Source organism: Carcharhinus amblyrhynchos, chromosome 16 (assembly GCF_965287045.1).
Source record: "Carcharhinus amblyrhynchos chromosome 16, sCarAmb.v2.hapA, whole genome shotgun sequence".
NCBI lineage: Eukaryota > Metazoa > Chordata > Chondrichthyes > Carcharhiniformes > Carcharhinidae > Carcharhinus > Carcharhinus amblyrhynchos.
In genome coordinates, this window is record NC_137339.1 from 3,149,333 (window position 1) to 3,210,280 (window position 60,948).

Genomic DNA, 60,948 nt, shown 5'->3' on the forward strand with positions numbered 1-60,948 from the left:
CTTTGGACTGTGGGAGGAAACCGGAGCACCCAGAGGAAACCCACACAGACACAGGGAGAACGTGCAGAGTCCACAGAGACAGTGACCCGAGCTGGGAACCGAACCCGGGTCCCTGGCGCTGTGAGGCAGCAGCACTAACCACTGTGCCACCGTGCCACCCACTTGCAGCACCTCCCGCAGGAATTACTCGGTCCCAGGCAAATTTGATTGAAACTTACAAATTTGATCCCCAATCTGCCTCAACAGTGCCCACCTCTCCTGGTGGGACAGAACTGCTGACACGCCCTCCCCTCACCGATTACGCCAGCAGGACCGTGGACCCACCCATTGCCCATAATTGGACAGGGAGTTCAGAGACCATCCAGTACCAGCTATGGATTCACAGCCAGCCGGAGACCTCGGGAAAATCTCACCTTTTACTTTTCAGGACATGACTCTGGAATACTGTGGAATATTTAGCATCGACCCAGCGACACTGGAAAGATATTTAGAAATGGCTTTTACAGAATAAACTGCTGGGATGAAGCTCTGGGTGGTTAATGAGTCTGAATCAGCAACCATTGAGCCTCGTGCATCCATATGAAGATCTCATTTCTGGAAATCCCCAGAGTTAGATTATTGTATGCTGTTTAATGATGAATTATGCCACTGAGTGTCAGATACTCAACATTTCAATAAGGATCACAACCCTGCAGAACATTCAATCTGAAAATGCAATCCCTCGCCACAAACCTACAAAACCTCACTGTCTCTGAAGATACACAGAGGCAATGAGTCTGTCACTCCTGTGTTTCACTTACAGGATATGAATAAGACTGCCCATTGTTGTACATCCCCAGTTACCCACGAGAAGGCAGACATGTGTCTCCTTCCTGCATCCGTCTGACAATGTCTCCCAAAAAGATGAATGAAAGACTTGCATTTATATAGCACCTTTCAATGGTATAATGGTACTGGTATAATCTGGGAAGCGCATAGCAAGCTCCCACAAAGAGTAACGTGATAATAACAGCCAGATCATTTGCTCTGATGCTGTTTCAGTGACACAATTTGGTCACACGGGTGTGTCCTTCTCTTCTTCGAACATTGCCATGGGAACTTTTAGATTTATCTGAGACAGCGAGCACTTGGACTAGAATAGAACCGCTGGGATTTTCCACTCCCGTCTGCGGCTGACAGGTTTGTTGGCGCGGCTGGAGTATAACTCACAAAGCGCTGAGTCACATTTTCCTGACAATGAAAGGGAAGGACACAGTCATCCCTTCCTCAACATCAGTGTCGGGTCACACTTCCCACCATTCAGTGTCAAGAATGTCATTAGAATAAATCTGCATCTCATTAGCAGGACCACATACCAGAATTGTGTCAAATTTAATCCCACATCGGCGTGATCTCACAACAGCGCCATGTACCACTGGTTTCAAAAAGATGTGTATCTTCTTTTATTCATTCGTGGGACATGGGTATCGCTGGCTGGGTCAGCATTTATTGCCCATCCCTCGCTTGCCCTTGGAGGGCAGTTGAGAGTTAACCACAGAGCTGTGGCTCTGGAGTCACATGTAGGCCAGACCGGGGTAAGGACGGCAGATTTCCCTCCAGATGGGATTTTGCTGGAACGCTGTGCCCAGTTCTGGGCAACCTACCTTTGGAAAATGGGAAGGCATTGGAGTGAGTTCAGAAAAGATTCATGAGAATGATTCCAGAGTTAAGGAACTCCGGTTATGAAGATCGATTGGAGAGGTTGGGATTGTTTCCCTTTGGGAATGGCTGCGAGGGGATTTAATCGATGTATTCAATATCATGAGGGACTGAAAGGGGAGATTGAGAGAAAAGCTGGTCCCACTCATAAAAGGATTGAGAATGCAAGGTTACAGATTTAGGGTAATTAGCAAAAAAAACCAAAAGTGATAGGAAGAGAAACTTTTTTACGCAGCAAGTGATTAGGTTTTGGAATACACTGATAGAATGTGGTAGAGACAGATTCACACAGGGAATCATTAGGATCTGGAGTGCACTGTCTGAGAGTGTGGTGGAGACAGATTCACACAGCGAATCATTAGGATCTGGAGTGCACTGTCTGAGAGTGTGGTGGAGACAGATTCACACAGCGAATCATTAGGATCTGGAGTGCACTGTCTGAGAGTGTGGTGGAGACAGATTCACACAGCGAATCATTAGGATCTGGAGTGCACTGTCTGAGAGTGTGGTGGAGACAGATTCACACAGCGAATCATTAGGATCTGGAATGTACTGTCTGAGAGTGTGGTGGAGACAGATTCACACAGCGAGTGGTTAGGATCTGGAATCTACTGCCTGAGAGTGTGGTGGAGGCACAATTGAAGCATTCAAAAGGGAATCAGACTGTTATCTGAAAAGGAAGAATATACAAAGTTAAGGGGAGAAGGTGGGGTAGTAGCTCAATAAGAAATAGGAGCAGGAGTAGGCCATCCAGCCCCTCGAGCCTGCCCCACCATTCAATAAGATCATGGCTGATCTGTTGTGGCTCAGTTCCACATTCCTGCCCTGTCCCCATAACCCTTAATCCCCTCTCTTATCAAAAACCCATCAACCCGCGTCTTAAAAATATTGAGCGAGGCAGCCTCCACCACTTCAACGGGCAGAGAATTCCAGAGATTCACCACCCTTTGAGTGAAGAAGTTCCTCCTCAACTCCGTTCTAAACCGCCCCCCCTTTATCTTGAGGCTGTGCCCTCTAGTCCTACTGTCCTTTCTGAGCGGGAAGAGCCTCTCCACCTCAATCCTGTCCATCCCTTTCATCATCTTGTACGTCTCAATAAGATCCCCCCTCATCCTTCTAAACACTGACGAGTACAAGCCCAGTCTATTCAGCCTCTCCTCATAGCTCAACCCCCTCAACTCCGGTATCAGCCTAGTGAACCTCCTCTGCACTCCCTCCAAGGCCAAAATATCCTTGCGTAAGTGCAGCGACCAAAACTGCACACAGTACTCCAGCTGCGGCCTCACCAATGCCCTATACAGCCGCAGCAAGACCTCCCTACTTTTACATTCAATCCCCCTCGCTATGAAGGCCAGCATCCCATTCGCCTTCCTGACCACCTGCTGCACCTGCAGGCTAGGTTTTTGCAACTCATGCACAAGGACCCCCAGGTCCCTCTGCACCGTAGCATGCTGCAGCTTTTCGCCCTGTAAGTAGTAGTCCTTCCTACTATTATTCCTACTAAAGTGGATAATGTCACACTTGCTAACATTGTACTCCACCTGCCAGGTCCTCGCCCACTCGCTCAGCCTATCTAGATCCCTCTGCAGACTTTCTACACCCTCCACACAATTTGCTGTTCCACTTATCTTTGTGTCATCAGCAAATTTCAACACCTTACACTCGGTTCCCTCCTCCAGATCATCTCTGTAAATTGTAAATAGCTGAGGCCCCAGCACCGATCCGTGGGGCACTCCACTAGTCACCAACCGCCAATCCGAATAGCACCCATTGACCCCCACTCTCTGCCTCCTATTTGACAGCCAATCCCCTATCCACGCTAACACCTTAAGGTGAGTTGCTGATGGGCTGAATGGTCTCCTTCTCTGCCTCAACATTTCTGTGATTCTAAATCCATTTACTGACAGTGCGTGCCTAGTATTCTTTGTTTGACAGGCTCTCAATGCTTATTGTACTCCAAGCACATTTGCAGCATGCCCTTCTATTGCCCTTCTCCATCACACAGTGCTCAGTAATCTTGCTATCTGTTGTAATGCTGTGTAGCTACATCAGTGCTGAGTATCAGCGTGTGGGCCTCCATTAGGCACTGTCTGAAGTCCCAGACTGTAGGAGGTCCCAGCCACAGCTACACTGAGCGATGCAGTGGGAGAGGTGGAGGACAGAGGTGAGGGAGACATGAGGAGGGGTCAGTTCTGTGTTCAATAAAAGTTTATGCTGTTAGTTATTGCAAATGCTCCATGAACTCACACACAGTTTATAAATCCTGAATGATACGGCAAGTGAGCCCCCATTCCTGCCGACAGTTTCGACACGGTTTTTCTCGCCCGCCTTTGCCGATATCTGGGAAAGTTTTGCTCTACTCCTCTGTCTATAAAGCCCAGGAACCTGTATGCTTTTTTTTAAACCAGTTTCTCAACCTACATTCTTACGTAGCAACCGACTCAAGAACAGCTTCTCCCCTGCTGCCATCAGACTTTTGAATCGACCTATTAAATTGGTCTTTCTCTACGCCCTAGCTATGATGGTAACGCTATATTCTGCACCCTCTCCTTTTCTTCGCCCCATGTATTCTGTGAACAGTATATCTTGTCCGTACAGCGCACAAGAAACGATACCAATACATGATTTGATTTGATTTATTATTGCCACATGTATATAGTGAAAAGTATTGCTTTTTGTGCGCTGTACAGACAAAGCATACCGTACATAGAGAAGGAAACGAGAAGGTGCAGAAGTTATAGTGATAGCTAGGGTGTAAAGAAAGATCAATTTAATAAGAGACAGGTCCATTCAAAAGAAAAACGGCAGCAGGAAAGAAGCTGCTCCTGAGTCGGTCGGTACGTGACCTCAGACCTTTATATCTTTTTCCCGATGGAAGAAGGTGGAAGAGAGAATGTCCGGGATGTTGGGGGGGGTCCTTGATTATACTGGCTGCTTTTCCTGAGATAGCAGGAAGTGTAGATGGAGTCAATGGATGGGAGGCTGGTTTGCGTGATGGATTGGGCTACATTCACCACCCTTTTGTAGTTCCTTGTGGTCTTGGGTAGAGCAGGAGCCCAGACCAAGCTGTGATACAACCAGAAAGAATGCTTTCTACGGTGCATCTGTAAAAGTTGGTGAGAGTCATAGTGACATGCTAAATTTCCTTAGTCTTCTGAGAAAGTAGAGGCGTTGGTGGGGCTTTCTTATCTATAGTGTCGGCACGGGGGGACCAGGACAGGTTGTTGGTGATCTGGACACCTAAAAACTTGAAGGTCTCGACTCTTTCTACTTCATCCCTGTTGATGTAGACAGGGACATGTTCTCCTTTATGCTTCCTGAAGTCGATGACAATCTCTTTCGTCTTGTTGACATTGAGGGAGAGATTATTGTCATTGCACCAGTTCACCAGATTCTTGATCTCATTCCTCTACTCTGTCCCGTCATTGTTTGAGATCTGACTCACTATAGTGGTGTCATCAGTACGTTCGAAAATCAAGTTGGAGAGGAATTTGGCCGCACAGTCAGAGGTGTATAAGGAGTATAATAAAGAGCTGAGAACACAGTCTTGTGGGGCTGGTACTGAGGATGATCCTGGGGGAGGTGTTGTTGCCAACCCTTACTGATTGTGGTCTGTGGGTTCAGAGTCTGGGATCCAGTCGCAGACGGAGGATCCAAGCCACAGAATTAGGAGATGAGTTTTATAGGAATGGTGGTGTTGAAGGCTGAGTCAATAAATAGGAGTCTGACATAGGTATTCCAGCAGGGCCAGGGAGATGCCATCTGCTGTGGACCTGTTGCAGCAGTAGGTGAACTACAGCGGATCCAAGCAATCCGGGAGGCTGGAATCGATTTGTGCCGTGACTAACCTTTCGAAACACTTCATAATGATGGATTAGAGCCATGATGCGATGGTTATGAAAGCTCGCTGTCTGGCTTTTCTTCTGGTCGTCTTCTTGAAGCAAATAGGGAGCTCAGATTTGTGTAAAGAGAGGTTAAAGAATCCCCCCACCAGCTGGTCCGTGCAGAGGGACCTCGGGGTCCTTGTGCATGAGTCGCAAAAACCCAGCTTGCAGGTGCAGCAGGTGGTCAGGAAGGCGAATGGGATGCTGGCCTTCATAGCGAGGGGGATTGAATATAAAAGTAGGGAGGTCTTGCTGCAACTGTACAGGGCACTGGTGAGGCCGCAGCTGGAGTACTGTGTGCAGTTTTGGTCACCGTACTTGCGCAAGGATATTTTGGCCTTGGAGGGAGTGCAGAGGAGGTTTACTAGGCTGATGCCGGAGTTGAGGGGGTTGAGCTATGAGGAGAGGCTGAATAAACTAGGCTTGTACTCGTTAGAGTTTAGAAGAATGAGGGGAGATCTCATTGAGACGTATAAGATGATGAATGGGATGGATAGGATAGAGGTGGAGAGACTCTTCCTGCTCAGAAAGGACAATAGGACTAGGGGGCACAGCCTCAAGATAAGGGGCGGTGCAGTTTAGAATGGAGTTGAGGAGGAACTTCTTCACTCAAAGGGTGGTGAATCTCTGGAATTCTCTGCCCGTTGAAGTGGTGGAGGCTGCCTCGCTAAATATATTTAAGACGCGGGTTGATGGGTTTTTGATAAGAGAGGGGATTAAGGGTTATGGGGAGAGGGCGGGAATGTGGAACTGAGCCACGACAGATCAGCCATGATCTTATTGAATGGCGGGGCAGGCTTGAAGGGCCAGATGGCCTACTCCTGCTCCTATTTCTTATGTTCTTATTTATCTGAGTGTTGGACCATCTACCCCATCCCATGTGACAAAAATCTATCATCACCAATAATAAATAAAAAATCAAATCAACTCCTGAAAACGCTGGGGCGAACTCCTCTCTCTTCGAAATAGTGGCGATGTAATCTTTTACACTGCCCCGAGAGGTCAGAAGGGTCTCAGTTTACTGTCTCACCTGAAGGATATCCCCTCTGACACTGCAGCCCTCCCTCACTGCCCTGGAATGCCAGCCTGCAGTCCGTGCCCGAGCTCCGCTATTACATTAGTGATGTATCGAGCAAATATTCAATTCCATGAACTCCGACTCACTCACTGACAATTATATCAACCGTCCACTCAAATGGAAAATATAAATTTCCCTCTCTGTCTGCAGGCAGACAGTTAACCAGCCAGGCCGTGTAGTTATAGGGAATCAGCTTCTGATTAAACTATTCCACATTTCTGTTTCACTAGTTAACCTCTCTATTAGTTAAATGTCTGTAACATGTGTCTGAGGAACAATTGGATGAGATATCGATCTACACTCAGGAAAGATGGACAACACAATCGAGAACAGCAGCAACAAAGGCCCTGCAGCCGATTAGGCCCACGGGGTTAACACTCAGGTTAAAGTGCAGGCCCAGGATCAAAATAACCTGCAGGCTCAGACTAATGTAGGCCCAGGCAGGCTAGTACAGGCCCAGGCTGGCTGACACAGGCCCAGGCAGGCTAGCACAGGCCCAGACTGGTTAGCATAGGCCCAGATAAACTAGCACAGGCCTATGCAGACTAGCATAGGCCCAGACAGGCTAGGACAGGCCCAGGCAGGCTAGCATAGGCCCAGATAAACTAGCACAGGCCTAGGCAGACTAGCACAGGCCCAGATAAACTAGCACAGGCCTAGGCAGACTAGCATAGGCCCAGAAAGGCTAAGACAGGCCCAGGCAGGCTAGCACAGGGCCAGGTAAGATAGCACAGGCCCAGGCTGAGGCTCAGACAGGCCCAGGCTGGCTAGTACAGGCCTAGGATCAAAATAACCTACAGGCTCAGGCTCATGTAGGCCAAGGCAGGCTACCTAGCATAGGCCCAGGCTGGCTGACTGAACAGGCCCAGGCAGACTAGCATAGGCCCAGACAGGCTAGGACAGGCCCAGGCAAGCTAGCATAGGCCCAGATAAGCTAGCACAGGCCCAGGCTCAGCCCTACCTCAGGCATAAGTAGTTTCCTGAAGTTACCACAGCGACAGGATTGCACCATGAGATGTGACATCCTTGGCATGGCCATCTTTTTTGTTGCCCATCCCTAATATTGTCCTTGTGAAGATGGCGAAGAGCTGCTTTCTTGAACCACTGCAGACTGTGTGGCATAGGCACAGCCTGTTAGTTTAATGTTTATTTATTAGTGTCACACGTAGGTTTACATTAATACTGCAATGAAGTTACTGTGAAAATCACCACACTCCCAGTGCCTGTTCGGGTATGTGAGAAACACAGCTCACAGTTAAACAATTTAGTCAAGTCAAGTTCTGAAGGAGCAAGATTTTATTTGACGTTCTTGCAAGACCGGGTGTCTAGCGAAATAGGCACACCTCACATAGATTTACAGCACATTTTATACCTTTTTTACAAGCATTGTGATGGCTTTGCAATGTGATGTTCTCTCCTAATTGGTGGTCCCTGTCCCATCTATGTGTTGACATTCTCCTATTGGCTCGAGGTGCCCTAAGTTCCTATCCCATCTAACAATGTCTCCTGTTATCACAAGAGTGCATTAGCAAACTCATCCATCTTATCCAATACTGTTACATGTCCAGTTCAGATTGGCGGTAATCAATCCTTTGCCAACTTAATCACTGCTGTCCCGACTATCTCAGTGACCCCTTCCCCCTTTTATGCTTAGTTGTATAAACAACACATCTTGCAGACCATTTGCTTTTTATAACGTGGGCCTCTTACATTCCTGCAGGATGTGATGTATGCTTCACTGCACATCACATCTCTGATGTTATCTCTACATTACAGGCAGTCTTTTTATTATCCCTAATTATTGCTGTGTTAGCAGCATCGAACCCTATGTCCTATGTTTGTAACTAAACTCACAGTTGTTTCCATAAAGTGGGTTATCAATATGCCTAACTATATCCAATCTATTTAACTTCAAGCTATTTCTCTATGCTCTACAAATATATGTGTTAACAACATCTTTACCTATTGCTCACAGGTACACTGAGGGGGAATTTATCATGGCCAACCAGCACGCCTTTCAAACTGTGGGAGGAAACCAGAGCACCCGGAGGAAACCCACACAGACACAGGGAGAACGTGCAGACACCGCACAGACAGTGACCCAAGCCGGGAATCGAACCCAGGTCCCTGGCACTGTGAGGCAGCAGTGCTAACCACCGTGCCACTGTGCCACTGTCCTGCCCTTAAGGGAGGGAGTTCCAGGATTTCACTTAATGGGATTGCTCTTTCAAAAAGCTAGCACAGGTACAAAGGGCTGAGTGGCCTCTTTTGGTGCAGTAACATTGAATGGATGCACTTGGCTGTTGAAGAACTAAGCTGAACACTCAGAGTGCCGAGCACTCAGACTGACCTCACTGAATTGAACCATCCCCAGCTCTTTACGTAATTAAACAGTCTCTACAAGATGAACGGGTTCTGTGGAAGCTGCACCGACAGCAGCTGACTTTAAAAAGGGATTAAACGCGATCCTATCACAGATTCTAGTTGAAGTGTTTGGATACAGATTAAATTAATTGAACATTAAACCTCAGCTGTAAATGACGGGAAGCATTGATTTCCTGCTCCCCCAGTGTTTAGATCGGAAAGTTTTGTCCCTTTTCAAATAAACATTCCTATTCCCGTTCCGACATCATTCCCTGCATCTTTGCTGATATTCCCTGTCTAACTCCAGCTCGGAGATTCTGTGCATGAAATGGACAGTATCCCTGTTGAGCCTGAGTGAGTTTTGAAGGAAGGTTTAATCCCAGCATTGGCTCCATGATGACACTCGCGTCTCAGCCTGAGGCTTATTTCTAAAACAACAGCTTATATCTTAAACGTGATCAAATATAATCCTGACCCACTTTGCAAGAATTGGATTGGATTCTAATCCCAGGAACGATTCCAGATCAAACATACTCCGAGGGTGATTCTTCCCACTTAGGGTTGAAAAAGACAGATCCAACACAAGGTGGCACAGCGGGTTAGCGCTGCTGCCTCACAGCGCCAGGGACCCAGGTTCGATTCCGGCCTCAGGTCACTGTCTGTGTGGAGTCTGCATGTTCTCCCCGTGTCTGCGTGGGTTTCCTCCAGATGCTCCTGTTTCCTCACACAGTCCAAAGATGTGCAGCTTAGGTGGATTGGCCATGCTAAGTTCTCCCTCAGTGTCAGGGGGACTTGCAGGGTAATAATGTGGGCTTACAGGGATATGGAATTGGTGGTACAGGCTCGATGGGCCAAATGGCCTCCTCCTGTACTGGAATTCTATGATTCTGCCTAAAGGACAGGAACCATTCGCGAATATCACCATCCTCCTTTTTAACACGTTTTAGCCAGATTATAACAACCCAGATATTATAAAGCTCCAGGATCTTATCATCTGGTTAGATACTCTCCTCAGAGATTTACCTCGCTACTGAAGACCAATGGACCAGAAGGCCATAGGAGCAGAGATCATAACTGGTCTGATGTGATGAGATTTTCACAGTAACTTCATTGCAGTGTTAATGTAAACCTACTGGTGACACTAATAAATAAATGTTAAACTTAAAAAAAACCTTAACCACCAACTCCTCTTTCCTGCTTTATCCCCATAATCCTGGATTCCCTCATCGATTAAGAATCTGTTTATCTCTACAGCCCTCTGTGATAAAAACCCATAGATTCACTACCCTCTGAGAGAAGAAATTCCTTCTTATCTCTGCTTTGAATGGGCAACTCCTTACTCTGAGATTATTCCCTCTCGTCCTAAACTTTCCCACAAAGAGAAACAACCTCTCAGCATTGACCTGTCAAACCCCTGAAAATCTGATATGTCTCAATAAGGTCGCCTTTTATCCTTCCAAACTCCAATGAGTACAGGGCCAACCTACTCAATCTTTCTTCATAAGAACATCCCCCTATACCCAGGATCAACCTAATGAACTTTCTCTGGACTGCCTCCAATGCCAATATATCTTTCCTTAGATAAGGGGACCAAAACTGTTCACAGTATTCCACACATAGTCTAACTGGTGACTTGTATAGTTTCAGCAAGATTTCCCTGTTTTTATACTCCATTCTGTTTGAAATGAAGGCTAACATTCCATTTCCCTTCCCAATACCTTCTGACTGTGCCTGCTAGCTTTTTTTAATTTATGCACAAGGACCCCAAATCCCTCTGTGCCACAGCTTTCTGCAGCCTTTCTCCATTTAAATAATATTTAGCTCCTTTATTCCTCCTACCAAAGTGCATCACTTCGCATTTCCTACATTATATTCCATCTGCCAAAGTTTTGCCCCATTCACCTAACCTGTCTCTATCTCTCTCGATGCTTTGTGGCATCCCCACCATTTAGGCAGGGTCTGGCTTCTTGAAGAGAAAATCATGCCTGAAAAATTTATTAAAATTCTTTGAGGAGGTAACAAGCAGGATAGTTAAAGGAGAACCAGTAGATGTAACATACTTGGATTTCCAAAAGTAGTTTGATAAGGTATCATACCAAAGGTTACTTAGATAAGAGCCCAGGGTATTGGGAGTAGTATATTAGCATGGATAGAGAATCGGTTAACTGGTAGAAGACAGAGGGTTGGAATAAGATTTTTTTGTGTCATTCACACTTCCCTCATCCAATTCATCAATATATATTGTCCCCAGCACAGATCCTTATGACTCCACTAATTACAGTTGCTATCATGAAAATGCCCCTCTTATTCCAACTCTCTTGTCTTCTACCAGTTAACCGATTCTCTACCCACGCTAATATACTACTCCCAATACTATGGGCTCTTATCTAAGTAACCTTTGGTATGATACTTACCTTTGATATGATATTTTTGGAAACCCAAGTATGTTACATCTACTGGTTCTCCTTTAACTATCCTGCTTGTTACCTACTCAAAGAATTTTAATAAATTTTTCAGGCATTATTTTCTCTTCAAGAAGCCAGACTCTGCCTAACTTGTCTATTGTTAGTTGTTTTTTATTTCCCTCCCTTTTTGAGTAAGGGTGTTACATTTGCAGTTTCCCAAGTCTCTGGGACTTTTCCAGAATTGAAGGATTTTTGGAAGATTACGACCAGTGCATCCATTATCTCTCTAGTTGCTGCCTTTAATATCCTTGGATGCAACCCATCAGGTCCAGGGGATTTAATGGGCCTTTAGCCCCATTTATTCCCCGGTACATTTTTGTCTAGTGATAGTTATTGTATTTATTTCTTCCCTCTCTTTTACTCCTTGATTATTTAGTATTTTTGGAAGCTATCGGTGTCCTCTACTATGAAGACTGACGCAAAGTATTTTTTAACTCCTCTACCAACTTGTTCCCTGTTAACTCCTCTGCCATTTCCTGGTTCCTTACTACGAGTTTTCAGAGATGTGTTTGCGAGTTTGGATTCAGAAGACTATCGGAGACAGTATATTTTCTAAATGCTGTAAATATTTGTTAAAGAACCAGGTACGCAATTCACAATTAATAATAAAGCAATCACAACACTGAGTTGTAGGAAAAGAAGGTATAATCCTCTTTCCATTGGAGTATTGAGGTTTAAATAATAAAGAACAAAGAAAATTACAGCACAGGAACAGGCCCTTCCGCCCTCCTGCATCATCCATGCTGCCCAACAGAACTAAAACCCCCTACCCTTCCGGGAACCATATCATCCTATTCCCATCCTATTCATGTATTTATCAAGATGCCCCTTAAACGTCACCACTGTATCTGCTTCCACTACCTCCCCCTGGCAGTGAGTTCCAGGCACCCACTACCCTCTGTGCAAAAAACTTGCCCCGTGCATCTCCTTTAAACCTTGTCCCTCGCACCTTAAACCTGTGCCCCCGAGTAATTGAGTCTCCCGCTCTGGGGAAAAGCTTCTGACTGTCCACTCTGTCCATGCCTCTCATAATCTTGTAGACTTCTATCAGGAAGCTTTTTATCTTCTATCAGGAACGTTACAGACAGATATTTAAGATGCCCAAAATATTTAAAGCAATATTTACCTTAAATCCCCTCGTAGAAAGCTACAGATTTTAGTGAGAAACTTCCATCCCAATTAAGGGGAGAACGGCCATCGTCGCACTGCAGCAACTATCTTGAGGGACTCTGGAGTGAATCCAGTGAATCTAAGATGTTTCTGTGTGTTTCCAATATTTATAACATTAAAGAGTTGAATCATCAGGAAGGATATTGAGCCCAATATCTTTCACTCTCGCCAACATCCTTTGAACAAACAGGATACTGAGAGATGCAGATGGTGCTAATTTCAATATCACACAACTGTCTCTCACGATCAGAACCCTGTTCCATGGATCCAATTGACAACTGATTTAGGGGCATTCTTAAAATTTAAAGTTATTGATGGTTAGATTTCTGATATCTGACAAATGATCAAATTCTTACTGAGGTGCCATAGATTTATCAATGCCTTCCTGAGTCGATGCGCCAAGGATTCGCAAAGCCCAGTTCCTGTATTTTTTCAGAAACTGCCTTGTGTTCAAGGATATACCGTATCGTAAACCATGGCACGCTGGTCTCCCCGAACTCAGTATCATGCTCAGGTACGCTTATGAACCCTGACCAGCAGATAAATCTGTTTAGTCTCTACTTCCCCACCCCCATCACCCAACTAACCCCCAATCCCCGATTGCCTCCCCGCCTTTCAATACTCTCCACCCCAACTGTGGAAGGCAGTGGTGTAGTTGTATTTTAACTAAACTAGTAACCCAGAAACCCAGGATAATGGCCTGGGGTCCCAGGTTCAAATCCCGCCACAGTAAATGGTGACAATGGAATTCAACAAAAAAATATCTGGAATTAAAGGTCTACTGATGACCATGAAACCATTGTGGATTGTTGTAAAAAACCCATCTGATTCACTAATGTTCTTTAGGGAAGGAAATCTGCCGTCCTTACCTGGTCTGGCCTACATGTGACTCTAGACCAACAGCAATGTGCCCTCAAGGATGGGCAATAAATGCTGGCCTAGCCAGCGACACCTACATCCCATAAATAAATAAAAACTATAGTTAGCTTAACGTCATGAGGAAGGTGTTAAAATAAATCATTAAGCAGGTTAGCTGGGCAGTTAGAGAAACTGAAAGCAATCAGGATGAGTCGCCATGGTTTTGTGAAAGGAAAATCGTGTTTAACCAACTTATTGAAGTAAAATGTGCTATGGATGAAGAGGAACATGTAAATCCAGCATGCTTTGATTTCCAGAAGGCATTTGATAAGGTGACACAGGTATTGTAGAAGATATAACTTCATGGTGTCAGGAGTAACATGCTAACCTGGATAGAAGATGGCCGAGAGTATGCATAAATGGGTTTTTTTTTCTGATTGGCTGGATGTGATGAGTGGAATCTCACGGGGTCTGTGTTGTGGCCTCGACTTTTTACAATTTATATCAATGTCTTAGGTAAGGGGAGTGAAGACATGGTTGAGAAATTTACGGATGACACAACGACAGGTGGGAAAGTATGTTGTGAAGGATACATAAGGAGGTTTCCCTGATCCGCCTACCCACGGGGATCACAACAAGTGAGGGACGGACCATGAAAACATCTATTAACCTCGGGCTGGACCTCACCCAAAGAGTTTGTAAATGGATAGAGGCAGATTGAGCGAGTAAGCAAAAATCTGGCAGATGGAGTATAATGTGGGAAAAAGTAAAGTTCTTCACTCTGACAGGAAGAATAAGAAAGCAGAGTCTCACTTAAACCGAAAACAGCTACAGAATTGTGAGGTACAGAGGGATCTAGGTTTTCTAGTCCGTGAATCACAAAAACTTTATATTCAGGTGCAACAAACAATGATATTCTTTATAATGTGAGGAATTGAACATTAAGTAAGGATGATATGCTTCAGTTATACAGAGTATTGGTGAATATCGGACACCTTATTTAAAGAAGGATGTAAGTATATTGAAGACAGTTCAGAGTAGCTTTACTAGGTTGATAGATAGTTGTCTAATAAGGAAGGGTTAGACAGATAGGGCTTGTTTCCAGTAGTGTATAGAAGAGTGAGGGGTGACATGATTGATGTCAATAAGATCCTGAACGGTATGGACAAGGTGGATGTGAAAAGGATGCTTCCTCTTGTGGCTGAGTCCAGAACTCGGAGGCACTGTTTTTAAAATGAGGAGTCACCCTCATGGGACAGAGATGAGGAGAAATGCTTTTCTCTTGGGGGGGGGATTGTGCGACTGTGGAAATCTCTGCCTCAGAGGGTGGTGGAGACGGGGTCATTGAATGGTTTTAAGGTGGATTCAGATAGATTTTTGTTATGGACGAAGAACAAAGAACAAAAACAGCCCGGGAAACAGGCCCTACGGCCCAACGAGCCCCAGACACCATTTTAATATTATCAGTCCCTGCCCCCACCCATGACCCCTATCTCTTGTTTTTATGGCAATCCACATTGAGGGAAACTAATTTAGGGACAATTTATTACTATTTTTGTTATGGAAAGGAATCAAAGGTTAGCGAGGATGGATGGGAATGTAGTGTTTGAAACACAGATAAATCATCCATTTCGTATGGAATGGTGGAACAGGCTCGAGGGGTTGGGTGACCTATTTCTGCTCCTATTTAGTACATCTGAATGAGTGTGCCCAGCATTAGTTTGATTTTTTTTGACAGGAATTTCCTCCCCTGTCTATCTCTCTCTCTCTCTCGCTCCTACAATGGTCCAGCACACACTAAAACCATTCAGCTGTCAATAACCCATTAATGGAATCACTGGAGAAGTGAGTTAATCAGCTGTCAGCCCCTGAAGTATCAGAAGTTGCTGAGATTAACGATGAATCCAAGGCCATCGCCCCGAATGTCTGTCTCTCCCAGGTGGGACTGTGAAGGAGCAGTCGATGTAGATGGGGGACATTCACTTACACAGCACAGTGAGGACAGATTTCTAATCCCCATCATTCCCAATTAATAACGGGATTGCCCACGGCCCACCTGCACATGGGAATTCATAGAATCCTACAGTGCAGAAAGAGGCCGTTCAGCCCAACGGGTCTGTGCCCACCACAGTCCCACCCAGCCCATAACTCCACACATTTATCTTAACTGGTCCACCTGACACTAGGGGTCATTTTAGCATGGCCAATCCACCTAACCCGCACATCTATAGATTGTGGGAGGAAACCGGAGCAGCCAAAGGAAACCCACGCAGACATGGGGAGAATGTGCAGGCTCCACACAGGCAGTGACCCGAGCTGGGAACCGAACCCGGCTCTCTGGAGCTGTGAGGCAGCAGCGCTAACCACCGTGCCACCGTGTTGCCCTTTCTGCCTCAGATCAGAAGACCATTTAGCCCCTCGACTCAAGGCACCCCCTCCGTCAAATCATGGCTACTCTGTATCTTAAAGTTTAATATCTCTAAATATCTTTAGTCAATAAAAATCTATCAATTTCTATCTGAAATCTTCAATTGGCCCAGCTTCAAGAGAGTTCCAGATTCCTACTAATGTTCCTGTGAAGATGTACTTTCTGAGCTTCTCCTAAATTGTCTCTCATTTAAAAATTGTCTCCCTCATTCTTGACACCTCAACTGTATCCACCGTATCCACTCCATTAATCATGTGTGTGGCACGGTGGCACAGTGGTTAGCATTGCTGCTCACAGTGACAGGGACCTGGGTTCGATTCCTGGCTCAGGTCACTGTCTGTGTGGAGTCTGTATGTTCTCCCTGTGTCTGTGTGGGTTTCCTCTGGGTGCTCCAGTTTCCTCCCACATCTTAAAGATGTGTAGGGGTGCATTGGCCCAAACAAACACCAAAATGTGGCAACTAGGGGAATTTCAGAGTAACTTCATTGCAGTGTTAATATAAGCCTTCCTTGTGACTAATAAATAAACTTTACTTTATCTCCAACCCCTCAGTTGTTCATGCCCTGGTCATTGACAGTGAAGACAATATAAGAAGGAGAGGGGATGAGTTGTGGTGTAGGACAGCGAGGGAGAGAAAGCTTGGCCTTTGTAGGATAAATGATGTTAAAGAAGTTGAGGTAATTATTGGAGTAAATCGTCAGAGAGTTTTGGTGAAGGGAGTGAGGTGTCGCTGCCCTCCTCTGGATGGTTACAATATTGCAGCAGGCATCAACGTCAGGAAATTCCCACCTCTAGCTGCGCCATTGGTCACCCTTCTTTGTGCCAGCTCTGGAATTTTATTTTAATGGTTTTCTTCCGAAGTGCAGAGCAACATAACTAATTCAATCTCTGGCTACGGGCTTCCTACAATGCTGGTCCACATCAATGTAACATTAAACTGCCACTTAGTCCCATGGTTTGAACCAGAGACTGCCTGAGTACAGGAAGAAACCATTCAACCCACGAGCCTGTGCTGGACCTTTGAAAGAGTTCCTCAGTTACTACCCCCTCCCCCTGCTCTTTTCTCATAGCCCTGAAAGTTTGGATAATTTTCCAATTCCCTTTCCAGGATTAACATTGAATTTGGTTCCCCTGTCCCAGTGATTTCGGGAATCACAGCAACTCGCTGTTGGAACATTTCTTCCACATCTGCCCTCTGGTTCTCGTGCTGATTACCTTCAATCCGCGTCCCTCTGGTTACCTGCCCTCCCGCCACTCAATCAAACCCCCTTGTGATTTTAAAAACCTGGGTTAAATCTCCTTTTAATCTTTGGGGCGACACGGTTGGCACAGTGGTTAGCACTGCTCCCTCACGGTGCCAGCAACCTGGGTTCGATTCCCAGCTTTGGGTCACTGTCTGTGTGGAGTTTGCACATTCTCCCCGTGTCTGCATGGGTTTCCTCCAGGTGCCCCAGTTTCCTCTCTCAGCCCGAGAGACATGCTGGTTAGGGTGCATTGGCCGTGCTGAATTCTCCCTCAGTGTACCGGAATGGGGCGACTAGGGGATTTCAACAGTAACTTCATTGCAGTGTTAATGTAAGCCTACTTGTGACACTGATAAATAAACTTAAATTTGTAAACTTACACTATTGAGTTGAAAAAAACCTCGCCTTATTCTTCCCACCAAAATGATTCACTTTACACTTTTCTATCTTCAATTTCTCCTGCTGTCTGCCTGCCCATTTCATCAGTCTGTCCAAATCCCCCAGAAATCCGGCAGTAACTTCCTCACTTTTCACTGCATTTGTGAGCTTTGTGTCAGCATTGAGAGTGTACTCTGTATGCCCACACCCAGGTCATTAATAACCACCAGAAAGAGCAGTGTTCCCCACACCCATCCTTGTCAGGACAATCTCTGTTTGGGTTCTGTCGTGACTCTGCCATGAGGGTCACACTGTAGGCTGCCATTTCCAGACAATTCAATGAAGACACTGACTGAGACAGACACTGGTGAGAACGGCTGTCCTTACACATTAAACAACATCGGTGGGAGATATGGTCGACTGCTCATTTTGGATTAGTTGTCTTCAAACCAAAAGTAAATCTCCATATTGTCAACGTTATCCTTCACCCTGGGAGCTGACACAATCACAGTTCTGAAGGGAAGGGAATCCTCTATCCTTTCCCGGTCTGGCTCTATACGTGACTCCAGTCCAGTCAACAGCATGGCTGACCCTCCCTGAAGCAGCCTGGCAAGCCAATCAATTGTATCAAACTTTCACAGGGCAACTCGGACACGCCGACTTAGCAAGTCTTACCAGCACTCTGGTGAAATCAAACTAAGCTAGTGTGTGGCTGTCAGGCAAGTGACAAATTCCAGCAAAGCCCATTTAGGAGAGGAAGCAGAGATTCTAATGAAAGACCGTGACCTGAGACTCTGGATTGGATTTCCATCGAATCAGGGTGATTCAGGCACCCAATAAAAATGGTTCCGGGATTCCTGACCCCCATTCCCAGGCTGTCTGATTTTGGGAGTGTCCTGAAAGGGTTCAGGCTGCATCATAACCTCACAGCCGGCTCTCCCGTGCTGGCTAGTTCCATTGCGGAGGTGACCTTGCCCAACTCCTGCCAGGTCCCACTCAGCCCATGTTTTAAAGGATTTGAGTGTCACGGCCCCTCAGAGATGTGATGGGACCTAGAGTGCAGGAAGGGACCTTTTAAATGATCGGATCAAAAGATCCCCTTCACACCCACTATAACAAGCCTCATTATGTATGCTAGAGTCCATATGTCCATCAACACATCTAATATAAAATAGAAATACTGGATTAACTCAGCAGGTCTGGCAGCATCTGTGGAGAGAAGCAGAGTTAACTTTTCAAATCTAAATGACCTTTCTACAGAACTGTGAAGAAAGATGCAAAGTATTCATTTAATACTTCCACAATATCTTTTACCTCCACGTGCAAGTTCCTTATTTAATCCCCAATTGGCCCTACTCTGCCTTTTACCAGTATTTTATTATTTATATGCTTTATTTATGATGACCCTGTGGTTCTCTATTATGTTAGTTTGTATTATGAGAGGGTCCCCAGTCCCCTGTTGGGGGCTGAGTGCCGTGGGGTTGGGGCGATACCGGCCTTTCAATGCAACAGAAAGGGGAGATTTCGGCACTGCGGCCTGTGGACTGTGCGCTCAGGGCAGCTCAGTAACCTCAGAAACATTCTAAAATTCCTCCTGCAGTTAATTATTTGACCCTGCAGTGGCTGTTGTTAACTCGGTGCACAGTAAGATCCCATGAGCTACAATCAAATGCTGGTGGCGTTGGTTGACTTAAGAATGTTTGGCCAGGACACAGGGAGGAATTCCACACCCCAGAGTACAATCTGTGCCCTTTCTACACTCACTGATTCCTTCACCTCCTGTTCAACATAACGTTTCCTTAAATTCCTTCTCATATCAAAATGTATTATTTACTATCTATGCAGTGAACAATGAGGAACCAGGTTATCTCGAATCAACAAAAGAACAAGTTTATCAGCTGTTAAATCTAAGAAAAATAATAAGACACAACATTGCACAGACATGGGTAACAGAAGCAATAAAAGTTAGATTCTGAAGAAAAGTTAATAGAATAGACCGTTAGAAGTCCTTTGCTTCTCAATTAGGTGCAGATTATTCAATGTTGCGGCCATTTCAGTTTAGTTGGTTCCTTTAAAATCCAAGAGTTGAATTGGAGTCCATGTAGGCCACATCAGATGGGGAGGTGATGGCCTAGTGCTAATGTTCTGGGAATCCCAGGTTCGAATCCCACCACAGCAGATGGGGGAATTTGAATTCAATTTAAAAAATCTGGAATTAAGAATCTACTGATGACCATGAAACAGGAGCGGGACAGTATCTTTACCTCACGGCATAACTGTAACTAAAATTTGTTCCGTCTACAAGCTTCACTGCAGCAACTTGCCAAGGTTCCTTCAACAACACCTTCCAATCTCCATGATCTAGCAGGACAAGGGCAGCAGATGCCTGGGTGCTCCCCACCAGCTCACACACCTTGCTGACTTGGAAACATATCGCTGTCACTGGGTCAAAATCCTGGAACTCCTTCCCTAACAGCACTGTGGCTGTACCTACACCACGTGGACTGCAGCGGTTTAAGAAGTCAGCTCAACACCACCTTCTCAAGGGTAACTAGGGAAGGGCAATAAATGCTGGCCTAGCCAGCGACACCCACATCACATGAAATTAGGTTTGGATTGTCTTCGCTGGAGTTCAGTCCAATGGGGGGGATCTCATAGAGATTTATAAAATTCTAACAGGACTGGACAGGGTCGATGCAGGAAGGGTGTATCTGATGGTGGGGGAGTCCAGAACCAGGGGGTCACAGTCTGAGGATTCGGGGTAGACCATTTATGATGGAGGTGAGGAGACATTTCTCCACCCGGTGAGTCTGTGGAGTTCATTCCCACAGGAAGTAGTTGGTGCCAAAACATTGAATGTATTCGAGAGGCAGCTGGATAGAGCACTTGGGGCGATTGTGGAGAAAGCAGGATTAAGCTATTGAGTTGGACAATCAGCCATGATCGTGATGAATGGTGGAGCAGGCTTGAAGGGCCAAATGGCCTCATCCTGTTCCTGTCTTCTATGTTTCTATAAAACCACAAGAAATGGGAGCAGGATTAGATCTTTCAGCCCATGCAGCCTACTCCACCATTCATGGCTGATCTGATCGTGGCCTGAACTCCACTTTCCTGTCTGTCCCCCGCAACATCTTCTCAACCAGAAACTGTCTATCTCAGTGACGGAACCTGCACTGCTCTCCAAGGATAAGAACAAGCCACTGAGGGAAAAAAGAACTTCCCCTCATCTCCATCTGAAATGGGGGACCTCCTATTTTCAAATTGTTCTAGACTCCAACTGGAGGAGGGACGTCTCAGCACCCAATCCCCTCAAGATCTTATCCATTGCAATAACTTCTGTATTAAGGACAAACAGGAACAGGCCCTTCGGCCCTCCAAACCTGTGCCGATCACGATGCCCTCATTAAACTAAAAAAAACCTGCCCTTACTCAGCCCGTCTCCCTCTATTCCCTCCCCATTCATGTACCCATCTAGTTGCCTGTCAAATGTTGCTATCGTTCCCGCTTTTCCCGTGGGACGGCACAATGGCACAGTGGTTATTACTCCCGCTTCACAGCATCAGGGACCCAGCTTCGATTCCCGGCTTGGGTCACTGTCTGTGTGGAGTTTGTACACTCTCCCCATGTCTGCGTGGGTTTCCCCTGGGTGATCCAGTTTCCTCTCACAGTCCGAAAGCTAAGTTGATTGGCAGTGCTAGATTTCCCTTTAATGTCAGGGGGACTAGCTCGGGTAAAAGTACGGGGTTATGTGGATAAAGCTTGGGTGGGATTGTGGTCAGTGCAGACTCAATGGGCTGAATGGCCTCCTTCTGCTCTGTAGGATTCTATGATTCTACATCCTCTGGCAGCGCGTTCCAGGCACCCACCACTCTCCGTGTGAAAAACTCCCCCCAACACATCTCCCTTAAACGTTCCCCCTCTCACCTTGAACCTGTGCCCCTTTCTAATTGATATTTCCACCCTGGGAAAAAGCCTCTGATTATCTATAATTTTGCGGATCTCTATCAGGTCTCCCCTCAGCCTCTATCTTTCCAGTGAAAACAATCCAAGTTTATTCACCCTCTCCTCACAGCCAACACCCTCCAGACCAGATAACATCCTGGTGAACCTTCTTTGCACTCTCTCGAAAGATTCCATATCCTTCTGATAATGTGGTGACCAGAACTGCACGCAATACTCCAAATGCAGCCTAACCAAGGTTTTATATAGCTGCATCATGACTTCCCAACTCTTGGATTCAATGCCCTGGCTGATGAAGGTAAAAAGTGCCATATGCTTTCTCTATCGCCTTGGCCAACTGTGTGGCCACTCTTCAGGGACTGTGGGCCTGCACACTCAGATCCCTCTGTATATGAATGTCCCTAAGGGTTCAGCCATTTACATGTAATTTACATCATCTCACATTTGTCTGGATTAAAGACCATCTGCCATTTCTGTGCCCATGTCTCCAATCTATCCATATCCTGTTGTATCCTCTGAGAATCTGCGGCACTATCAGCAACTCCACCAATCTTTCTGCAAACTTACCAATCAGGCCAGCCACATTTACCTCCAGATCATTTATATATACTACAAACAACAGAAGTCCCAGCACTGATCGCTGCAGAATGCCACTGGCTACAGATCTCCGTTCTGAAAAACACCCTTCCACCATTACTCTCTTTTATAACCAAGCCAGTTCTGTGTCCATCTAGCCAGCCCACCCCGAATCCCATGCGATTCTAGTTTTTGTGCCAGTTTGTCTTGTCGGAGAAACGTACCTTTAAGTGTCTGCCACTGAACATCCGGTCTATCCCTTAAGCATATTTACCAGTTCACTTCCACTAGCTCCCCTTTCATGTCCTCACAATTGCCCTTATTTAAGTTTAAAATATTAGTCTCAGACACACTCTTCTCTCCATCAAACTGAATGTAAAACACAGTCAAATTTGATTGCTGTTATCTAGAGTGTCCCTTCACTATCAGGTTATTGATTAATCCTATCTCATTGCACAATACCAGTCCTGCCCTCGAGTTGACCTCAGAACCTGTTGAGCTATCCAGGAAACATTCTAGGAAATCCTCATTTATGCTACTTTCTCCCACCTGAGTTTTCCAAATCTGTTTGTAGATTAAAAACTCCATGATTATTGCAGTAACTTTCTGACAAGCTCACATTATCTCTCCTTTTACACTCTGTCCTACCATAGAGTTACAATTACAGAGCCAGTCTGCCACTCCCACTTCTTGCCATTATTATTTCTCATCTTAACCCAAACTGCTTCTAGAGTTTGCTTTCCTGAATTTTGCTCACGCCCTGAATACTATCATTAATTAACAGAGGCAGGACACTGTCATTCAGATCCTGGCACACACACTCTTTATTGGGAACCAAAGGAAAGGGTTGGGCCCATGGTTTACATTCAGATAGTCTTCCTCACCTCAGAACTTACAACCCCACTCCAGGTAAAGTTACGAGCTTAAATAGCCCCACTGGCTTCTTCTCATTGCCTGAGCCACCCCTCACTCAGTCAGGCAGCTCACACTTCACAAAGAGCACAGAGAGATCTATTAATGATAACCTCCATGGCACTCATGGTCATCACAGCCTGTTCTTCCACCTTTTCTTATGTTGTACGTGGGTCACTTTGTGCCTGTGTGAGTGTCAGTGTATTTGTGTTATTCCGCTTGTGTCACTGTGTGTCACTGTGTGTGTGTTGTTCTCTGTATGTCACTGTGTACGTGTCGCTGTATGTGTGTCACTCTGTATCTGTGTTTGTGTCACTGTATTTCTGAAACTCTGACTGTCATTATGCATCACTGTGTCTGTGTTACTCTGTGTCATTGTGTCTCTCTTTGTGTCCCTCTGTGGTGGTGCCTGTGTAACCCTGTATGTGTTACTCTGGGCCCATAAGACCATAAGACATAGAAGCAAAATTAGGCCACTCGGCCCATCGACTCTGCTCCCCCATTCAATCATGGCTGATATTTTTCTGATCCCCATTCTCCTGCCTTTTCCCCATAACCCCTGATCCCCTTATTAATCAGGAACCGATCTATCTCTGTCTTAAAGACACTCAGTGACCCGGCCTCCACAGCCTCCTCTGCGGCAAAGAGTTCCACAGATTCCCCACTCTCTGGCTGAAAAAATTCCTCCTCATCTCTGTTTTAAACAATGGTCCCTTTACCCTGAGGTTGTGCCCTCTGGTTCTAGTTTTTCCTACTAGTGGAAACATCCTCTCCACGTCCACTCTATCCAGTGCCTCGCAGAATCCTGTAAGTTTCAGTAAGATCCCCCCTCATCCTTCTAAACTCCAACGAGTACAGACCCAGAGTCCTCAGCCATTCCTCATGTGACAAGCTCTTTATTCCAGGGATCATTCTTGTGAACCTCCTCTGGATCCTTTCCAAGGCCGGCACATCCTTCCTTAGATATGGGGCCCAAAACTGCTCATAATACTCCAAATGGGGTTTGACCAGAGCCTTATCCAGCCTCAGAAGTACATCCCTGCTCTTGTATTCTAGCCCTCTCAACATGAATGCTAACATTGCATTTGCCTTCCTAACTGCCGACTGAACCTTCTCATTAGCCTTGAATCTGGAACAATGATTCCCAAATCCCTTTGTGTTTCTGATTTCCTGAGCATTTTCCCATTTGGAAAGTAGTCTCTGCCTCCATTCCTTCTTCCAAAGTGCATAACCTCGCACTTTTACACATTATATTCCACCTGCCAGTTCTTTGCCCACTCTCCTAACCTGTCCAAGACCACCCCCACCCCGTTTCCTCAATACTACCTGTCCCTCTAAATATCTTTGTATGATCTGCAAACTTAGTAACAGTGCCTTTAGCTCCTTCTTCCAAATCATTAGTGTATATAGTGAAAAGTAGTGGTCCCAGCACTGACCCCTGAGGCACATCACTGGTCTCCAGCGGCCATCCTGAAAAAGACCCCTTTATCCCCACTCTCTGCCTTCTGCCAGTCAGCCAATCCTCTCTCCATGCCAGGATCTTACCCTTAACACCATTGGCTCTTAACTTATTGAACATTCTCCTATGCAGCACCTTGTCAAAGACTTTCTGGAAATCTAAATAAATCACATCCACTGGCTCTCCTTTATCTAACTTTCTTATTACTTCCTCTAAGAACTCTAACAGATATGTCAGACACGACCTCCTCTTGACAAAGCCGTGCTGACTCAGTCTTACTTTATCATGCACTTCCAAGTACTCTGCTTTCTTTGCGTGTTATCCTGTGTGTCACTCTGTATATCACTCTATGTCACTGTGATGTGTCACACTGTGTGTCTCTCTTTGTGTCCCTCTGTTGGTGCCTGTGTTACTCTGTGTCATTCAATGTGTTACTCTATGTCACTGTGACAGTGCTGTGCCTTTATGAGGAGTATTTTGATTATGTTTCTCAGCAGGATATTTCCAGCAGACCCTGGAATTTTGTCGGCACCATGTTGTCTGCGACTGGTGTTCTTTATTGGTGATGAAGCAGGATAATTGAAGCGATGCTGATTTTAATGTGAACTAATGCAGTGTTCTGTGGGTTTTAATGTCCCCTGGGATTGTTGAGTGGAGCTCGATTGGGGATAAATGACAGGTTGTGTTGTGTGAATGAGGACAGCTACTTTTTCACAGAGCATTCTGGTTTTAGTTTTGTTTCAGTTGCTGCCAGAAGCTGATGAAAGAAAGTGGTGCCTCTTTCTGCCTCTCATTCTCTCCAGAAGCTTCCCGAAAGTTCCAAGATTGGGAAGTCTCAGGGATCTGATCCAACATTCAAAGGACTCATTCACAGCAGGTATTAAAAGTTTCAAATCCAGCATCATGTAAGAAACTTGCTTTCGCGCTAATTTAATCTAAAGAAGACTGTGTGTCTATGTAACTTAGAACAACAGAGATAGCTAGCTGTGAAAAATTATACTGTGTTATGTTTAAGTCTTGTAATTGGTAAAAGTTATGTTTTATTGTTGTATTCTAACTGTGTTCTTAAATAATCTTTGTTTGATATAAAAGCTTCCTGGTGGGTCACTTGGTTCATACCTGGAGTAAAGCATCTTCTGCTCATCCTAATGCCAAAACCAAATATAAAACTTAGAATATAGGCTAGCTTCACAAAGCACCTTGCCTGGGTCTTCACAGCTGGGGGGTCTTTGTGGGATTAAAATCTATATTCCTTTCTTGGATTGGGATTCTCGTACTAATAGACAGTGAGTGGTGAATATATTTGTCTTTTCTTTTCAGGTGTTACATTAAACAGGGAGCACCTTTTGGAAAAGTGGTTCTTCCAAAGGTTACAAAATTCCTGGGATGTGAAGGAAGTCACTCAGGATGGTTTACATTGTGTGTGTCACTTTGTGTCTCCGTGTCACACTGTGTGCCTGTATCACTGTGTGTCATTCTGTATCTCTGTGTCACTGGGTGAGGTTTTACAGCCTTGCTCATCCCAAAACCGTTAAAATCCCACCCAACATCAACAAACCTTTACATGGCCCGCCCCTCACTGCTCCGATTCTGCTGGATGGGACAGTACAGTTCCAGTGACTGTGTGCATGTCTGTATCACTGTGTGTTACTGTGTATCTCTGTGTCACTGTGTGTTTGTCTCTGTGCGTGTGTCATGATCTGTGTGCCACTGTGGTCACTCTCTCTCTGTCAGTCTCTGTGTGTGTCACTGTGTCTTTGTCTGTATGTGTGTCATTCTCTGTGTCTTTCTGTGTCACTGTGTGTCTCTATATCACTTTGTGTACATGTCACATTGTGCGTCACTGTATGTTTGTGTGTCATTCTTTGTGTCACTCTCTCCATGTCACTCTGTGTTACTGTGTGTGTCATTCTCTCTATGACACTATCACTTTGTGTCTCTGTATCAGAGTGTGTCTGTGGGTGTCACTGAGTGTGTGTTACAGTTTGTGTCACTCTGTGCTGCTGTGTGTCACACTTCCTGTGTCATTGTGTGTCAGTCTGTGTCACTCTATCTGTGCCACTGTGTATCAGTCTGTGTCACTCTGTGTGTGACAATGTGTGTCGCTCTGTGTGTGCCACTGTGTGTCAGTATGTGTCACTCTGTGTGTCACTGTGTCTGTGACAGTGTGTGTCACTGTGTGTGTCAGTCTGTGTCACTGTGTGTGTGTGACAATGTGTGTCACTCTGTGTGTGTCAGTCTGTGTCACTCTGTGTGTGTCACTCTGTCTGTGACAGTGTGTGTCAATGTGTGTGTGTCAGCCTGTGTCACTCTGTGTGTGTGACAATGTGTGTCACTCTGTGTATGTCAGTCTGTGTCACTCTGTCTGTGACAGTGTGTGTCACTGTGTGTGTATCAGTCTGTGTCACTCTGTGAGTGTGACAATGTGTGTCAGTCTGTCTGTGACAGTGGGTGCCACTCTATATGTGTCACTGTGTGTGTGTCAGTTTGTGTCACTCTGTATGTGTGACAATGTGTGTCACTCTGTGTGTGTCAGTCTGTGTCACTCTGTGTGTGTCACACTGTGTCTGTCAGTCTGTCACTGTGTGTGACAGTGTGTGTCACTGTGTGTGTGTCAGTCTGCGTCACTCTGTGTGTGTCACTGTGCATGTGACAATGTGTGTCACTGTGTGTGTCAGTCTGTGTCACTCTGTGTCTGTCAGTCTGTGTCACTGTGTGTGTGAGACAGTGTGTGTCACTGTGTGTGTCAGTCTGTGTCACTCTGTGTGTGTCACTCTGTCTGTGACAGTGTGTGTCACTGTGTGTGTCAGTCTGTGTCACTCTGTGTGTGTGACAATGTGTGTCACTCTGTCTGTGACAGTGGGTGTCACTCTATGTGTGTCACTGTGTGTGTGTCAGTCTGTGTCACTCTGTATGTGTGACAATGTGTGTCACTCTATGTGTGTCAGTCTGTGTCACTGTGTGTGTGACAGTGTGTGTCACTGTGTGTGTGTCAGTCTGTGTCACTCCGTGTGTGACAGTGTGTGTCACTGTGTGTGTGACAATGGGTGTCACCCTGTGTGTGTCAGTCTGTGTGACAGTGTGTGTCACTGTGTGTGTGACAATGTGTGTCACCCTGTGTGTGTCAGTCTGTGTGACAGTGTGTGTCACTGTGTGTGTGTCAGTCTGTGTCACTCCGTGTGTGACAGTGTGTGTCACTGTGTGTGTGTCAGTCTGTGTCACTCCGTGTGTGACAGTGTGTGTCACTGTGTGTGTGACAATGGGTGTCACCCTGTGTGTGTCAGTCTGTGTGACAGTGTGTGTCACTGTGTGTGTGACAATGTGTGTCACCCTGTGTGTGTCAGTCTGTGTCACTGTGTGTGTGGCAGTGTGTGTCACTCTGTGTGTCAGTCTGTGTCACTCCATGTGTGACAGTGTCTGTCACTGTGTGTGTGACAATGTGTGTCACCCTGTGTGTGACAGTGTGTGTCACTGTGTGTGTGACAGTGTGTGTCACTCTGGGTGTTGACAGCGCCCTCACTCCCAGGGCAGTATTGCAGTTTGAAATTGCTCTCTTACTTCCTCTTCCTCTGCGCTCAGTCCATGTTTGGTGTTGGCTGCGATCTGAGTGTCTGTGCCGGGCTCCGGGCTCCTTCCCGGGTGAAGCTGGCAGTGGATTGCGGAGTGCAGCAGCCTGGCTCCGGGAGCTGCCGCAGAGCTGAGCCTGTCTGAGGGAGGGAGGCTGCCCGGATCCGGAGCCCAGCGCTCGGTGAGTCCGTGATTGTCATCGGCTCCCAATCCACACCTCAAAACAGATGCAAAAGGCAGAGACAAAAGGAAGCACAAGTGATGGAGTGTGAAAACAAGTGTGCAAAAAGTGTGAGGGAAAATCATTGTGCAGAGGAATGGCGAGGCAGCAGGCAGAGAGGGAGGACTGGGGGGACTGAGGGGTTTAAAAAGTGTGTACGTGCCTGTGTGTGTGAGAGAGGATTAGCATGTGCAGAGAGAGAGAGAGAGAGAGGCAATGCTGGATGTGAATGAATGTGGGGAACAGCAGTGTGTAAATGTGTGAGAGACTGAGGGGGTAACAGGGGATCAGAGAGGGTAACACAAAGGTAGCAGTGTTTGTGGTGGGGCTGTTTGTGAATGAATGGAAGTGTGCAGCAAGGCTGATCCGGGGGGAGGGTGAAGCAGGGTGTGTGTCCACAGTCTGTGGCTGTGTGGGTCCTGGGGGGTTGTGGGGGGGGGGGGGGGGGAACCAGTGTATGAGTCCTGAGGGGAGTGGGGGGGGTTGGATCAGTGTGTGAGTTCTGGGGGGTGGGGGGTTAGTGTGTGAGTCCTGGGGGAGGTGGGGGGGGGGTCAGTGTGTGAGTCCTGGGGGAGGTGGGGGGGGGTCAGTGTGTGAGTCCTGGGGGGGTGGGGGGGGGGTCAGTGTGTGAGTCCTGGGGGAGGTGGGGGGGGTCAGTGTGTGAGTCCTGGGGGAGGTGGGGGGGGGTCAGTGTGTGAGTCCTGGGGGGGTGGGGGGGGGGGTCAGTGTGTGAGTCCTGAGGGGGTGGGTGGGGGGGAGGGAGTGGTGGACCAGTGTGTGAACGGGCTGGGGGGGGTACGGGGGAGGGGATGGTGGGTTGGGGGGGGTTGGATCAGTGTGTGAAGGGGGGGGGTGGGGGGGTTGGATCAGTGTGTGAAGGGGGGGGGTTGGATCAGTGTGTGAAGGGGGGGGTTGGATCAGTGTGTGAAGGGGGGGGTGGGGGGGTTGGATCAGTGTGTGAAGGGGGGGGGGTTGGATCAGTGTGTGAAGGGGGGGGGTTGGATCAGTGTGTGAAGGGGGGGGTGGGGGGGTTGGATCAGTGTGTGAAGGGGGGGGGTTGGATCAGTGTGTGAAGGGGGGGGGTTGGATCAGTGTGTGAAGGGGGGGGGTTGGATCAGTGTGTGAAGGGGGGGGGTGGGGGGGTTGGATCAGTGTGTGAAGGGGGGGGGTTGGATCAGTGTGTGAAGGGGGGGGGGGTTGGATCAGTGTGTGAAGGGGGGGGGTGGGGGGGTTGGATCAGTGTGTGAAGGGGGGGTTGGATCAGTGTGTGAAGGGGGGGGTTGGATCAGTGTGTGAAGGGGGGGTTGGATCAGTGTGTGAAGGGGGGGGGGTTGGATCAGTGTGTGAAGGGGGGGGGTTGGATCAGTGTGTGAAGGGGGGGGGTTGGATCAGTGTGTGAAGGGGGGGGTTTTGGTGTGAGGGGATCAGTGTGTGAAGGGGGGGGTTGGATCAGTGTGTGAAGGGGGGGGGGTTGGATCAGTGTGTGAAGGGGGGGGTTGGATCAGTGTGTGAAGGGGGGGGTTGGATCAGTGTGTGAAGGGGGGGGGTTGGATCAGTGTGTGAAGGGGGGGGGGTTTGGTGTGAGGGGATCAGTGTGAGAGCCCAACTGAGAATGAGGGGAACAGCAGGAGAGTCAGAGAGAATGAATCAGTGTGAGGATTCCAGTGTGTGAGGAGGTGTGAGAGTGTCAGAGAGGGAGTCAGTGTGGGGGGGATGTGCCTGGGGGTGGGGAATGGGGGATCAGTGTGTGAATCCTGGGGGGATGGGGGGCTGAAGGGTGGTGTAGGCACAGAAACAGCTGGGGAATTGTCCTGATCACAATTTGACATTGTTGAAATGCAAAATTAATGTCTTTTTAATGATTACAATCTGTGCAGTGCTTTGTAGTAGTAATGTTTCAGGACAGTGCTTCTGATTAGGGTGGCTGGGATCCGTTCCAGCCTGGACTGTGTAGTATTTAAAGTTGCATTAGGTTACTACAGGGTGACCAGACTGAAATATTAATCCAAAAGTTATGGGTTCAGATCCCACAGGCGAGTTGTTGAAACGATGCTCCAGGAATCGATTTGGATCAGCGGTCAGACCAGTGATGGTGTTTAGGGTTCAGTGTTTAGATTTAATTTATATCTGAGATATGTGAGGAGAGTTTTCAGTTCAGTTTTAGGGTCAGTGATGAGGTATAGGGTTCAGTTTTAGGGTCAGTGATGGGGTTTAGGGTTTAGTTTTAGGGTTAGTGATGGGGTTTAGGGTTTAGTTTTACAGTCAGTGTTTGGGTTTGGGTTTGGTTTTAGGGTCAGTGAGTTTTAGTTTACAAGAACGGTTCCAGGGATGAGAAACTTCAGTTAAGGATAGATTGGAGAGGTCGGGACTGTCCTCCCTGGAGAGAAGAAAGCTAGAAAGAGATTTGGTAGAGATGTTCAAAATCATGAGGGGGTGGACAGAGTAGATAGGGAGAAACTGTTCCCCCTGATAAAAGGATCAAGAATGAGAGAGTTTTAAAGTGATTGGCGAAAGAAGCAAATGTGATATGAAAAGAAACTTAAAAGTATATTTAAAGCACATGGAATGGGATATGGCATTAATGTGGATCGAGAATTGATTGACAGATTGGAAACAGAGAGTGGGAATAAATGGGTCCTTTTCTGAGTGGCAGGCAGTGACTGGAGGGGTACCACTAGGGGCCCAACTGTAAATGTCCTGGATGAGGGAAGCAAATGTAACATTTCCAAGTTTGCTGACGACACAAAACTGTGAATTGTGCAAAGGATGCTCAAAGGTTCCGTGGTGATTTGGACAAGTTGAGTGAGTGGGCAAACGCACAGCAGATACGGTACCATGTGGCTAAATGAGAAGTTGTACATCTCGGTGTGAAAAACCAAAAGGAAGAGCATTATTTGAATGGTGATTATATTGGGAAGTGTGGATGTACAAAGGGAGCTGAGTGTCCTTGTACACCACTCAGTGAAAGTGGAAAGGCAGGTGCAGCAGGCAATTAGCAAGGCAAATGGCTCTGACGCTGGGTCACCCAGACTCAAAATATTGGCTCTATTCTCTTCCCACAGACACTGTCACACTTGCCGAGATTTTCCGATTTTGTTTCGGATTCCAGCATCCACAGTATTTCGTGTTTCTCGGGCAAATATTATATTGGCCTTCATTGCATAAAGATTTGAGCTCAGAAGTAGTAATATCTTACTGCGGTTATAGGGGACCCTTAGTGAGACCTCACCTGCAGTTTTGGTTTTCCAACTTAACACAGGGTGTATTTGCTGTAGAGAGAGTGCAGGGTTGATACCAGGGTTGGTGGGACTGTCCTATGAGGAGAGATGGTCTGTATTCAGTAGAGTTTGGCAGGATGAAAGGAGATCCGATTGAAACCTACACAGTTCTAAGAGGGCTGGACAGACTGGACACAGGGAGGATGTTTTTCCTGGCTGGGGAATGTAGAACCAGGAAACACAGTCTCAGGATACGGGGTAGACCAGTTAGGACTGAGATGAGGAAAGATATATTCACGCAAAGGGCAGTGAACCTGTGGAATTCTGTACCACAGGAGTCTGTGGAGGCCTAATCACTGAATGTATTCAAGAAAAAGATAGATTTTTGCAGGTTTCAATAGCATCAAGGACTATGGGGAGAAAGCAGGAATATGACATGGAAATAGAGGATCAGCCATCTTCATACTGAATAGCAGAGCAGAGTCAAAGGGCCGAATGGCCACCCCTGCTCTGAGTTTGTATGTTTTTACGAGTGTTACAGGTCTGGAATGCACTGTCTGCCAGTGTGGTGGAGACAGGTTCAACTGAGATATTCAAGAGGGTGTTAGATGGTTATTTGAATAGAAACAATGTGCATGGATAAAGGGAAAAGGCAGGGGAATGACACAAAGTCATGATGCTTAAGTTTAAGTTAAAGTTTAAGGTTTACTTATAGTACCACAAGTAGACTTATATTAACACTGCAATGAAGTTACTGTGAAAATCCCCTAGTCGCCACACTCAGGCACCTGTTCAGGTTCACTGAGGGAGAAACCCACGCAGACACGGGGAGAATGTGCAGACTCCGCACAGACAGTGGCGCAGGAGCTGGGAATTGAACCTGGGTTCCTGTGAGGCAGCAGTGCTAACCGCTGTGCCACCCCTGTTTGGAGAGCCAGTACAAACAAGATGGACTGAATGGTCTCTCTGGGGGCCCCCCAACAATTCTGTGATTTTGTCAGTGATGTAGTTTAGGGTTTAGGAAGTTGAGGGTTGGGGGGGGGTCCGAGATCGGAGTTTTACAAAGTATAAAGTATGAGGTGAGTGTTCCACCTGGGCTGGAACATCACCGTGAGTTATACCAGTTTATACTCAGGCATATTCCAGTGAGATTCACCGACACTCTCATGGCACTGGACTGAGTTCTAATTTCCCAGGTGGAACACTCACCTCATACTTTATACTTTGTAAAACTCTGATCTCAGACCCCCCCCAACCCCCATCTTCGTAAACCCTAAACTACATCACTGACAATATCACAGAATTGTTGGGGGGTCCCAGAGAGACCATTCAGTCATAGAAACCCTACAGTGCAGAAAAAGGCCCTTCGGCCCATCGAGTCTGCACCGAACACAATCCCACCCAGGCCCTGCCCCCATATCCCCACATGTTTTACCCGCTAACCTACACACCTTGGGTCACTAAGGGGCAATTTCTTAGCATGGCCAATCAACCTAACCCACACATCTTTGGACTGTGGGAGGAAACCCACGCAGACACGAGGAGAATGTGCAAACCCCACACAGACAGTGACCTGAGCCGGGAATCGAACCCAGGTCCCTGGAGCTGTGAGGTAGCAGTGCTAACCCACTGTGCCACTGTGCCACCCCTCGTGCAGTCCATCTTGTTTGTACTGGTTCTCCAAACAGGGTTGGCGCAGCGGTTAGCACTGCTGCCTCACAGGAACCCGGGTTGAATTGTGCCCATGCAGGAAACTGAGGGCAGACAGTACGAGCGAGGAACACACCGCAGCCACTGACAGCAGTGACACTGAGAGTCAGTACCTTCAGCAGAGGAAGCTGCAGAGGAACATACTTAAATTTACATAGCCCCTTCCACATCCTCAGGATGTCCAAAGCAATTCAAATGCTTCCAAAATGCCTTTGTGCAGGAAAGTTATCCATCAATGTGCCCACCGCATCTCCCACAACAGCAATCTGCTCATGACAAAGTCACCCAATTTACTGATCCAGTTTGTTGCAGAGTCGTTTGGTGCAGAAAAGGCCCTTCAGCCCATCGAGTCTGCACCAACAATAGTTACCACCATAGGCAGGGTAGTCCCATTTTCCTGCAGTGACCCATATCCTTGGACGTTACGATATTTCAAGTGCTCATCCAAATACTTTTGAAAGGTTGTAATGTTTCCAGCCTTTACAGGCCATGCATTCCCCATTCCCATCTCCCTCTGAGTGTAAAGGCTTTTTTCTCAAATCTCCTCTGAATCTCTTGCCCCTCACCCTAAAACTAAGCCCCCTCGTGATTGAACCCCTCAACTAAGGGGATCAACTGCTCCATATTCACCCTGTCCATATCCCTCACAATCTTACACACCTCGATCATGTCCCCCCTCAGCCTTCCCTGCTCCAGAGAAAACAATGCAAATCTACCCAGTCTCTCCATATAGCTCAAATGCTCCATCCCAAACAACATCCTGATGATGGGATGAGTTGACTGGGAAAAACTCTTCTGTTCTCCTTCGAATCATCCAATGAGAAGGCAGCGGGGGCTTCAGTTTAACATTTCACTCAAAAGACAGCGCCTCTGAGAGTGCTGCCCTCCCCCTGTACTGGACTGGACTGGACTGGACTGTCAGCCTGGATCCTGCCCAGTCCCTGTACTGGGGCTTCAAGCTGCAACCTTCAGACTCACTCATACTCACTGAGAGGAAGGTGAACAGAAAATTATCACACGGACATTGAGTAACTTTGAGCAATGTCAGAATGGGGAAACAGTGGTTTGCACTGCTACTTCACAGCACCAGGGACCCGGGTTCAATTCCTGGCTCGGGTCACTGACTGTGTGGAGTGTGCACATTCTCCTCGTGTCTGCATGGATTTCCAGGCCTCCAGTTTCCTCCCACAGTTCAAAGATGTGCGAGTTAGTTTGATTGGCCATCCTAAAAAAAAATTGCCCCTTGGTGTCCTGAGATGCGTAAGTTAGAGGGATTAGTGGGTAAAATGTGTGGGGATATGGGGGTAGGGCCTGGTCGGTGCTGAGTCAATGGGCTGAAGGACCTATTTCTGCACTGGAAGGTTCTGTGATTCAATGATTGATTCTATGTCTGCGTGGGTTTCCTCCGGGTGCTCTGGTTTCCTCCCACAGTCTGAAAGACGTGTTTGTTAGGTGTATTGACCCAAACAGGCGCTGAAGTATGGTGACTAGGGGAATTTTACAGTGATTTCATTGCAGTGTTAATGTCAGCCTACTCAACAAAAGATGTCCCTGATTAAGGAGTCAGTTGATGGGCCAATCAGAGTCTTGATTTGTCTTGTATTTAACCGGAAGCGTCAGTTCCTCTGACACCCCCAGACTGCTGACTGATAGCACTCTGTGTACGGCTGTTAGAGTTTGTAAAGAAAGGCATTTTGGTAAGGGGACTTCTGCCTCTGCAGATGGCTTACAGGGTGAGATCAGAGAGAGGCAGTGCAGACGCGATGGGCCAAATGGCCTCTTTCTGCACTGTAGGGATTCTATAAATCTCTGAATGGATTCTCTATACATTGAAGGATAGGTGTGATAGGCTGCCAGCAAAAACCAGAAACATTGCTCAATTGGCTATTTCAAAAAGGAGTTACATAAATTTTTGATTGGAAACAGGAAGTGCAGGTTCCTAGGCAACGAGGGGCATGAAGGCAGTATCTTTGCGCGGGGGTTGTGTAGTGTGATTGGTAAATGGAGATGTGAGGGTGGATGTTGCTGGGAGAATCGGTGTTTACAGGCAGAGGATTTCAGGAGATTTAAGAAGGTGGGTGTATCCCTGAGAGGGCAGATTGTACAGGGACAGGATTTAACATTTTTTTTAAAAAAAAACGCACAGGAGCTGTCTCAGCCCCAGACATCTGCATTGCAGCAAAGCAGGCTGAATGCTTCAGCACACGCTCCCCTTTCCCCGGTACCCCCATCGCCAACCAGATATTGGTGGGAGTTTCTCAACAGGCAAACTCACAAAATCCTGCTGTCTCCTCCGCCTGGCCATCTCTCACCCTCCCACAGGTTTCTGTTCAAGCAGCCCATTTCCCCTGTTGCCCAGTTTAATGTGGCTCTCTCAGTTTTGGTACCTCTCTCACACCTGGGATGGAGTTATTGCAGGAAATGAAGATGAAAATACTGGGGCTATGCCGCAGCAGGGAAATCAAAAGAGAGACTTAAGATTCTGGACTAAAGCGCCTGGGCTGAACCACAGCACCATCTCTCAGGGTGCTGCTGGATTGATTGTGTTTGCCTGGTTTATATTATCAGCAGTCTATTAAAATTGCTCATCTAACCAAATCTGTTGTGCTAATGTCTAATATTTCTCCTGCAGTAAATCCACAGGCAGGAAGCAGGTAGACTGACACCTTCAGACCTTCAAGACATTGCAGAGTGTTTATCGATGTGAAGCAGACCAAGGCGGCAGCATAAGTAAGAGGACAACAGTGCATACTAAACCGACCCTGCCTTCCCCGCTTCCCTCCCCATGCAAGGGTCAACATTCCTCTGCCACCTGATTTGAGTTAGTGCCAAGGTGCAGCTGAAGCCAGCGTGAAGCAGATCTGAAGCGATGGCTTTGTGAGACGGTCCCTCTGTTAAATTGATGAGGGATGATGGAGTGTTTAGCAGATGCACAGTATCAGTCACTGGGATCAATCGAGCCTTTCTCCACCGAGCTTTGCGATAAATGTTAGGCAGCCGGGTAGTTAGCGACTGGACCAACAATCCTCAGAAAGGACAGTAGGACTAGAGGGCGCAGCCTCAAGATAAAGGGGGGGGCGGTTTAGAACGGAGTTGAGGAGGAACTTCTTCACTCAAAGGGTGGTGAATCTCTGGAATTCTCTGCCCGTTGAAGTGGTGGAGGCTGCCTCGCTAAATATTTTTAAGAAGCGGGTTGATGGGTTTTTGATAAGAGAGGGGATTAAGGGTTATGGGGAGAGGGCGGGAAAGTGGAACTGAGCCACGACAGATCAGCCATGATCTTACTGAATGGCGGGGCAGGCTCGAAGGGCTAGATGGCCTACTCCTGCTCCTATTTCTTATGTTCTTATGTTTAGTTCCAATTATGGAACGTTATGACATTTTTCAAAAGCATCAGGGATGGACATAACCGAGAAAAACTCCAAATTCCTGTAAACATTCCAACTGGCTCACTACTGTTGGTTCTGGGAAAAATTTGATTTGATTTGATTTATTATTGTCACATGTACTGAGATAAAGTAAAAAATATTGTTTCTTGCATGCTATACAGACAAAGCATACCATTCATAGAGGAGTAGGCACAGAGGAGATGAAAGGGGTAAGTTTGTCACTCAGAGGGTGGTGAGTGAGTGGAATCAGCGATGGTGGTGGAGGTGAACTCGCTGGGGTCTTTTAAGAGACTTCTGGACAATTACATGGGATTTAATGGGATTGAGGGTTATAGATCGGCCTGGTAGGTATGGATATGATTGGCGCAACTTGTGGGCCGAAGGCCTGTTTGTGCTGTAGTGTTCTATGTTCTATGTTCAACAGAGGGAAGAGGAAAGGAGAGAGTGCAGAATGTCGTGTTACAGTCATAGCTAGGGTGTAGAGAAAGATCAACTTAGTGCCAGGTAGGTCCATTCAAAAGTCTGACAGCAGCCGGGAAGAAGCTGTCCTTGAGTTGGTCAGTACGAGACCTCAGACATTTGTATCTTCTCCCTGATGGAAGAAGGTGGAAGAGAAAATGTCCGGGGTTCACGGGGTCCTTGATTACACAGGCTGCTTTCCCAAGTAAGTAGTCTCACAACACCAGGTTAAAGTCCAGCAGGTTTATTTGGTAGCAGAAGCTTTCGGAGCAGCGTTCCAAATAAACCTGTTGGACTTTAATCTGGTGTTGTGAGACTTCTTACTGTGCCCATCCCAGTCCAACGCCGGTATCTCCACATCAATGAACAGGAGTGAACAATAGGAACATGAGTAGCTACAATGACACCGAGCTTTCTCCACTGTTCAACATCCTCAGTACTGATCTGGGGTTTCGACTACCACTTTCCCACCTATTCCCAACCCCTTAGCCCCTGACAGACTCAGATTCAGAGGAGAATCTCACCAAAAAATGGCAAATGTTGTTTCCAGGGAGAAAATTGATGTGTTTCTCTCCAGATCTTACCAAACACTGACACAAAGAAACAGCTGGGCGAGGTCCACACCATTCTGCAAGTGCAGCACTCCCTCAGCACTGACCCTCTGACAGTGCAGCACTCCCTCAGCACTGACCCTCTGACAGTGCGGCACTCCCTCAGCACTGACCCCCTGACAGTGCGGCACTCCCTCAGCACTGACCCCCTGACAGTGTGGCACTCCCTCAGCACTGACCCCCTGACAGTGTGGCACTCCCTCAGCACTGACCCTCTGACAGTGCGGCACTCCCTCAGCACTGACCCTCTGACAGTGCGGCACTCCCTCAGCACTGACCCTCTGACAGTGCGGCACTCCCTCAGCACTGACCCTCTGACAGTGCGGCACTCCCTCAGCACTGACCCCCTGACAGTGTGGCACTCCCTCAGCACTGACCCTCTGACAGTGCGGCACTCCCTCAGCACTGACCCTCTGACAGTGCGGCACTCCCTCAGCACTGACCCTCTGACAGTGCGGCACTCCCTCAGCACTGACCCTCTGACAATGCGGCACTCCCTCAGCACTGACCCTCTGACAGTGCGGCACTCCCTCAGTACTGACCCTCTGACAGTGCAGCACTCCCTCAGCACTGACCCTCTGACAGTGCGGCTCTCCCTCAGCACTGACCCTCTGACAGTGCGGCACTCCCTCAGCACTGACCCCCTGACAATGCGGCACTCCCTCAGCACTGACCCTCTGACAGTGCAGCACTCCCTCAGCACTGAACCCCTGACAGTGCGGCACTCCCTCAGCACTGACCCCCTGACAGTGCGGCACTCCCTCAGCACTGACCCTCTGACAGTGCGGCACTCCCTCAGCACTGACCCTCTGACAATGCAGCACTCCCTCAGCACTGACCCTCTGACAGTGCGGTGCTCCCTCAGCACTGACCCTCTGACAGTGCGGCACTCCCTCAGCACTGACCCTCTGACAATGCAGCACTCCCTCAGCACTGACCCTCTGACAGTGCGGTGCTCCCTCAGCACTGACCCTCTGACAGTGCGGCACTCCCTCAGCGCTGACCCTCTGACAGTGCGGCACTCCCTCAGCACTGACCCTCTGACAATGCAGCACTCCCTCAGCACTGACCCTCTGACAGTGCGGTGCTCCCTCAGCACTGACCCTCTGACAGTGCGGTGCTCCCTCAGCACTGACCCTCTGACAGTGCGGCACTCCCTCAGCACTGACCCTCTGACAGTGCGGCGCTCCCTCAGCACTGACCCTCTGACAGTGCGGCACTCCCTCAGCACTGACCCTCTGACAGCGCGGTACTCCCTCAGCACTGACCCTCTGACAGTGCGGCACTCCCTCAGCACTGACCCTCTGACAGTGCGGCACTCCCTCAGCACTGACCCTCTGACAGCGCGGTACTCCCTCAGCACTGACCCTCTGACAGTGCGGCACTCCCTCAGCACTGACCCTCTGACAGTGCGGCACTCCCTCAGCACTGACCCTCTGACAGCGCGGTACTCCCTCAGCACTGACCCTCTGACAGTGCGGCACTCCCTCAGCACTGACCCTCTGACAGTGCGGCACTCCCTCAGCACTGACCCTCTGACAGTGCGGCACTCCCTCAGCACTGACCCTCTGACAGTGCGGCACTCCCTCAGCGCTGACCCTCTGACTGTTAGTTGTGGAGCAGTAATTGGTTAGATTTGATTTGTCGTGCCGTTATTTTGTGTGTGAGAGTGTTCTTTGTGCTGGTGTTGTTGGCTCCACACTAGCAGAGGGTGAAGCACTCCGTAACATGACATTTCCTTATTGGGGTTATGGGAGTTTTGATTCCAGCTATCGCTTCCCCCACTGAACAGGAACCATTGAGTGTTGTGTGTTTAATTCTGCTTGGAGACCTTGTGTACAAGTTGGCAGCCACATTTCCTGCAAAACAACACTTCAAAAAGACTTCATTGGCTGTCAAAGGATAACTTTGAGACGTCCTGAGGTTGTGAAGTAGAGATGTTAATGTAGTTTATTTTGCTACATGTTAAAGCATCTCCTTCAATAATTAGAAAACAGTCTGCTGCAGAACCTCCCCCCGTCCACACAATTAAATCTCATGATCCTGCGGTTTGTAATTTATCCATTCATTGCAATCCTAACCAATATTTGAGGTCAAACCTGAGAAGGCAAATGGGTCCACCATACAAAATCACATCTAAAAAATGATGTCTCTGACAGTGCGGCACTCCCTCAGTACCGACCCTCTGACAGTGCGGCAAGGAGAGCCGGTGGATGTGGTCTTTCTAGATTTTTAGAAGGCGTTTGACAAAGTACCTCACAAGAGGTTATTGCAGAAGGTCAGGGGACTTGGAGTTGGGGGTAGGGTGTTAGCGTGGATAGAGGATTGGTTGTCAAATAGGAGACAGAGAGTGGGGGTCAATGGGTGCTATTCGGATTGGCGGATGGTGACTAGTGGAGTGCCTCAGGGGTCGGTGCTGGGGCCTCAGCTTTTTACCATTTATATAGATGATCTGGAGGAGGGAACCGAGTGTAGGGTGTCGAAATTTGCTGATGACACCAAGATAGAGGGAACGGCAAATTGTGCGGAGGGTGTGGAGAGTCTGCAGAAGGATCTAGATAGGCTGGGCGAATGGGCCAGGAAATGGCAAATGGAATTTAATGTTGGCAAGTGTGAGGTGGTCCACTTTGGTAGGAAGAATGGTAGGAAGGACTATTACTTACGGGGCGAAAAACTGCAGCAGGCGATGGTGCAGAGGGACCTCGGGGTCCTTGTGCATGAGTCGCAAAAACCCAGCTTGCAGGTGCAGCAGGTGGTCAGGAAGGCGAATGGGATGCTGGCCTTCATAGCGAGGGGGATTGAATATAAAAGTAGGGAGGTCTTGCTGCAGCTGTATAGGGCATTGGTGAGGCCGCAGCTGGAGTACTGTGTGCAGTTTTGGGCGCCGCACTTGCGCAAAGATATTTTGGCCTTGGAGGGAGTGCAGAGGAGGTTTACTAGGCTGATACCGGAGTTGAGGGGGTTGAGCTATGAGGAAAGGCTGAATAAACTGGGCTTGTACTCGTTAGAGTTTAGAAGAATGAGGGGAGATCTCATTGAGACGTATAAGATGATGAATGGGATGGATAGGATAGAGGTGGAAAGACTCTTCCCGCTCAAAAAAGACAGTAGGACTAGGGAGCACAGCCTAAAGATAAAAGGGGGGCGGTTTAGAACGGAGTTGAGGAGGAACTTCTTCACTCAAAGGGTGGTGAATCTCTGGAATTCTCTGCCCGTTGAAGTGGTGGAGGCTGCCTCGCTAAATATTTTTAAGACGCGGGTTGATGGGTTTTTGATAAGAGAGGGGATTAAGAGTTATGGGGAGAGGGCGGGAAAGTGGAACTGAGCAGCGACAGATCAGCCATGATCTTATTGAATGGCGGGGCAGGCTCGAAGGGCTAGATGGCCTACTCCTGCTCTTATTTCTTATGTTCTTATGTTCTCAGCACTGATCCTCTGACAGTGCAGCACTCCCTCAGCACTGACCCTCTGACAGTGCGGCACTCCCTCAGCACTGACCCTCTGACAGTGCGGCACTCCCTCAGCACTGACCCTCTGACAGTGCAGCACTCCCTCAGCACTGACCCTCTGACAGTGCAGCACTCCCTCAGCACTGACCCTCTGACAGTGCCGCACTCCCTCAGCACTGACCCTCTGACAGTGCGGCACTCCCTCAGCACTGACCCTCTGACAGTGCGGCACTCCCTCAGCACTGACCCTCTGACAGTGCGGCACTCCCTCAGCACTGACCCTCTGACAGTGCGGCACTCCCTCAGCACTGACCCTGTGAACCTAGATTTTGTGCCTTGAATCTCTGAGGTAAATTAGAACCCACAAAGGCCTGAGTCAGATGTGAGAGTGTTAGCCACTGAGCCACATCTCGTGCTCCTAATTGCGATTATCAATGTTGTTTGGAATTCTTGCCTCAATTGAAATATTCCACTCAACAAAGACTTCATCATTTCAGTGAAGCATTTGATAAGGTTCCCCATGGTAGGCTACTGCAGAAAATACAGATGCATGGGATTGAGGGTGATTTAGCAGTTTGGATCAGGCATTGGCTATCTGATAGAAGACAGAGGGTGGTGGTTGATGGGAAATATTCAACCTGGAGTTCAGTTACAAGTGGTGTACCTCAGGGGTCTGTTTTGGGGCCACTGCTGTTTGTCATTTTTATAAATGACATAGATGAGGGTGTAGAAGGATGGATTAGTAAATTTGCTGATGACACCAAAGTCAGAGGAGTTGTAGACAGTGAGGATGGATGTTCCAGTTTGCAGAGGGACATAGATAAGCTGCAGAGCTGGGCCGAGAGGTGGCAAATGGAGTTTAATACGGAAAAGTGTGAGGTGATTCACTTTGGAAGGAGTAGCAGGATTACAGAGTATTGGGCTAATGGAAGGACTCTTGGTAGTGTGGATGAGCAGAGAGATCTCGGTGTCCATGTGCAGAGATCCCTGAAAGTTGGCACCCAGGCTGATAGTGTTGTTAAGAAGGTGTACGGTGTGTTAGCTTTTATTGGTAGAGGGACTGAATTTCAGAGCCATGAGATCATGTTGCAGCTGTACAAAACTCTGGTGCGGCCACACTTGGAGTGTTGCGTACAGTTCTGGTCGCCGCATTATAGGAAAGATGTGGAGGCATTGGAAAGTGTGCAGAGGAGGGAAACCAGGATGTTGCCTGGAATGGTGGGAAGGTCTTATGAGGAAAGGCTGAGGGACTTGAGGCTGTTTTCGTTAGGGAGAAGAAGGTTAAGAGGTGACTTAATTGAGGCATACAAGATGATCAGAGGGTTAGATAGGGTGGACAGTGAGAGCTTTTTTCCTCGGATGTTGATGGCTAACACGAGGGGACATAGCTTTAAATTAAGGGGTGGTAATTATAGGACGGATGTCAGAGGTAGGTTCTTTACTCAGAGGGTAGTAAGGGCGTGGAATGCCCTGCCTGCAGCAGTTGTGGACTCGCCAAATTTAAGGGCGTTCAAATGGTCAGTGGATAGGCATATGGATAACATTGGAATAGTTTAGGTTAGAGGGTCATTAGATTGGTTCCACTGGTTGGTGCAACATCGAGGGCCGAAGGGCCTGTACTGCGCTGGAATGTTCTATGTTCTATTGAGCAAGAGCTGCTTGGAGGATGAGAGGGTGAATGGAAGAGATAAACATGAGTTGCTTATTTTATAAAATGAAACTTTCCAAGTTCTTTTGCCTTCTCACTAAATTGCACCTTACCCACTAGATTTCAAGTCTCATTTCTTGTGTAACCTCAGTGACATTTTACACAAGTAAGAGGAAGCTAAACGTATTTAATTCAGGTTCTGATATGAATCTGGGGAAGGGGAATTGTTCTCTCTGGTTACGTCCCTGGAAGTGGACATTTACTGCATTTCCTGTTCAGTGTTTTGTAAGCTTTTTACTTTGAACTCTCTCCTTTCCTTCCACCACTGGTGGCCTTGTTGTCTACATCTGAGTCACAGGGTTCAGAATTCCCTCACTAAATCTCTCTGCCCTCCTGTCAAGCACCTTCGTTATTTGACCACTTGTTCTAACTTTTTGTCTCAGGATCAATTTTTATGATTATACTTGCTGTGGTGCAGACCAGTGTGTCAAGGTGCAGCAGTACCTATTGGGTCGCTAATCACAATCAGTGCAAAAGACTCTGTACTGACTGTTTGTCAGAGTACCTTACCCAGGCCCTCTCCACTGCCCTACCTCCATAACCCTGCGCATTTCCCATAGATCGTCCATCTAACCTACACCATCTAACATGGGACGCTAAGGGGCAATTTAGCATGGCTAATCCCATCTAACCCTAATCTGCACATCTTTGCCAATGGCGGGAGAGTTGCAGAGGTGGGGGTGGGTTTTGGGGGGGTTGGGCAGTTAGGGGGATTGCAGTTGGAAGCGTCTGACGACACCTCCAGGAATACGTCCCACCAGAGCTGGCAACTCCAGGGCAGACGTTACACGGCTAATCTATATTCACATGGTTGCTGATAAGTGTAGACTTTGGTCAGATAGTGAGGCTATCATGGTCAGTCAAACGTGAACATCATGAAAAAGTGACAGCAACCAGCTGCTGTGTGAAAGAGAGTAGGCGATTATGTCTCTCATTTTAGTTTATCAAACTGTGTAAATATGAACAACTAGATATCGCCATCATTAGCTGAAATTTCAATAGCTTCTCTCTTTCTCAAGTCCATTGATTTTAAAATGAGTTTTGCTGGTGTGTAAAACTGCCATCCCCTGTTATATATCGATATATAGCCAGTTTTTCCACCAGTTTTCTGTCGTCTGGTTACTGGTAGCCATGCACTGAAGGTGAGTGTTTATTGTCTGTAACTCCCAGTCCCACAGAACAAACTCATGTACAAGGGTTTGACTCAAATATTACCCACCCAGAGTTTGGGGGGAGGGGGATTTTATTTCTTCGAGGGTGCTGCCTGGACCAGCATTTGTTGTCCATCCCCAATTGCACTTGAACTGAGTGGCTAGCTGAGCCATTTCAGAGGGGCAGCTCAGAGCCAACACATTGCTGTGGCTCTGGAGTCACGTGTAGACCAGACCAGGTAAGGATGGCAGATTTCCTTCCCTGAAGAATGTTAGTGAACAAGATGGGTTTTTACAACAATGAAAGGTTTTGTGGTTGTCCTTTGACTTTTAATTCCAGATTTTTATTGAATTCCTGCCAGGGTGGGATTTGAATCCAGGTGCCTAGACCATTACTCTGGCTCTCTGGATTACTAGTCCAGTAACAATACCACTTTGCCATTGCACACACCCCCCCCCCCCCCCCCCGGAAAACCCCACTGCCCCGGAAAACCCCACTCCCCCTTGCTGTCTCATTAACATTGGGTATGGGGCAGTTACAATGGCTAAGATTATCCAGTCCCGTCATGGTGGGACCCACTGCAGGAGCTATGACACCCAACCAAAGGTCCATGGACTTGCGGTGGGACTGGACAATCCCGGTGGCGAGGGGAGCCGGAAAAATCTACCCTAACAAACAGGACTGGTTATCCACTGCCCCCTCAGTCCTCACCTGGCCAGCTCTAATGTTATACTGTGGGCAGGAAGGACGCTTGCAAACCTCAGGCCGCCCCAAAGCTCCCTCCAGCCAATGCAGTAACAATGTAGTGTAGTCATTGTCGGAATCTGAGAATCAAACACAAAAGGCAATTTCTGCACAGCAAGATCCCACAAACAACAATGCGAGAATGATTTTTGATTTGATTTATTATTGTCACATATATTAATATACAGTGAGAAGTATTGTTTCTTACATGCTATACAGACAGAGCATAGTGTTCATAGAGAAAGAGAGAGTGCAGAATGTAGTGTTACAGTCATAGCGAGGATGTAGAGAAAGATCAACTTGATGCGAGGTAGGTCCATTCAAAAGTCTGACAGCAGCAGGGAAGAAGCTGTTCTTGAGTCGGCTGGTACGTGACCTCAGACTTTTGTATCTTTTTTCTGATGGAAGAAGGTGGAAGAGGGATTGTCTGGGATGCGTGAGGTTTCTGATTACACTGGTTGCTTTTCCGAGGCAGCGGGAAGTGTAGACAGAGTCAATGGATGGGAGGCTGGTTTGTGTAATGGACTGAGTTTCATTCATGACCCTTTGTAGTTTCTTGGGAGAACAGGAGCCCAGACCAAGCTGTGATACAGCCAGAAAGAACGCTTTCTATGGTGCATCTGTAAAAATTGGTAAGAGTCATAACTGACATACCAAATTTCCTTAGTCTTCTGAGAAAGTAGAGGCGTTGGTGGGATTTCTTAACCATAGTGTTGGCAGGGGTGGAGGGGGCAGATAATCTGTTTTTGATGACGTTAATCGAGAGATTATTTTTAGTCAGGACAATGGGAAGAACTTCCCTGCTCTCCCAATGGTAGCCATGGCAGCTTTTGGATCCCTGGGAGAAGAGGGACTTGTTTAACACTGCACCTGAAAGATGGACCCTCTGACAGTGCGGCATTCTCTCAGTATTCGGAGTGTCCGCTTCCCTTAGGTACTCACGGCTCCGGACATCTAGCCAGGTACATTCTGATTCAGAGGTGAGAAAGGCGCTGTCTAAATTATGCTGGCAACAAGGTGGATGACTGATCAGAGAAGTGCTTACAGTGAGGGAAGCTAAACTTAAATAAGGGTAATCACAAAGAAACGAGGGTGAGTTGGTTGGAGCGGACTGGGAAAGGAGCTTAGCAGAAGAGACAGTGAATCAGAAATGACTGACAGTTATAAAAATAATTCATGACTCACAACAAAGATATATCCCAGCGAAAGAGAAAGATTTTTGCAAGATGATAAATCAACCATGGTTACCCAAGGAAGTTGAAGACAGTATTAAACTGAAAGAAAAAAAACATACAATGTGGCAAAGGTAAGTGAAGGATTGGGAAAGTTTTAAAAACCAACAAAAGATAATCAAAAATATAATAAAGAGGGAGAGGATAAATCATCATGAAGGTAAACGAGCAGGAAATATGAAATGGGCAGTAAGAGTTTCTTTAAACTTATAAAAAGGAAGAGAGAGGCCAAAGTAAACAAGCCCTTAGAGAATGGGGAAATAATATTGGGGAATCAGGAAATGACAGAGAAGTTAACCAATACTTTGCGTCAGTCTTCACAGTGGAAGTCACAAATAACGTTACAAAAATACCAAATAATAGAGGGACAAAAGGGGTGCGGGGAGGAAATAAATACAATAACTATCACTAAAGAAACAGTACTAAGGAAACTAATGGGGCTAAAGGCCAATAAGTCCCCTGGACCTGATGGGTTGTGGCCTAGAATATTAAAGGTAGTAGTGGATAGTGGATGCACTGGTAGTAATCTTCCAAAGTTCTCGAAAAAGCCCAGAGGATTGGAAAACTGTCAATGTAACACCCTTATTTAAAAAGGGAGGGAGATAATAAACAGGCAACTATAGGCCTAAAGTTTAACTTCTATCATTGGGAAAATGATAAGATCCATTATAAAGAACGTAATAGCATAGCATTTAGAAATACGTAATATAATCAAGCATGGCTTCATGAAGGAGAAATCATGCCTGACAAATTTATTAGAACTCTTTGAGGTGGTAATGGGCAGGATAGATAAAGGGGAACCAGGAGATGTAATATACTTGGATTTCCAAAAGGTGTTGAGTAACATATTGCATAAAAGACTAAAGGTAAGAGTCCATGATGTTGGGGACGGCATATTAGCATAGATAGAGGATTGGCTAACTGATAAAAGACACAAAGCTGAGATAAAAGGTTTCAAGATGACAACCTGTGGAGTGTCACATGGATCAGTGCTGGGACCACAATTATTTACAATATTTATCAATGATTTGGACGGGGGAAGTGAATGTACTATTGCCAAGATTGCGGATGACACAAAAATAGGTGGGAAGGCAAGAGGTGAGGAAGGCATAGTCTACAGAAGGATATAGACAGGTTAAGTGAGTGGGTAAAAACCTGGCAGGTGGGATATAATATAGGAAAATGTGAAGTTCTGCACTTTGGTAGGAAGAATAAAGGAGCTGAACGTTATTTAAATGGAGAAAGGCTGCAGAAAGCTGTGGCTCGGAGGGATTTGGGTGTCCTTGTGCATAAATCACAAAAAGCCAGCATACAAGTTCATTAAGTAATAAGGAAGGGAAATGAAATGTTGGTCTTTATTCCAAAGAGAATGGAATATAAAAATAGGGAAGTCTTGCTAAAACCATACAAGGCACTAAATAGATCATGTCTAGAATACTGTGAACAGTTTTGGTCCCCTTAGTAACAGAAAGATATACTGGTATTGGAAGCAGAACAGAGAAGGTTCACTCGGTTGATCCCGGGTATGGAGGGATTTTCTTATGAGGAGAGATTGCGGAGGTTGGGCCTGTACTCATTGGAGTTTAGAAGAAAGGAGGGCGACCTTATTGAAACATATGGGATTCTCGGGGGTTTAACAGGCTCGATGCTGAGAGGTTGTTTCCCCCTGTGGGACCAGAGGGAATAATCTCAGAGTGAGGGGGTCACCATTTGAGACATGAGGAGGAATTTCTTCTCTCAGAGGGGAGTGAATCTGTGGAATTCTTAACCGCAGAGCGCTGCAAAGATTGGGTTGTTCATTATGTTCGAGACTGAGATTTTTAATCGGTAAGGGAATCCAGGGTTATTGGGATAAGGCAGGAAAGTGGGGTTGAGGATTATACCGGATTAGTTATGATTTTACTGAATAGCAGAGCAGGCTTGATAGGCTGAATGGCCTACTTCTGCTCTTACATCTTATGATCTAAGCAGGGTGGGTAGCAAGTAGATATGATTCAGCGCGGGGTGTATTTTGTTTCTGTGGGTGCGAGCAACGTGCTACCAATGGTCTGTGAACGAGCTTCAGAAACTTCACCTTGTGGGTTTGTGAATATTTTAGATTCCTCCACGCAGCTGTACCTAGTTTCCTGTCGACAAACTATAGCGCTCCACAAATAGGCAGCCCGGATGTGGTTACAGAAACACGACATTGAGCGTTATGCCTCACACTCGTTGCTGTGTGCTCTGCACAGAATCAGAAAAATACACCAACCTGTGAGGAAAGGCTCGCAGTTCTGGGAATCACCAAAGCAGCTGCTCGTAACCTCTAAAGTCAACAGGAACATTTTCAATGAATATTACTCGGGCAGAGAGAGTGGGAACATGAAGGTGGAAAACTGAACCAGTGCAAGAGGTAATGTTAATGTGTTCATCTTATGCATTCAATCTGCGGACTGCTTCCAGTGACATTGGGGGGAGGGGTGGGTCAGTTACTACAGGACACAGATATAAAATAATTGACAAAAGAGTCAGATTGGAGATGGGAAGAATTTTACTTCTTTACACGGGGAGTTGTGATCTGGAAGGCGCTCCCCGATAGGGCGCCGGAAGCAGATTCAGTAGGAACTTTCAAACCAATTGAGGGGTAAATATTTTCAGGTCTATTGGGGAAGGGCAGGGAGAGCGGGATCAACTGGTTTGCTCTTTCGAGGAGATGGTGCCAATCAGCTTTCATTCGACGTTGAAGCCACTCTTCACTCCTGGTAAGCATTTCCACACTAGCACCTTGTGGTCTCATTGAGTTGCCTCCGTCCAATGCCTGTTAACTCAACAGTCCTGACTCCACATATAAGGATTCTAGGTTTTCTCCACACGGCTACCCGGAGGTTGATGTGGTCAGGGAGTAACTGGAATAGGAAGCAGCGAGCCTGGAGAATCACCATACATTACAGCTCGAATTTATAGCGGTGTTAGAATCATTTCTTCTGTGTGAACCTCTAGAATCCAGACTGATCCCTCCCCAGTTCTATCACAGTTTGGGGGAGGTGATGGCGTATTGTCACTGGGTTAGTAATCCGGAAACACTGGGTAACTTTCCCGTAACCCGGGTTCAAATCCCGGAGTCTGATGGTGAAATTTGAAATCAGTAAAGAATTAAGAATCTACTGATGACCGTGAAACCATTGTCGTTCATCGGGAAAGCCCATCTGGTTCACTAATGTCCTTTAGGGAAGGAAATCTGCCATCCTTATCTGGTCTGGCCTACATGTGACTCCAGAGCCACAGCAATGTGGTTGACTCTTAAATATGCCCGTGAAATAGGCTGGCAAGCCATTCAGTCAATTTGATTTATTATTGTCACATGTATTAACAGACAGTGAAAAGTATTGTTTCTTGTGTGCGATATAGACAAAGAGTTGAGGGGGTTGAGCTATGAGAGGCTGAATAAACTAGGCTTGTACTCGTTAGAGTTTAGAAGAATGAGGGGAGATCTCATTGAGACGTATAAGATGTTCAATAGGATGGATAGGATAGGGGTGGAGAGACTCTTCCTGCTCAGAAAGGACAGTAGGACTAGGGGGCACAGCCTCAAGATAAAGGGGGGGCGGTTTAGAACGGAGTTGAGGAAGAACTTCTTCACTCAAAGGGTGGTGAATCTCTGGAATTCTCTGCCCGTTGAAGTGGTGGAGGCTGCCTCGCTAAATATTTTTAAGAAGCGGGTTGATGGGTTTTTGATAAGAGAGGGGATTAAGGGTTATGGGGAGAGGGCGGGAAGGTGGAACTGAGCCACGACAGATCAGCCATGATCTTATTGAATGGCGGGGCAGGCTCGAGGGGCTAGATGGCCTACTCCTGCTCCTATTTCTTATGTTCATACCGTTCATAGAGAAGGAAATGAGAGAGTGCAGAATGTAGTGTTACAGTCATAGCCAGGGTATGGAGAAAGATCAACTTAATGCAAGGTGGGTCCATTCAAAAGTCTGACAGCTCAAGGGCAATTAGGGATAACTGCTGGTCCTGTCTGCGGCATACACATCCCGTGAAGGAATTTTTAGAAAGTGTGCTTTTTTTTTTAATTTGACCTCAGGGGTTGCAGAGTCACATTTATTACCCGTCCCCAGTTCCTCTTGATGTAACTGATTAACTCACTGGACCTATTCAGGTGTCTGTTAAAACTCAACCGAGCTTGAATTACATTCCAGCCCCGACTGGGTAAAGTTGGCTGCTTTTCTTTCCCCAGGGGGTGTTATGAGTCAGACGCTGTTTCACTGAAACACTCCGAAAGTTGCACATCACCTTAATTGCAATCGGATTTTCATTCCAAACGGCACAATCTGAACTCAGGGTCTCAAGCTGCCAGACTGGAGTTTGAAAACATATTCTTGCGGATTGCCCGCCCCATAACATTATCGCCGTGTTGTCTGATTTCATCGACAGATCGCAGATTTTACTAGTCCCACTTTCACAGCTTGTCATGGTACAATTTGTAATTATGAAGCAAAGGTGTATTAACTGTGGAGGGGAATGTGGTGACAAGAATTATACTGGGATAAAAGGGGGAAACTCTAAGCGGGAGTGACTGGGGATCATTCCCAGAGCAGGAGTGACTGGGGATCATTCCCAGAGCGGGAGTGACGGGATCATTCCCAGAGCGGGAGTGACTGGGGATCAGTCCCAGAGCGGGAGTGACTGGGGATCATTCCCAGAGCGGGAGTGACTGGGGATCATTCCCAGAGCGGGAGTGACTGGGGATCAGTCCCAGAGCGGGAGTGACTGGGGATCATTCCCAGAGCGGGAGTGACTGGGGATCATTCCCAGAGCGGGAGTGACTGGGGATCATTCCCAGAGCGGGAGTGACTGGGGATCAGAATTACACAGTGGATTGATCCAAATAACAGAGATATATTCTCAGTGTGAGCTGGTGATGACCATCACAATGCCGCTTTATAACTGACTCCATTTCCACTGCATTCATCCCTTCCTCCATCTTCATGCACCCACCTCCACTACCAACCCTACCCCCACTCCCCACCCCCACCTCCACTACCCACTCCTACCCTTCACTACCCACTCACACCCTCATTTCCCACCCCTTCCCCCACTACCCAGCCGCACCCCTCACTAACCACCCCCATTCCTCACTACCCGCTCACACCCCCCTCCCCACCCGCACCCCTCACTACCCACCACTACCCACCCACACCCACCACTACCCACCCCCACCTCCACTACCCACCCCACCCCCCATTACCCACCCGCATCCACCACTACCCACCCGCACCTCCCACTACCCACCCCCACAACTGACCCCCACCCCCTCTACCCACCCCCACCACCCCCCCGCATCCTCCACCACCTACCACCCACCCCCATCCCCCACTACCCAGCCCCCTGCCTTGTACATTGTTTATTTTTAAATTGTTCTACAAACGGTGGCACAGTGGGTTAGCACTGCAGTCTCACAGCGCCAGGGACCCTGGTTCGATGCCTGGCTTGGGTCACTGTCTGTGGGGACTTTGCACAGTTACCCCGTGTCTGCGTGGGTTTCCTCCGGGTGCTCCGGTTTCCTCCAACAGTCTGAAAGATGTGCTGGTTAGGGTGCATTGGCCGTGCTAAATTCTCCCTCAGTGTAACCCAAACAGGCGCCGGAGTGTGGCGACTAGGGGATTTTCACAGTAACTTCACTGCAGTGTTAATGTAAGCCTTACTTGTGACATTGATAAATAAACTTTAAAAAACTGAGATGGTGAGTGAAGCAAGGAATCTGTTCCACTTCCTTGTGATCGAGTCTGTGGAAATGAGGAACTGTTGAGCAAGAACTCTTCCATCCTTTCATTAGGTCTGTCCTTGGCTTGAACTTCCTGAATCCAGTACTCTGTGGGAAATAGAGTGCCGGAAGGAGGGTGAGGGTAAGAGTATTAACTATTACTAGTTAATACTTTCTATTCAAAAATGTACGGAAAGATTTCCCATGGGGATTCTCTCACGTCTGATGTTTAACCTTCAGTCAACAACTCTGATTCCTGCTATCTAGTCATTGGGGTTTGTGGGATCTTGCAGGGCACACACAGGTTGCTTTCTTTCCCTCAGTCACACTGGTGACTATGCTTTACCAGGGTGGAATGATAGAATCCCTATAGTGCAAAAGGAGGCCATCAAGTCTACACAAAACCACACACCCATCCAGGCCCTGTTCCTGGAAGCCCACATATTTACCCTGCTAGTCTGTTTAGCATTGGCCAATCCACCTAGCCCTAACATCTTTGCAGTGTGGGAGGAAACCCACGCAGACACGGGGTGAACATGCAAACTCCACACGGACAGTGAGCTAAGCTGGGAATCGAACCCGGGTTGTGAGGCAGCAGTGCTATATCCACTGAGCCGCCGGGCCACCCATAGCCTGAGGTCATGAAAAGAGGAAGTTCTTTCTTTCTAGAATGCCAGTGAGTCTCCCCTCAGCAGGAATTCACTCTGTGAAGCAACATTAACAAGGCAACATTGCTACTCTCTCTCCCCTCTCGTTGCAGCTACACTGTGGGATCGTGAGGATGGGCAAACAGAACAGCAAGCTGCGCCCCGAGGTGCTGCAGGATTTACGGGAAAACACCGAGTTCACAGAGAATGAGATTCAGGAATGGTACAAGGGGTTTGTGAAGGACTGCCCCAGCGGGTACCTGACAATGGACGAGTTCAAAAAACTCTACGGCAACTTCTTTCCCTATGGCGACGCCTCCAAGTTCGCGGAACACGTCTTTCGCACCTTTGACACCAACGGGGATGGCACGATAGACTTCCGCGAGTTCATCATTGCGCTGAGTGTGACCTCCAGAGGGGGCTTGGAACAGAAGCTGAAGTGGGCGTTTAATATGTACGATGTGGATGGGAATGGCTACATCAGCAAATCTGAAATGCTGGAGATTGTCCAGGTACGAGGTGCCCCAGTAAACCGGGGGAAAACTTCATTCTCTGGCTCTTCTCCTCACTTTGTCCCTTTCTCTGTCATTAAAAATTGCTCGGACCACAATTCCACCTTTTCTCCAAACACAATACCAAGCAGGAATTGGGCAGGGGTGGGATTGGAGCTTGGATTCACTATATTGGAACATGGAACCCTACAGCGCAGAAGAAGGCCATTCGGCCCATTGAGTCTGCACTAACCCTCTGACAAAGCATCCCACCCAGGTTCACCCCCATACATTTGCCCCACTAATCCACCTAACCTACACATCTTTGGACACTAAGGGGCAATCTTAACATAGCCAATCCACCTAACCTACACATCTTTGGACTGTGGGAGGAAATCAGAACACCCGGAGAGAAGCCACACAGCCATGGAGGGAAAGTGCAAACTACACACAGACAGTGACCCAAGGCCGGAATTGAACCCAGGTCCCTGGAGCTGTTAGGCAGCAGTGCTGACCACTATGTCACCGTGCTGCCTTATGTTAATGTAGAATGTTTACCCAGTGGTCAGATCAGTAACCAGAGGGCACAGATTTGAGAAAATTGGCAATGCCAGAGGGGAGATTATGGGAATTTATTTTTACACAGTGGGTTGTGATCTGGAGTGCGCTGCCTGAAAGGCTGATAGAGGAAGATTCAATCATAAGATTTAAAAAGGAATTGGATAAATAATTAAAGGATAAAAATCAGCAGGGAGTGATGTTAATTGGATGGCTGTTTCAGAGGGCCAGCACAAGCCCAATGGGCTGAGTGACCTCTCTGTGCTATATTGTTCTATCGTGAGTTAAAAAAAAGTCAATAACCTCAACCACTAATTGTTGCACATTGTGAGAGTCAGTAATAAGTAGACTTTGTTTCTCCCAACCCTCTACAATTTCTAACCAGCTCCTTACCTCTACCAGGAGGCACAGGTCTACATGATTTAGGATCAACTTAGAGTACAGACAAAGTATTTGAAAAGTGAAGTTTATTTCAGTAAGTTACTAAAGTCAAGAGCTAGCAGGTGTTGGCTAGCTGCAAATGCACCCTTCCAAATCCTGTCTTGTCCACTGTTGGCCTGTGTGTTGGCCAATGGGTGGTGACTCTGACTTCACATGGCAAGGCACCTCTTCCCACAGAGCTGGATTAAGAGAGTTTGGGGCACTGGGCTGGGTCTATTGTTAGACATGGGCACCTTTGGGTGCCTTAACCAATTCAGCATACACCCCTCTCTCCGGTTGCAGAACGAGAGAGGCATGGACCATATCTGACTCTGCTCGCCAAAGAATTGGGTATCATTTGATCTGTTTTCTGGGCCGCCTTTAAGAGAAAAAGATTATAGAGTCACCATGGCACCATAGGCACCCACTTGGCCCATCAAGCTCATGCTGGCTCTCCGTAGAACAATTCAATCAGTTCCATTCCCTCATATTATTCCTATAGTCTTGCACACTTACTTTGCTCAAGTCTGCATCCAGTTCCCTTTTTGGCATGGTGGTTAGCACTGCTGCCTCACAGTGCCAGGCACCTGGGTTCAGTTCCGGCCTCGGGTGGAGTTTGGACCTTCTCCCTGTGTCTGCGTGGGTTTCCTGCAGGTGCTCCGGTTTCCTCCCAAGATTTAAACTTTGTTTTTTTTTTAAGATTAAGCTTAAGATGTGTGGATCTGGTGGATTGGCCATGCTGAATTGCCCCTTTGTGTGTGTGTGCGTGTGTGTGTGTGCGCGTGTTGGGGGGGGGGGGGGAGGGGCGGGGCACTACCAGCAGGGTAAATATGTACGGTTATGGGGAAAGATTGGGATTGGGTGGGATTGTGATCAGTGCAGACTCGATGGGCTGAATGGCCTCCTTCTGCATTGTAAGGATTCTATGACCTTTTGAAATCATTCATCATCTCTGTTTCCACCACATTCTTGTAGGCAGCGAGTTCCAGGGTTTAAAATAACAAAGCTAACAGCCCTTTCAGGGGTCTGACTTGATTTGATTTATTATTGCCACATGTATTAGTATACAGTGAAAAATATTGTTTCATGTGCGCTGTACAGACAAAACATACCATTCATAGAGAAGGAAACAAGAGAGTACAGAATGTAATGTTACAGTCATAGCTAGGGTGTAGAGAAAGATCAACTTAATGCAAGGTAAGTCCATTCAAAAGCCTGAAGGCAGCAGGGAAGAAGTTGTTCTCACAGCGCCTGGCACCCCGGTTCGATTCTGGCCTCGGGTGACTGTGTGTTTGTGTGGAGTTTGCATGTTCTCCCTGTGTCTGCATGGGTTTACTCCCGGTTTACTCGTTAGAGTTTAGAAGAATGAGGGGAGATCTCATTGAGACGTATAAGATGATGAACGGGATGGATAGGATAGAGGTGGAGAGACTCTTCCCGCTCAAAAAAGACAGTAGGACTAGGGGGCACAGCCTCAAGATAAAGGGGGAGGCGGTTTAGAACGGAGTTGAGGAGGAACTTCTTCACTCAAAGGGTGGTGAATCTCTGGAATTCTCTGCCCGTTGAAGTGGTGGAGGCTGCCTCGCTAAATATTTTTAAGACGCGGGTTGATGGGTTTTTGATAAGAGAGGGGATTAAGGGTTATGGGGAGAGGGCGGGAATGTGGAACTGAGCAGCAACAGATCAGCCATGATCTTATTGAATGGCGGGGCAGGCTCGAAGGGCTAGTTGGCCTACTCCTGCTCCTATTTCTTATGTTCTTATGTACGTGACCTCAGACTTTTGAATTTTTTTCCCAATGGAAGAAGATGGGAGAGAATGTCCGCGATGCATGGGGTCCTTGATTATGCTGGCCGCTTTGCCGAGGCAGCGGGAAGTGTAGACAGAGTCAATGGATGGGAGGCTGGCTTGCGGGATACATTCACAATCTTTGTAGTTTCTTGTGGTCTTGAGGTAGAGCAGGAGCCCATACCAAGCTGTATACAACCAGAAAGAATGCTTTCAATGGTGCATCTGTAAAAGTTGGTGAGAGTCATGGCAGACTTGCCAAGTTTTCTTAGTCTTCTCAGAAAGTAGAGACATTGGTGGGTTTTCTTAAGTATAGCCTCGGCATGGAGGGACCAGAACAGGTTATTGAGCAGGTGTGTGCACGGCACCCAGTCTCATCAGCCTGACCCCAAGCTTTCAGACTGGGGGGCTCTTTAATACTGACAGACGTGGCTTTGTTTTCCTCGGACAGGCTATTTACAAGATGGTTTCATCAGTCATGAAGTTATCCGAGGATGAAGCTACGCCAGAGAAAAGAACAGAGAAGATCTTCCGTCAGATGGACACCAATGCAGATGGTAAGTGGAAACACAGTCAACGGATACAGTTCAGTCCATCATGTCCACACTAGTGCTTTGAAAGAGCTTTCCAATTAATCCCACTCTTCCCTATCCCTGTGCTCCTGCTAATGTCTCCTTTTCTAACAGGTGTATGTACAGTTCCCCAGTGAAAGTTGCTCTTTAATCTGCTTCCACTGCCCTTTCAGGCACCAACATCTGTATCACAATGCACTGAGTGAACAAAAAACTATTCTCTTCTTCATCCCCACTGAGCTTTTTGCCAATTACACTGACTCCAATTATTGACCCTCCAGCCAACAGAAGTACTTTCCTTCTTAATCACCCTGGTGTTAATTAGGAATCTGTCACTATTATGAAATAGGTTACCCGGTGAGCATGTCGACCAGAGTAAATGTTGGGGAGATCTTTGGCATATTTGGACAGTGGCATGGTGGTTTTATTCCTGACTCTGGGATTCCCACCCTACACCTCTCTGACACTCCCTTTCTCTTTCCTCCTTTAAAATCTTCCTTTAAAGCTACCTCTTAGGCTGGAATTTTACCACCCTGCCCACCATGGGGATCGGAGTGGGTGACGGGCAGTCGATGGAAAGGTCCTTTGATCTTACGGTTTCGAGATAAGTGAGGCCATAGTTCCTGACCATGGTCTCTGAGCAGGTCTCTGCTATGTTATTTCAGCTTTATAATGCGTCAGCAAAGTGCTTAGGACATTTTGTTGCGTTAACAATACTATCTCATAGAATCCTGACAGTGCAGAAGGAGGCCATTCAGCCCATCAAGTCTGCACCGATCACAGTCCCACCCAGGCTCTATCCCCATAATCCTACATATTTACCCTAGCTAGTCCCCCCCGACACTAAGGGCAATTTTGCATGGCCATAAGACCATGAGACATAGGAGCAGAATTAGGCCACTCGGCCCCTATCAAGTCTGCTCTGCCATTCAATCATGGCTGATAATGGCCAAACCACCTAACCCACAAATCTTTAAACTGTGGGAGGAAATCGCAGTACCCAGAGGAAACCCACACAGACACGGGGAGAATGTGCAAACTCCACGCAGACAGTGACCCAAGGCTGGAATTGAACCCTGGTACCTGGTGCTGTGGCTAACCACTGTGCCACCATGCCGCCCTATACCTGAGTTGTGTTGGGTAAGTTTCTGGAGCGAGGGGGAGGTGAGAAGATGGGGCTAATTTATCAGAAAGGGTAGGTTTTTTTGGAAGGATGATGTCTTCCCCCCGGTCCTTTAAATCCTCATTCTTAACCGTCCACGATTGTTTTTTTCAGGCAGGCTTTCCCTCGAGGAATTCATCAACGGAGCAAAGAAGGACCCGTCCATCGTCCGCCTCCTGCAGTGTGACCCCAGCACCGCGGGGCAGTTCTGACACACTGTCCGGGGCACACAGGTTCGGGTTACACCGTGCCATTTCCGTCACTGGCAGCCCGAGAGTGGGCCAGCAAAGACACTGGCGGAGTATAAATCAATGCTCAGGCAAACGGAACACTGGTGTCTGCCAAAACAGTATCCTTCCACGTGATGAAGTAACTGCATGAAGAAGCTGATTCCTGAATTATAGTAACAGTAAATGAGTTCTAGATGTGTAAGTGTGCCAAAATAAGGGGAGCTGAACTGGTCATCCAGCGGTCAAGGCCATTTCATTTTTGTTTGTGCCATGCACCGTTGTGGGTGTAGTGTAACTGGACAGCAGGGCGGAGGAGATTGTGTTTTATTAGATTTGTCTCTTCTGTCATTTGCATTTTTCCAGGTGAAATGTGTCTTTTTATTTTAGCCATGCTGAGTTACAGCTCGTACTTAATGAAGACGTAGAGAGTTAGGACCAAACTCTGCTGGATTGATGTTTACACTTGTGCCTCAAGGGAATGAAAAGGCCATGAGATTCCGAGCTGCTTCTCCCAGTCCTTGGCCCATCCCGTTTCTGTTGGATACGTGGTGTCTGTCTCTCTTTAAGACAGCGCAGCGGCAGTGAGTCACCTGACTTGAGGGAAGCAATAGAAACTGAGAAAGAGTGATCCCCCCGGAGGGTGGAGTCCTCCCTCAAGGAGATTCTTCTGGAAGCCATGTCGCAAACACATAACCCCAGCCTAGAGCTGCCAACCCTCCTGTACCAAGTTTCGCTTATCAATAAATACCTTTCATTCCTAATGAAACCTATTGATAATGTCATAACAGCCACAACATAACAGTCTCCATGTACAAATTTTCCCTTATCCTCTCTCCTAATCCGTACCTCCAAGAATCACTCAATGAATCACTCGCTGGTCACATAGAGCCCTGTGAAACATTTCAGCTCATCCTGTTTCTACGGACGCATAAAACCCTAATTATCTCCCCACCCCCCAAATGATTCACTCCACCCTTCCTAATAATGGGCGGGGTTTTGCGACCTCGCTTGTCCCGAAACAGTCAAATCCCACCCAAGGTCAATGGACCTTTCCCATGGTCCGCCCCTCGCCCGCTCCGGTTCCCGTGGTGGGCAGGGTGGTAAAATTCCAGCCGATTTGTTTTTATCTCTCGCGCTTCCTGAAGGATGGAAAAAAGAACCTCTGTTTGCTCGGGAATGCTCCTCTGTTCTCTGGGATGAGTAAAAGTTGGAAGATCTCCAGTCTCACCTCCTTCATGGTTACATGGGTGGCCCCTAGATCTATTGTCCCCATCACCTCAAACACATCAGCTACTGTAATGTCCCAATCTTTTCACAATCTTAAATACTTGTCTCAGGTCCACGCTACATGTCCCCTGTGTGTACAAATTCGAGATATCTTCACCGTCACTGCTTGCCTTAGTTTTCCTGCACTCTCTCCAAGTAACACCTGTCTTCAGAAAGACAAAATAGTTTGGATGCTGGAATCTGAAACAAAACTGGAAAATCCCAGCAGGTCTGACAGCCTCTTCGGAGAGAGAACAGAGCTAATGTTTCGAGTCTGGATGAGCCTTCGTTCAGGGATCCTGGCCAGAATTCTCCGACCATTCACACTGGGGGGGATTCTCTTGTCCTGCCAGCAGCGCACCTCTGCCCGTGGGTTTCCTGGCAGTTTTGGGTACATCAATGGGAAATCCCATTGGCAATGGCGGGATCAGAGAGTCCCACCGGGAGCAAACACCATCAGGAAGCACACATCCAGGAGGCCGGAAAAAGCTCGCCTCCTACCTTCTATCTTCAGAACATCTATCTTCAGTTTACCTGAGATATTTTGGATGATGACTTACCTGCTATGACCTAATGAACGTGTTTTGTAATGAATGGTCACAGTAAAACAGCCCAGGAGCGTGTCTGCAGTGACTCTGGCATCCCGAAAGAAATGTTACTTATTATCATCTTGTCACCTTGGAGGGTAAATTCATTGACTTCTGCTTCCCAATCCTGCATGTAAGTTCCTACTGGTACCTTACACAATTCCGCTCCTGAATAAGTTTTCCTAATTATCTCCCACAGCATTGTGCCATTTCTTTCAACATTAAGTCTGCTCTCACCCCCTTTCCCCCCCCCTACTTTAACCCAGCGAGTTGCTCCCACTAAAGGATGTCCACAGGTCCTGATCCATTCTACTGGACAAAGGTCAGATCCAACACTCTCACAGTGGGTCAGAAATAGTCTTCTACATCAGGCGTTCCTCTCATAACTGTCGCCAGGTCACCCTGCTGTTGTTCCACTTGTTCCCTGACTAACCTTTGGAGTCCGAGTATAAACATATTGGCTTGAATTTCCGGGGAGAGGCAGCAATGCTCTCCCTCTATCCGTTGGAAAAGCCTCAGAAACATCTCCAAAATACTCTTCACCATGTTTCCCCATTGCCCGCGGGTGGGATTTTACCAGAAATTCTCGCCCGAGGTCACAGACATTTCCGTTGTCAGACTCTGGCCCACGTTGATTCTGTGGCGGGTGAGGTAGTAAAGTTCCAGACCATGTGTCATTTCACCAGAGTTATTTCAGACCACGTGGCCAAAACTGGGCATTTTGTATGTATTAATGAAGATTTCGATAAGCTGCATCAAGATTACGAATTAGCCAGATGTGTGGAGTGGTTAATGGATTGGAGAACAATGCTCAATATCTTTTGTACCTTATTCTGTCAGTCAGGCTGTTACTGCATTTATGACGTTGAATATGCCTAACCTTTGACACCAGTTGCCAAAGTCAGATCCCCATTGAACCGCTGTGCCTTCCTTCCGTTAGACACTTTGTTCCTTCCCCTCATTTCAGGATTTTCTTAAAAGAATGCATTGAGTGAGGCCAAGGATAATACTGATTTGGCTTTGCAACGCATATTAGAAACAGACATACCACTGTGAAATTAAAGAAAGCAAAGAAGTTTCTCCACCTCCCCCCCCCACCACTTTCCAAATGTCATAGCACATTGCTCCACTTGATGGGCCAAATGACCTCCTTCTGAGCCGTAATTCTCTGATTCTCTGACACTTGGGAAGCCCCAGATGTAACGTGATGTCCTTGATTGCTGCTACCAACCCAGAAGTTCAGTCTTATAACAAAGATTTACCAATAGTGCCCCCCCCCACCCACCCTATTTGTGTATGAATGAACAGTCCGGGGGTGTGGTAATAACTGATTAGTTACAATTCCAGATGTCTAGAATGTTCCGTCAGATGTTGGGAGTCTAATTGCTACAATGTGCTTCCTCCTTTTAGAGGGCCACCTGGTGTTCGACTCAAAATATGCAAGTGCTATACATAATTGCCAGTGACAGCCACCAGTCCTGCTCCTATTGCTCCGGTTAATACACAGTCCACCTTGTGCTGCTGCTCTCTGTATCACAAGACCAGCCA

The 60,948-nt window shown here is 47.3% G+C and overlaps 1 protein-coding gene across 3 annotated transcripts; it reads left to right on the forward strand.

Annotated features, from left to right (window-relative positions):
- The first annotated feature begins 28,060 nt into the window (after positions 1-28,060).
- Positions 28,061-60,509, forward strand: LOC145353783 (hippocalcin-like protein 1). Of its 3 annotated transcripts, none has more exons than XM_080204581.1 (5): positions 28,061-28,222; positions 35,822-35,919; positions 52,440-52,838; positions 56,035-56,140; positions 57,432-60,509. In XM_080204581.1, exons 3-5 carry the CDS (start codon positions 52,461-52,463, stop codon positions 57,527-57,529), a joined length of 582 nt encoding a protein of 193 aa, XP_080060707.1. In that variant the 5' UTR covers positions 28,061-28,222; positions 35,822-35,919; positions 52,440-52,460; the 3' UTR covers positions 57,530-60,509. The 3 variants fall into 3 exon arrangements, with proteins under 3 accessions (XP_080060707.1, XP_080060709.1, XP_080060710.1); XM_080204583.1 differs by having other exon boundaries at positions 35,822-35,843; XM_080204584.1 differs by lacking the exons at positions 28,061-28,222; positions 35,822-35,919 and adding an exon at positions 48,193-48,325.
- Positions 60,510-60,948: the final 439 nt, after the last annotated feature.

Excerpts from the sequence above, each read along its gene's own strand:
- LOC145353783 (XM_080204581.1), top strand. The coding sequence starts at position 52,461 with ATGGGCAAACAGAACAGCAAGCTGCGCCCCGAGGTGCTGCAGGATTTA. Across the intron at positions 52,839-56,034 it reads AAATGCTGGAGATTGTCCAG|GCTATTTACAAGATGGTTTC; the intron begins GTACGAGGTGCC and ends TTCCTCGGACAG. Across the intron at positions 56,141-57,431 it reads GATGGACACCAATGCAGATG|GCAGGCTTTCCCTCGAGGAA; the intron begins GTAAGTGGAAAC and ends TGTTTTTTTCAG.